The 66,173-nt window shown below is 41.2% G+C and overlaps 1 protein-coding gene across 1 annotated transcript; it reads right to left on the bottom strand.

The window, feature by feature from the left end:
- Window positions 1-25,368: 25,368 nt before the first annotated feature.
- On the bottom strand, window positions 25,369-29,399 carry LOC127646751 (transcription factor MafAa-like). Its single transcript, XM_052130612.1, has one exon. It carries the CDS (start codon window positions 28,581-28,583, stop codon window positions 27,621-27,623), a length of 963 nt encoding a protein of 320 aa, XP_051986572.1. The 5' UTR covers window positions 28,584-29,399; the 3' UTR covers window positions 25,369-27,620.
- Window positions 29,400-66,173: the final 36,774 nt, after the last annotated feature.

The following is a 66,173-nucleotide window of genomic DNA, read 5'->3' as shown; positions in this document are numbered from 1 at the left end:
CTAGTTGCACTCAGTATTGCTTCCCACCAGCATGTATTTAGTATGCTAACATTCCATCTCACTAGCTAGCATATCATTAAAAGAGTTTCATTTGAGTTATTTTGGCATGATGATCCAGTAAGGTTTGCTGTATTTGAACTATTCATGTTGAAATTACATGGTCATTGTAATTTCATTTAACTCATTTCAAATATGTGTAACCACTGTCCATGACTGAATCCGTTTCTACTTTTTTGTGAAAGTAGACAGAATAACCATCAGGCCTGCATTAACACACAGCCTTACCGTGGCATAAGGGCCATCCATGTAGTGCATCGTTATAGAGTAACACAGTTCCGCCCACGTTTCCACTGATAAAAGAAGGTCATAGGGATCTCTAACAATATGAGGGTGAGAACTGTAAATGATGAGAGAATATTTAAGGTTGATGGTTACCACAGCTAAATCCTTCTAAATGCAAAATAAAAAAGTTAACAATAACGTCTAGGTTACAGATATAACCTCCTGATGGAGGGAATGAGATGTTGTGTTGAAGAAGTGACACTAGGGGTCCAAAATAAATCACAGCATGCACTGAGCCATGTACGTGTACTGCTGACACAGGAGGGGGCAGGTACTTAACATGCCAAAACGACCAGCTGTATCAGACTGCACGTACCCTTCCCCCAATGCCCCATAAACTCGTCGGAATCCTTATAGTTACCCTAGACAGGGGATCAAGTCATCCAGGGAGCTGAGTGAGTGATATCACCTGGGAGAAAAAGCACACGGTTTTACCTCAACCGAGGGAAAGGGTGCTAAGTGCAAGCGATCCACCCGGTCAGTCCATCCGAGTTCTACTGGCTTGGACCTGAGAAAACATGGGATGAAACTGACTCTACCCTGAGATTGTAAAATCTCACAAAGGTATATGCTCTACATATGTCTGCCAGGGAGATGCCTCTGGCCAGTGCCCATGAGGACGCAACACTCCTTGTTGAGTGTGCTCAGACCCGCAAGGGGGAAATGGCGTCCATCACCCAATGGGAGAGCCTCCGTTTGGAGACAGCGTTCCCTTTCCGCTGTCCACCAAAGCAGACAAAGAGCGGCTCAAAACATCTAAAGCTCTGTGTGCGGTCCAAATAGGTACGCAAAGTACGTACCGGACACAGCAACGAAGGGGCTGGGTCTGACTCCTCCCGGGGCAGCACTTGCAGGTTCACTACCTGGTCTCTGAAGGGCGTGGTAGGAACCTTGGGCACGTAGCCCGGCCGTGGTTTTAGGATCACATGTGTGTCTGCCGGACCGAACTCCAGGCAAGTGTCACTGACAGAGAACGCTTGCAGGTCCCCGACCCTCTTGATGGAGGTGAGCACAATCAGCAGGGTCATCTTTAGGGAGAGGTTCCTGAAGTGCACGACAACTGATTCTAGCGGCTCGAAGGGGGTCTCTGAAGGCCCGAGAGGACCACTGAGAAATCCCAGGAGGTGAACAGGCTTGGCCAGGAGGGATTTAACCTCCGGGCACCACTTAGGAACCTGATAATCAAGTCGTGCTTACCCAAAGACTTGCCGACTACTGCGTCGTGGTGGGCTGCGATAGCAGCTACACACACCTTCAAGGTGGAAGGGGACAGACTCCCCTCCAACATCTCCTGCAGAAATGAGAGCACTGACCTGACTGCGCACCTTTGTGGGTCTTCGGCCCGAGAAGAACACCAATTCGCGAACAAGCGCCACTTTAGGGTATAAAGTTGGCTGGTAGAAGGGGCTCTGGCTTGGTTGATCATGTCTATGATGGTAGGTGGTAGATCAGCTAGATCTTCAGCGTCCCATCCAGGGGCAAGACGTGGAGGTTCCAGAGGTCTGGGTGCTAATGCCAGAGCATTCCCCGTCCATGAGAAAGAAGGTCTTTCCTCAGGGGAATTTGCCAGGAATTCGCCAGACCCAAGCCCGGGTGGGCCAATAGGAAGCCACTAGAGTGACATGTTCCTCGTCCTCCCTGACCTTGCACAGCAACTGTGCAAGAAAGCTCACTGGGGGAAATGCGTACTTGCGCAGCCCCGTGGGCCAGCTTTGTGCCAGTACGTCTGCCCTGAGGGGAGCATCTGTTCGGGCATACCAGAGCGGGCAGTGGGAGGTCTCTTCGAAGGCGAACAGGTCTACCTGAGCCTTTCCGAACCGTTCCCAAATCAGCTAGACCGACTGGGGGTGTAGCCTCCACTCTACACTGGACAAGCGTTGTTGTTGACACGAGAGGGGACAGGGACATGCCGAAGGGGAGGACCTTGTACTGATACGCCTGACCGTCGAACGCAAACCGTAGAAGGGGTCGATGTCGAGGCAATATCGAGATGTGGAAGTACGCGTCCTTCAGGTCTACTGCTGCGAAACAATATAGATGCCGGTCGCAAGTTAAGATGTGTTTTTGCGTGAGCATTTTGAATGGGAGTTTGTGCAAAGCCCGGTTGAAAACTCGCAAGTCCAAGATCAGTCGTAAGCTGCCGCCTTTCTTGGGTACAATGACGTAAGGGCTGTAGAAACCCTTCTTCATCTCGTTTGGAGGGACAGGCTCTATCGTGTCTTTGAGTAAGAGGGTCGCGATTTCCGTGCACAGGGATTTGGCATGTTCGCCGTGTACTGCTGTAAAGCAGACACCCGAGAATTGCGTAACCGAGTCGAATGGTCCTGGCCAGCCAGCGTGACGGGTTTGGAAGTGAAAGCCACGCATCGAAGCTCCATGCTAGGGGCACTACCCGGCGGGGCTTCGCAGCGGGGCAGAGCAGGTAGTATGGCGTCGGGAGGCAAAGGTGCGTCCCAAGGCTCTGGTGCTGAGAAAAGACTCGAAGCACTTACCTTGCTCCGCACACCAGGCAGGGGGCGGGTTAGTGACTGAGGAGGAGGTCCGTTGGAGGCGTCCTCTAGATTCATCAGAACCGGCCAGCCAGGGAACAGTCATGGGGCTGAAGTCGGGGGTCCTCGTCCAGTATGCCGGGACTGTTGAAGTGTTGTGGCAGAGTGCTGTGAGAACAGCATTTGTAGGCCAGTTGACCCAGAGACCTAGGAAATAGCTCTTGTATTGAGAATGTCGGTCGGCAAATGAAATAAACTCAAACAAGGATTCTCCTCCCGGCCCTCCACCGGGGGACGGAGTGGTCTGTTTACCAGCTCCGGAGCGAACGTCTTGGTCTCTGGGTCGATCATCTCAGAAATGCCTGGGAGCCTTCTGGGTCCTCGAGGGGGACCATGAGACAGGGGGCGTGAGCTTCCTGCGGGGTGCTCGAAGCGGGGGCTGAGAGCTGGGCCCAGGTTGAGGCGGAGCTGAACGTTTTTAGCTGCAGGAGGACGCCCTGGGCGAGCAGATGGAGATTGGCCCGTGGCGGCAGGTCTGCGGTGGGGCAGGATGTGTGAGATGGCCTCTGTGTGCTTTTTCACCGCGGGGAACTGCTAGGCACAGTCCTCGACGGTGTCGCCGAAGAGTTCGAACTGGGAGACAGGGCGTCGAGAAAGCGTGTCTTGTCCGTCTCGCGCATCTCAAAACAAGTTCAGCCAGAGATGACGTTCCTGAACCACATATGTAGCCATCGCCTGCCCGAGTGAGCGCAGTTCCTGCAGCACATCGGGATCAGGACTACCCTCGTGCAGATCTTTGAGGTCATTTGCGCTGTAGGCTTTGGCGGCCAGTGACGACGTCATGGAGGGTAGTGAGAGCAGATGAGCGAGGGGCTTTGTGATGAGTGGAGAGGGCTCATCATGCACCTCCGGGAAGAAAGGAACTGGGGGGGGGGGTTATGGCTGTGAGCGGCACGCAGACCCCAGGAACCAATCATCCTGCAACGACGTCTGTGGGGTTCCAGTCCAGCCCTACGCTGGCGGCGGCCCAGGCAAGCATGCCATGTTCATGCTCTCGCAGTGAGAACATGAACCATCCACAAAAGCTGCCTCGGTGTGATCGCAGCCCAGACACACGAGACAGCGCCTGTAGCTGTCTGAAGCGGAGAGCATTCTACTGCATCCAGGAACTACATAGGGGCGGAAAGGCATCTCTATAAAGACGTGTCCTGAAAAGGACGTTTAACGCCGCTGTGTATTGCTCTTTTAGAGGAAAATACTCTTTTAGAGAAAATCACTCTTTTAACAAAACATTCTTCCAGTTTTGCGCTGTCGAAGCACACAGGGGAAAACTGCACTGCTGTGCAGAGAAGGAGAAAGCCGCTGAAGTGTGGCGTAGCAGTCTCGCTCAGAGGTAGAGGAACAGTTGTGTGACTCGCAGCTCGCTGCATACACGACCATCGGCTCCGAAGAAAATGTATGAATGAAACAGACGCATTTCCCCGCCTTTATACCCGTATGTCCTGGGGCGGGACATGCAAATTCTGTCTGCCAACTTCTCATTGGAATTTTTCATAGATCAGAGGTATATTCGGTGCTCAAGAGAGACCCCTAGTGTGAGCGACAGACGGGGAACTTGTTGATATTTGTTGTTTCCAGGCAGCATGTGTGTGTGAATGAGAATCACACAGTCACAGTGTGTCCATCTGTTCAGTGGCACAGCTGGTCTTCCATCTCTCACATTCTCACAGTGACAACTGAGTGCTCTCTCCCTGGCGACTGTTGGCACACATGTCTCACTGAAACACAAAAGTTCCCACCCGCTGCTGTCATAGCTGCAAGTGCACATGCCCAGGTTTGCAAAATAACACAAGCACACACTTCAATGTACAGACAAATAATTCAAAATTAGTAAATAATGATAAATATGATTTGATAGTGCTTGGTCATGGAAGTCCAACCATCAACAATCTACAAATACTAAAATTTAAAAGAGAGGTATTTGTTTCAATTTTGTCATTACAATATACAATAATGGCCCCAAAAAGAAATTTGAACACTTAAGCCATACTTAAAAATTACTTAATATCATTAGATAAAAAATATCAAACAAAGTGGAGTGTGCAAACAGTAATGTTAGAACTTTTCTCAGAACCAACTTAACTGTTTTCTTAGTCATGTTTGCTTTTACTTTTAATCAACTGGTCCCAAAGTCATTTTAGTGGTATAAATTCAGTTATCCACAAGTTCAGACAGGTGAAGTTCATCACATTCACTATGGACAAGTTCCACATAGCTCCATAACCAGAAAATATTGTCCAAATAAAGTAAAAATACTTCTTGTCTTAATATTATCAGTATATCCATTGTTTTATAATAATAATAATAATAATAATAATAATAAACAAAAAACTTTTTGCGGTAACACTTTACAATGAGGTTCCATTTCTTAACGTTAGTTAATGAATTAGGTATCATGAAAAAAATAATAATATATTTTTCTCAGCATTTATTAATCTTTAAATTAGTTAATAAAAAACTATTGTTCATGTTGTTGTGGCAGGGCAGAGGGTGGGGCCGGGTCGTGATCGTACACACCCGGTCCCGTATTAGGCTAATCAAGCCTCCCGAGAGGGATAAAGGTCGACTGCAGAGGATCGTGCAGGAGAGAGAGATAGTTTACGGACATGTCCGTCGTGTGTGTGTGTTTGTCTTTTGTTTAAGTTTTATATTAAACTATTATTTATATTGACAAGCTGGTTCTCGCCTCCTCCTTTCCATTGATCCCTTTACAGTTGTTAACTAATGTTAACAAATGGAACCTTTTTGTAAATTGCAAACATACATACCAATGTGATGAGTTGTTTCTTGGCTTTGCATGAGTACAGTGACTATCTTTCAGGCACTTCAGTATGTAATTTTAGTGCAAAATATTAATATACCAACCTGGTGGGACTTAAAAAAATCTTTGCACATTTAAATGTACTGGTCTCCACCATAATAACACTGGTGGTAAAACAGAAGGTAACATGATGACTTGAAGGGATTTTTCACTCAACATCACAATATTTATTTAATTTCCCAGTAAATGCCAATGTCTAAGGTTCTTTCGATGCTGAAATGGTTGCAAAATGTCTGTAACAAACTTGAAGGACAGGAACAAATTATCCAGCACAGATTCCAGAATATAGCCAATGTCAAGTTCATTCATTAATACAGAGTATAACAGGTAATAAAATATTTATGGAGGACCTAATATCAAATAATTTGATTATACAAATTACTGTTCAAGCATTAGCTAATATACATTACATGATTGAATCTATTATGTGTGAGAGCACCTGCAACTGCTTGGTATCTAGCCTTATAGGTTAATAAAGGTGCTATGCATATTTCAGTTATGTAAACACAGGCAGGTGAGGCTTAGTTGGAGAGTGATTTATTTATAAGGGCCTATATGGGTGGGGTTTACAGGGGGTTGTCCTGTTTGTGTCTGTACAGTATGTGTGTGTTTATGTCAGCTTGGGTGCAAGTGTCACTGTATTGGTGTCTGAGCAGAGTTCAGTTGACTTCCTGAGGCATGCTAAGGGTACACAACACTCAGAGCGCCACAGTTTACTCAAATGCAATCACGCTACATGAACAGCTGCATTAGTGTGTGACAGCTCTGGGAGCACCAGATTTCATAAGGAAATAGGCTATTTATTCTTTTTGTGTTATATTTTCCACTCAAGAGAAGGGGCAACGAAATCCTTCTTCTTAATGAAAACAGTCCCACAGGAACACCAAGCTTTCCTGCATCATACACAAGGGAATTGTGTAAATATGGCATGCATAATTTACATACCTCATCATGCTGTATAGGGTCTCCCATCTAAAATGGCCTCAGATAAGACAGTTAGCTAAATTGTCTGTCTGCCCCAATGGAAAAGGAAACAGAAAGGACAAGTTCACATACCTGACAGTGCCTCTGCACATCTAAAAATGCTTGACTTTCAGATGTACGAAGGAACAAGAGGTAGAGAATGCAAAACCATAAAAAACATAAAGAAAAAGTTTGGGATTTACAGCATAAAAGATCAAATAAAAAGAACATTGGTTGAACGTGGGAGTTCGAAAGGTTAATGGCTTAAATTAGGGTCACCGCAACAGAAAATCGCAGAAGAATGGGGTGTCATAATTCATCATAGCAGCTCTCAGTAATACAGTGAATGAATAGGATATGCAGAAAACTCAGTCTTTCTTCCACCAGCTCCAGCGTGCATGACCTCATACCGCCAATGCGTCTCACCACAAGACATCTCTCTCTCTCTCTCTCTCTCTCATGAACCCACATACTAACCAGAAGCTGGTGCTAATACACCTCTTTCTGTCACCATGTGCCTCTTTCTTGTCATTTGTGCACATTTTCTTACCACAATTTCTGTTTTCTTTTCTCCCTCCATCTCAAACCGTTCCCCGGGAGCCAAGCTGAGTGTGCACTCCTTTTAGGGGAAAACTTTACTTTCTGCTCTGCTTTTGCTCTCTTCTGTATTATTAGAATCTGTAAAGTTGAATCAGGGTAAACTAGGACATGAACTGGAGTCCTTTTAAATTTAAATTAGAGGAAGAACTTTACATCAGAGAAAATACAATTTTAATATTATACATTTTAATTAGTCAGAATTGTATTTTTATGCATCTGTTTGCATGTTAGAGGGAATTAAATCGTCCCTCTTGTGGGACAACATTTTCTGTGAGATCGTGTTGTGTTATGATGAGTCATGATAACCTATTAATCAGTCTTCTAAAAAATAGATTGATGAACAGAAACGGCATTAGTAAAACAAGAGGTCAGACTCAGAAGTAATACATCTGAATGCCTTAAAGAGAAAAACATTGATAGATAATGCATTGTATAATGTGTGGTTTGTCAAGGTGTGTTTGAGAGGACCCACAGGACTGCAGTGTACAACAGAGAATGCCAACATTAAGACAAGGTATCAAGCCAAGAGCCTGGATATTGGAGCATTGTCTGTCAGCAGATATCAAGTGCACTAAATCTAAGATTACCAAATTAAGAGGAGGCACTTAGCTGAGGTATTTATTGGTCTCTCTCTCTCTCTCTCTCTCTCTCTCTCCTCACTCTCACACACACACACACACAACCACACGTTGGTGCAGCTATCATTATGAGTACTCTCCATATACATGATGTGAAAATCTTTGCATGTGGTTTCTAAAGTTCCCCTTCTGTCACTCACTCGACGGTGTGTCGAATTAAGTGACACAAGGGGTCTTCCTTGGATGCCGAATCGTACCTCTGAACCTTAGAAAAGGCCAATATCAAATTGGCAGACAGAATTTGCATGTCCCGCCCCGGACATATGGGTATAAAGGGAAGCGGGGCAGCGAATGCCAGTCAGAATTTTTCTTCGGAGCCGAATAGTTGTGCAGCAAGCAGCTGAGTTTCACTCCTGTTCTACTCACCTCTATCAGCAAGAATTTGTTTGCAAAAAAAGAAAAAAAGGAGTTGGGAGCGTTGAGGAGGGCTACGTGCAGCCGGCATAGGTGCCTCTAGCACGCAATAGCCTGCTGTGCACCTGTTTCGACAGTAACGTAACACGGTCAGTGCGTGACAGTTTTCTTTGGACCCCTTGTGTCACTTCATTTGACAAAACGTTGAGTGAGTGACAGAAGGTCACTAAAAAAAACACTTTTTTTAATAAAACAGCATTTTAATCAAAACAACCTTCAATTATTATTTATTTTCACATAAAAGGTGTTGCTCCATCAATATTCAATTTACATTTGCATTTAGTCATTTAGCAGATGTTTTTATCCAAAGCGACTTACAAATGAGGAACATAGCAAGAAATTTGTCATACAAAGTTCAACAACATCTACAATGTTGTACAGCCAAGCTCAAGGTGGCTAGAGAAGTATACTACTCAAGCCAATGTGTACAGTAAGTGCAAGTTAAGTTCAATAGTAAGTGCAATTAGTGTGTATTGTTAAGTGCTCATGGTACAAATGTGTTTACAGCTGGTTCTTGAATGTTGAGATGTTATCAGCAGATCGTGTGGATGTTGGAAGTGAAAGATCGTGAAATAGACTTTGAGACTCTTTGTGATGGGACCACCAGGCACCACATAGACTGCAGAGAGTGAGTTGAAGAGGGTGCAGTTTAATTGGCTGTCCTGAAGGCCAGAGTCAAAGCTTTTAATTTGATGTGGGCAGCTACAGATGGCCATTAATGTGAAATCAAAAATAAATAAAAAGAAATTCAATAAAAATAAATAATGTTTTCAATCTTGATACATTTTGTGACCAGATAAAAGCAAAGTTTCCTTAAGGTGTCCCTTTAGCCTCGTTGTACCCTATATAAGCAATATCACACACTATGAATTTGGCGACAGTAGGTGGAGAGCTCTTCAGCTGAAATCGGTGTGTGCTTACTGAAATTGAAAGCACTGCCCCCTGTGGTCAAAGCTGGAAGTGTTTTTGAACAGATGAACACGTGTGAGCCCCAGTTTCTGGGTGAAATGTCCAGAGAGTGATGCAAAAAATTGTTTGTAGTTGTAAATGATAAAATACAGCAATAGTCAACAGGAACCCAAACCCCAACCCTAAACCTAACCATCAATGGAGTACAAATGTAATCTTGCAATTTACGAATCACACTTATAATCTGATTCTTGAGATAGAGAAAAAACATGTTTTAAATTTTAGTTTTTAGTGTTTAATACTAAACTAATTTGAAATTGATGCATTTGTAGACAAAGGTCTGAGCTTATGTACCATGTAAGGCAGGTGTCAGGAACCTATGGCTCTTTGTTAAAAATCAAGTGGCTCGCCGGGTGTCTCACCATTCACCAACACATAATCGTGTAAAATTTTCTAGACATAATTTTCCAACAGTAAGTGTGGGTGCGATTGCAAAGCTTGAAGTCAATGACAATATTTTGATTTCCTTCCGAATTTGTCATAAACCCTACTCCTGGTGAACAAGGTTTGAAATGAACTCCTGCCAAATACAGATTTTTCATGCAGAGTATTTTGCTGATGTACCAGCCACTGTGGAAGGTGACCAGTAAGACTTCTTGGAGTGATATATTACAAGAAATTAGACATAAAGACTCGCATTTGAGGAAACGTGATTATATTTTGAAGAATATATGAAAGAAAAGCCGCCAATGCGCGACTGATTTGATATATGTGCGCAGTGAGATCTGCTGTTCACTAGTGCAATGAAAGCGCTTCTCCTAGGCAAAAGGCCCAGCTCCACAGGGGGGCCTGGGTGGGCCTGGCCCACCCAATCGTGAACTTGGCTCACCTTGAGAACTACACCCAATCCCTCCAACTGTTCGGCCCACCTGGCGGGCCCTATGGCCTGCTAGACACGCACATGGATAGAGTTATAGGCCTCATTTCCCAATAACTATTGATCTTAGCTGTTAAGGACATTTGAACATTTGTTATTTTTTATGTGCACACAGGGTGTGATATAGCACCCGCACCAGCAAGATGCGACAAGGCTGAATCCAATTTGCGAGCTCCTGTCCCAAATGTATTTCATGCGTGAGTAATTTTGCTCATCTACCCGCAACAGGTGGGTGACCTGTAAGATGTCTCAGAGTGACACATTACAAGAAATGCTGTTAGTCAAAAAGATATGCTTGAAGAAACATGCTTTATTATATTTTTAAGAACATACAAAAGAAGAGCTGTCAGTGCTTGTGCTGATTTGTTGTTTGTTCACGTGCAACGAGAGCCTGTCTCGTGGAACAAGTGCATGTAAAGAGTTATCACTCCTTTTTCTCTATTTCACTCAACTGAAAACTGTTTGGAAGAATAATGTAATCTATGAGAATGCTGCACATGATCTCCGATCATCTCGTGTGGTACTGTGAGTTTCGCTTTATTTCCACAGAGCTCTTTGCTCTTACACATTGTGAACGCAACTCTGCAGGTTCAGTAATATATACAGGTAGCTTTGTATTAAAGAAACAAAGATGAAAGTGATTAAATCATAAAGTAATACAAGACACATTCACCTTGAACCTAAAATTTTGTTCTATTTTCTATTCTTTAGGCAGCTTAAACTGTTACCAAAACGCAATACAAACACATTCGATAAGAACACATATTTGGCAGCATTTTCTGGGAACACAAGGGAATTTATTAGGCTTATTTATTATGATGATTATTATAATTATCTTTACATTTATAGTTGTCTTTAGTTATAAATTTGAAGGCAATAAGTAATTTTTCACCGTTAGTGATGCTTGCATGATGACAAATGGGGCCGTTGGAGAAATGTTTGGATTTGGGGAGGTGGTTATATATAAGATTTTTTAATCACTTTGTTATTTTAATAGATTTTTTCATTTCATTTAAAGTGCAATTTGAATTTAGACAATTTAAAAAAAAATTGTGTTTCAATACATTAATGTATTTTTTGAAGTAAAATCAATAAATAAAAATGGATATTGCGATATTTTAAATGCGATTATAATTAAAATATCGCCCAGCCTAAAAGGGAAGTTACAATTTTCATGATCAATTGTAAAATTAAGTAATTTTATGTAGACCCGCACAAACGCATGTACTCAACTCCATATTACAATATGTTACCTATTCATTTTTGCATATTAGTTTGTTTTTGAGTATTCTATGGGCAATATAAACATTTAATTTTATTGAAAATCATTGTTTTTGAAAATAGTAAATTATTCGTTGTGGTATGGTTTGTGGTAATAATCTAAAAATAGGTTCCCAACCCCTGATGTAAGGAACATATTTAAAAAAATTATAATTAGTACATTTTCAACTCCATCAGAACACTAAAAAGCATGCAATTTTTATTTTAATCCATCCAACAAGAGTGTAAAGACTTTAATTACCTAATAATGGTGTTCAGTAAAAGAGATAAATCCTAAAATGTTGTACATTTGTAACAGGTAAAGGTGGGCAAGGAGGAGGCGGGAACCATCTAAACAGTCAACATAAAAGTTTAAAAATATAAATGAACTTAAAATAACATAAAGCATAAACGAACAAACGCACATGCAGCGCGGCCACGTGCGTTTCTCTCTCTCTCTCTCTAACTGGCACCTCAGGCTCTCCTTTATCTCACTCTCTGGCTGATCAGCTGATTCAGCGCTAGCCGTGCACCATCATGGCCCGGCCACGCCCTCCTCCTCGTCACACTCCTCCCTGGCCCGATTCAGGCCTGGGCGCCAACGGACTGACTCACCCCCCCCCCCAACTCTGGAGGGGAGCTTCTGGCCGTTCTGTCAACCGATGAGCAGAGACAGAGAGAGAGAGCGAGAGAGAGAGAGGAGAGAGAAGAACTTGCCTACCTGCTCCCAGATGCGCTGTCGCCTGGTCCTCAACCATTCCTCTGCCCTCTGGCGGATGCCAGCACGCTTCCGTCATCCAGCCCCTGGTGGACAGAGCCATTCCTCCCCATCTTTGGCAGATGGTAGTGGTTCCTCCGGCTCTCAACGGCCGGCAGCGACCCCTCCGTCCCCAGTCAGACGGCCGCGGCTGCTCCCCTGGTAGATGGCAGCTGGGCGGACTCTGCGACAGTGCATCCCTCTTCCCTCCTTGGTTTTGGCACCACTGTAACAGGTAAAGGTGGGCAAGGAGGAGGCAGTAATCGGCTGAACAATCAACATAAATGTTTAATTTTATAAATTAATTATATAAATGAACAACATTAAACATAAACAAACACAGACACACATGCAGCGCAGCCGCGTGCGTCTCTCTCTCTTGATCTGGCACCTCTGGCTACACTTTATCTCGCTCTCCAGCTGATCAGCTGATTCAGCGCTGGCTGTGCACCATCATGGCCTGGCCACGCCATTCTCCTCATTAAAAAATTATATATATACATTTCTATCGGGAAGACACGCAGGCTTGAGTGAGGTTTAAGATGCCATTTATTTGATGAATGTAAAACAGAAAAGTAATATCTCTCTTTGGCGTAGGCCCCGTCTGGCGGTCCGAGGGAGTTGTACTCGGAACCATCATATCCTGCCGGAGATAGGAGGCTGGGGCGAGGAGCCTACCCCCATGCGGGACGGGCCTCAACTGGTCAAATCAAATCAAATCACTTTATTGTCACACTACCATGTACACAAGTGCAACAGTAGGTGAAATTCTTGTGTGCAGTTCCGAGACATATACCAATTACAGTAAACAACATATTTACACAACACAACTTACATATCAAATGTACACATACCTACACAACACAATAATTATATACAATGTACAGTAGACAATACACACAATATAGAATACACAATATACAATAAGTAAGGAGTATATGAAATATATATATATAAGTAGTTGTATTGGTGGTGGGGAGGTGGAGGTTGCCGGTTAGCACACTCAAACAGCAATGTGATAGATTGTAAGCAGACTTATAAAGCAATATCTTACATGCGATTGGCTAGGAGTTACCCAGCTAATGATGTGATGATGTACAGCTGCTAGTCTTCCTGCTAGAACTATGCTGCGCTTCCATTTATTCAAAATTTTATAATTTTCCATCTTCAGAAAAGGGTACTCGAGTTATAGCTGACCATAACATTGTCAAATTTATTCAGGATTATAAATCAGACAGAGTTGACACAAAGTGAGTACACAACTTTGATAGGCAGTTTTTGTTTTACAGAAAATCTAATTTAAAGCTTACTTCATGTACAGTTTGATATCTTGCAGATTCTTACCTTTCATTTGAAATTAAAACACATTAATTTGTTGCATTTTTAAACACTTTGTTTGGCAGTTTAACATTGTGACCTCTTGCTGATGACAGGGTAAGTGATTGTACATGTGCTTCCAAGTATAGAGCATGCATTTCAACAATTCTAATAAAATTATTACAAAATATTATTTATAAAGTAATGCATGCCCTGAGTATACACATTTCCTTTAGATTGAACTTTGTCAGTATTTTTATTATTACGAATTTCTTGATTTGTAACATAAAGAGGACTTTTGTAAGATATGTTTTATCCCTTATCTCAAGAATCAGTGATTGAAGAGGTGAACACAATTCGATGGGACCAGAACCTGACTTTGAGGATGCTTGTTCAACACACTATCAGCAGCGCCAAAGAAAATGGTAAACATGTACACATTGACGCAAAGGTGTCTGATGGTAGATGGCACTTGTCAGTAACTAGGCAGAGTGTCAGGGTACTGGAAGATTCAGTAGTGGCATTTCGACTTGTGATTTAGCCATAGGCATGAGGATGCAAATCTAATCAGAAACAATTTACTAACTGTTATATAATTAAATATGCATAAGTATATTCTACTTGAAAAAACTGAAATTGTCCTGTTTAAATCATTTACATAACATTCTTTCTTACATAGCCTGTGTTCTCCAGTATTGGGTGTAATCTGATGGCAAAGTAATTAGTTATTTAAATAATTACTTTCATTTAAAAAAGTAATGCACCATATTACATTTTAAATTAATCAGATTTAATTTACTGACTTTCAATTATATTACTTACTTTAAAGTAAATTACTTGGGTTATACTTCTAAAATAATATTATTTATGCAGAATACATTTAAAACATGAATTTTGTATACACGTTTGTACACTTTTTCCTTTCAGTGACACATGAAGAGTCACCAATGAGTCATTGTAAGGTAGAAACATGTGGAGCTGAGTGTCCATCCATCCATCCATCCATCGTCAACCGCTTATCCTGTGTACAGGGTCGCGGGGGGAGCTGAGTGTATGACTTGAAAATGACAATAAACAAGAAGGAAATATTGACATAATTTTGGATTTGTGAGAAATATTGACATCATTTTGGATTTGTGAAGCAGAAAAACAAACAATTTTGTGTTTTAATAAGTAATTAGTAATTGTATAACTTTTTCTATGAAGTAATGAGTAGTGTAATCTGATAACAATTATTTTGAGAAGTAATTAGTCATTTGAAGTGGATTTTGAGTAACTTAACCAAACACTGATATTGGCAGGTACATTGAGCCAGTGTAGGTTAGTCCTAAAAAAACTTACAGTAAGGTTATGTCAAGTTTTAAACAGAATTTGTGTAAATTCAGCCATTATTTTGTCTTGCAGTTACTATCTGTTATGTCCAATATCTTTATCAGGACAGGGGGAAAAAATGAAATTTGTATAATGTAAAATATTTAAATGTAATATTAGAAATGTATATATGCCTACAAAATGTGTCATAAAATCTGTCCATTATTCTAAACTTTTGGCCACCAGTGTGTGTGTGTGTGTGTGTGTGGTGGCCAAAATTTTGGAATAATAGACAGATTTTGCTGTTTCAACTGATCACAAAGTCAGGACACGTAAAAAACATCACCATCACTATTTGAAAAAGTAATTTTTGATCAAATCTAGACAGGCTCCATTTCCAGCAGCCATCACTCTAACACATTATCCTTGAGTAATCATGCTAAATTGCTAATTTGGTATTAGAAAATCACTTCAATTCAACTTCACACAATTATATCAAACACAATTGAAAGCTATATGGTTCACTAAATGAAGCTTAACATTGTCTTTGTGTTTGTTTTTAGTTGCCACAGTATGTAAAACTGGCATGTCTTCAGGTCAATATTAGGCAAAAAATAAATAAATAAATAAATAAAAAGAAACAGCTTTCACTAGAAACTTGTCGGTCAATCATTGTTGATGAATGAAATCTATACAATATTTGACATTGCAAAAAAGATTTCATACATAGGTGTACACTAGAGTCTTCAAAGACAAAGGACAACTAGCTCTAACAAGGACAGGAAGAGATGTGGAAGCCAGATGTACAACTAAACAAGAGGATAAGAACATCAGAGTGACTAGTTTGAAAAATAGACATGTTCAAAACATTCTATCTTGAGAATGGTACAAGATACATGATATTCATTGTCATCAGATTTTTTCTTCATACACAAACAAATGTTTACATATTAAACATGACGTTTTTATGGATGTTATACGTGTAGGTAATAAAAAATGAAAATCTCTGGTTACAAAAGCATATTGGTTTTACACATCATTGCATTTTATCAAGTTAAACCTTATAGTTACCATTCTTAGTAAAATGAGATAAATCATACAAAATTAAAGATCATATTTATCAATTATAGGTGATTGCACAACGCACCCGTGTTCGCTAGAGACAGACAAACTACTGACAAGAGTGCATACTGCCACGATGACATAAGCGTGATGCACCCACATCAATAACAGACAGACATGGAGCATGAGTGTCCGGATCCAACACAGACGATACCGAAACAGACAGGAAGTCAGGATTGAGACACCGTTCTCCCAACATGAAACAAGACGGTTCGAAGAGCGCACGGCAGGGAATACAACCAAAACCGCACGCTCACACAAAGACAGACCACGAAACACAAGACAGACATGGGACGATAATGCCACGGTCCTGTCAGACAAAAACCCAGTCTGACAGAGTGACAGAACCGTGACAGTACGTATTGCCTATATTTTCACCTGTCTGTGAAAATAAGAAAAAAAACTCAAGTCTTCTCCTGAAATGAACAAGTACAACACACTTTACTCTTCTGCCAAACTCTGTAAAAGGTGTCAGGAAGATGAAGATGAAAAAGGAAATGTGTTAAGAAAGAGTTCGAAAAAGAATGGAGAGGTTGAGTACTTCAGCTCCACAAATGTCACTTCAGTGTGCAGTAAATCAGAGTGAATATTGTTTGAGACTGAGATAGATCTGAAAAGCAGCACATTTGATAACAGAAAGTGAGGACAACTGCACTCTTTGTTAGGTTGTCGGCCTGCGACTGCTGGCTGGGTGTTTGTGTCCAATCACACAAAATCTGTGGGGGAAAAAATCTGTCAACACCGGATCTCATTACTGTTCATTCCAACACATTCCTGAACATCATGCACTTTTGGCCCACTTACTGACATACTCGAGTAATGATAGTGTCAGTGGACTCGGCTGGTCGCTGGCTTCATTTTCTCGCCCACTCCTTCCCATCTGCATCTCTCCTATGCTCTCTGTTTCTAGCTGAACTCATTTCTTACCTTGCTGCTGCTTCACCTCATGTTTTTATACTGTGAAATTAAATTCCAATTTTCACCACAGCCTCCTAAATCTTTGTGACTACTGTTGGTAAACTAATTCCTAACAATCTGTCAACAAATCAGGTTGACTAATGTGGGAATAAGAGATTAAAAAGCACACAATTTCTCATTAACATGGGGTTAATGTATGGCTTCAAGCCATACGTTGCATGAAAGTGGAAAAATGGAAAGAGAGTGAGTGAGTGCATAGGGGTATGAGAAAGAAAGATTTTGGAGATAATGAGACTGAAGTGTGTGTGCAGTTTATGTGTGTGATGGCTGTTGGCCAAATCCAGTAGAGTAATGGAGTAATTGATTGCTGATTGACCCCAGTGTCACTAAGGCCACTTCTTCCAATTCAACCACTTACTTTTATTTTCATTATGGACTTGAGTGGCTATACACAAACAGAGACCTGCATCCACCAACCACACTGTTACAAACAAGGAGAGACTAAAATGTAAAAGTAACTAGAAATTGAGAGAGCATAATGTATGCATACTATATGTTTTACTATAAATCCTCCTCACTGCACAGTAGGTGGCAATATGTATGGAGAATGTGAAGTGCAAAAAAAAAAGAAAGAAGTGAAAGTGGAGATTTATAGTAAAAAAAGGATTTAAATATTGATCTGTTTCTCACCCACACCTATCATATTGTTTCCGAAGACAAGCATTTAACTGCTGGAGTCTTATGGATTAATTTTATGCTGCCATTTTATGCTTTTTGGACATTAAATGTTCTGGCCACCATTCACTTGCATTGGTTGGACCTAAAGAGCTAAGATTTTATTTTAAAAATCTTTGGTTTTGTTCAGTAGAAGAAAGAAAGTCATGGCATGAAGGTGAGTAAATTATGAGATTGTTTTCACTTTTGGGTGAACAGTCCCTTTAAGAAGATGCTATGAAAGTGCTGCAATTTGGATGCAGCCTCTATTTCTCAATCTTACTTCTCCCTCTCACAGGCGAGAGAAAGCACATGGTTACTGGTAAGTCCTGGGTAGGGTTGCACCAGCTGTACATAAGTAAGACCACTTAAGTGTTGATGTTAAGTTCAAAGTAAGGGTTTAGTTGCTAGTTGGTTTGTAACCAGTCACTGAAATTGGTTGCACCATCAGTTCTTAACATAAGACTTAGCTAGTAGGTGCTTAGTATGTAAGCTCTTCGTAAAGCAATATGTAGTTGCATACTATGACATTTACCTTTATTAATCCAATAGCCTTCAAATTTGTAAATAAAGTTTTGAAAACGAATACATTTCAGTGTTATCTTGTTTGGGTTGAAGTTGAAGTTCCTATTTTGTCACACATAATTGTCAGTGGCAATTAGAAAATGTCTATTGAATTACATATATTTACGTACTGTATTTCAATGGACATTTTCTAATTGCCATTGACATTGACATTTTCTAATATATATATATATATATATATATATATATATATATATATATATATATATATATATATATACAATATAAGTGCGTAAACTGTAACTTAGTGCCCATTTACGCTGTTACTATTTGTAACTTATGCATGGCTGGTGCAACTGGCCCCTGGCCTGTACTTGTTTTGCCGAGAGTCACAGATACAGCAAAGGCTTCTGAAGAGTATAACTATGGTTAGAGTGAGTGAGGAGAACTGAAACACACATATGATTCAAGGGTGCACACACAGCAGTCTTGTGTGGAGAACTGCATGCAGGGATCAGAGTGAATCAGCAAAAACATGACCTCTCTCTAAATGTCAGAGGTCAATAAGTGCCTGTAAAATAATCAGGGTTGGGGAGTAATGAAATACATGTAACGGGATTACGTATTTCAAATACAAAATATAAGTAACTGTATTCCACTACCGTTACAATTTAAATAATTGGTATTTAGAATCGTTACATTCAAAAACTATTTTAATTACTGTAGAGATTACTTTGCATTTTATTGACATTTGTTTCATTTAATATTTAGTCCTTTCAGATTGAAAACATTTATACATATAAATTATGCGATCCAAAGTGCATTTGAACAGCGGTGAAACACTTATGATGTGTTACATTCATACGAGCAGACAGATAAGTACGTTTGAAGTAAGTTTGGAGCTGAAGAAATAGAAATAAACCTTATGTAAATTGTCAGATTTACACTAAGCTAAAATACTTTTTCTAGCCATTTTACATGCACGTTACCAGACATGATCATATTTTTTGATCAAGAAAGTTCACGTTGGATATATTATTTTTTTTTTCTTGTAAGACCTTTGATATTAGGGCAAAAGTCATATTTTTGATTAAAAAAAATATATATTGTTTTCATGTAAAAATATCTAAAAATTGTATTGATCTTCTTTTAGAAACAACACTGCATAAGCTATTTAGGTTTTTCAGAGAATGTATTTTAACATATATTTTGTCTTACTTAGTTTTTATAGTCAAAACAAGTGAAACAAATCTAACAGTCCTGAAGAAATAATTCAAAGAATTTAGAATACATAACTGACCTTGAGTAATCTAACAGAGTATGTTACAAATTGCATTATACAGCATGTATTCTGTAATCTGTAGTGGAATACATTTCAAAAATAACCCAGTGAATGAGAGGCTGACAGATTGATTAATATCTGTCAATTCATTTTGCAATTAGGCCTATATCATAAGCCACTTTCACACATGAACCTTGTTAAATTGCAGTAAAATTGACGGATAACCTTTTCTGGTAAATGTTACTCATCTGCTATTCACACATCCAATAGCTTTCAGTCTTTTATTTGTATTGTTTCTATTCACACTCCAGCACCTAAATCTCTAACTATTCCAGTAATCTGATTAGAAATAACATTTTGTTTCAGCATCTGTCCAATTTCACTACATCTCTTTTCACTACGTAGATAGAGAAACATGATTTTTGCTTGTGTGTGTCACAGGCTTACAACTAAATGGCATGGAGAAATTGTGTTAGCTGCTTCAGAACTTTGTGATTGTCTTAAAGGGATAATTCTCTCATAATTTTCTCACACTCATGCATCCCAGATGTGTATGAATTTCTTTCTTCTTCTGAACACAAAGTATATATATGTATATTAATTTTTTTTAGCTCTGTTGGTCCTTTCAATGCAAATGAATGGTGGCCAGAAATCTGTAGGTCCAAAAAGCAGATACAAACAGCATAAATGTAATCCATAAGACTCTAGTGGACAATTTAATATATTCAAAAGTGGTGTGGGTAAGAAACAGATCAATATTGAAGTCCTTTTTTAATCTAAATCTCCACTTTCACTTTCAGATGAGAAAGTGAAAATAAACAGGCATCACCAGATGTGAAAGTGAAGATTTATAACTAAATATAAATATGTATCTTTTTCTCACCAACCACTGGAGTTTTATGGATTAATTTATGCTGCTTTAATCTGTTATTTCATTTGTTTTACATTTTTTAATAATAGTGTGAAAGTGCATGTGTGGTGACCACACTTTTCCTTCAATGTGATGGGAAAAAATCTATAGAGGCAGGTTTATATTCCAAAAAGTCATCACTATACTTAATTTGAGCTTAGGTTTTCCACTTGAATTTACAGTGGCAGAAAGCCTTGGGCCAATAACAAGTTAAAAAAATATGTAATGTTTTTATGTTCTTAAATTCTTTTAATTAATTTAAAACATTTTTTTTATTTTTATTAAATGAGAACATGAAGTAGGCCAGAATCAAACACACCACATCTCAGACAAGTTCTTAACCTTACTCATCTTATGGCAAATCATTTAGGCTTAAGCTTTAACATGTACTTTATTGTCATTCAGCACTTATACAAGCACAATAAACAAGAGAGAACAAAATATAGGCTACTTCCACTGGGGGCAAACCTATAATTTCCAAGTACAGAAACTCTCAGAGCTATTATATTTCAGGGTGCCACACAAGAGTACAAATAATAAAACTGCCTGAAAGTCATGCTTTTTTTGCAAGGCACCCCAGCTCAACCTACCCAAAGCCAGACGGAGTTTCACGTGTACACTGTTGAGCTACATGCTGTCAAAGTGAGGCATGACTGACAGAAGCCCTTTCCACACACTAATTGACAGAGTGGTGAAGTATGAAAAATTCAAATCTTGTGACACTATGTCTTTGAGTTTTCATAATCAGGAACAGCCACGTATCAACATTAGAACCCATTTGTTTGTTTGTTTATTTATATTCGGTTGCAAGAAAAACTGTGGGGAAAAAAACACTTGCGTTGCACATTTTCTCCCTGTGATTGCATGATTTTCGCTTTGTCTATTCAGCACACAGCGTGTCAGCGCGAGTGCGCGCGCGCCTCTGTGTGACAGTCAGTTGCACAGCGGCGAAGGGTCGTTCACTCACCATCTGTAAATTGCTTTTTTCGGCGGGTCGGTGCTGTGCCGCGGCTAAGCTCGCTGTGTGGAGGGAGCCGTTCCACAGTAATGAGTTTGTCGGCGTTTGGGGAACGCGAATGGTCCGCGCCCCGGGTCACTAATTCAATCCTGAAAGCGTTCTAAATAATTATTAATACCTGCTAAACGTTAATAGAGCTTCATAGGTGATTTATCAAGCTGTCGATTTATTTTAGGGGTTGCGACGTTTGGTATCTGTTATTTCAAACACTTCCAATAAATGTGGCAAGCATACAGGCCTCTAGAGAGAAGGCTATAGACGGTGCAACCTTTAGAAAATCACAATTATGAATTCCTTTGGTAATTTAGTTCTATAACATGCATACAGTATGTTTTCATATTGTTTGCTTGTTTAATCTATTGTATATTCTTTCAGCTATTTTCAGCATACAGTTTATGCACCCCCCCCCCCCACCCCCCTTTCAACCACTAAAAAATCGTATGTGAGCTGGCTTATGCAAGTGTGCACACACTGTACACATTTCTAAATTGCCCCCATAAATGTGTGTGAAGAGCATTGTGTGTGAGAATGTATGTCTGTCTCTCTTGTAAGCTGAGCCATAGAGACGCTGACTACAGGGGAATCTCATCAGCAATGCAGCCTAGACGCCAAAGAACACACTATCTCTTCCTCTGCCTCTTTTTCCCTCTCTCATTAAATGCACATTGGCCTCAGGCTTCCATGCAATGCACTGTTGCAGGAAAAAAAATAGAAGCATATATTAATGAAACAACACAACGAGAGGCATTGTTCTTAATCAGACCATTCGAATTTACAGGTTGTTATTGTGCATTGACGGAAGTGAACTGTATCAAAGTGGAATTATATATTAAAAAGAATACAGGCCTGCTATACAATTTAAGAGAAGCACAATGTGTTTGTGTATGTGTCAGTCAGGTGCTCTGTTGGGATAAAGTGATGGCTGTCAAACACATTGTCTCCTCTGACACAGCAGAAAAAAAGGAAGTCAGGAAGAAGAGTGGGGGGATGGGTTTGAGAGCGCGCTGAGATTGAGCTTTGGTCTGGGACACTGCTTAAGTTGAACAAGGACGGAGAGCATCTCAATGGCCTGTTATGTGCAGAACACAGAATTGTCAACTCGGTGTGTCAACCAGGCTGAATTTCCGTTTGAGAAAGATACACGTGGGCCCTTCTGAATCCTCCTGTCTTCTACTGTTCAGAGTAAAACAACAACAACAACAACAACAACAACAACATCAACAACAAAATAAACTGTACCAATATATGCACAAAAAAGACAAAAATGCTTCCCTGGGCTAATGAAAAATAAAAGCAAGACATACAATTTAAAAGTCAAGTGTTTTCTTGAAGCAACTCAGTTGAGAACTGCTTGACATTTGGATGCCTGAACAGTCTTACCATTCATTAGACAGTAATTATCACGACTTGTATATTACAGTAAAAAAAAAGTAATTTAAGAAAGAAAATATATATATATATTTTTTTTTTTTGTTTCAATCAATCAATCAATCAATCAGAATTGAGAGAACTACATATACACTATCACTGAGCACTTAATAAGGAAAACCTACTTATTCATGTGATTATCTAATCAGCCAATCATGTTGCAGTAGTGCAATGCATAAAAGCATGCAGATACAGGTCAGGATCTTCAGATAATGTTCAGATCAACCATCAAAATGGGGAAAAAATTTGATCTCAGTGATTTCGACCGTAGCATGATTGTTGGTGCCAGACGAGCTGGTTTGAGTGTTTCTCTAACTGCTGATCTCCTGGAATTTTCACACAAAACATTCTCAATAATTTACTCAGAAAGGAGCCAGAAACAAAACAAATCAAAACCAAAAAAAACTATCCAGTGAGTGGCAGTTCTGCGGACGGAAACACTGTGTTGATGAGAGAGGTCATCGGAGATTGGCCAGACTGGTTTGAGCTGACAGAAACGCTACAGTAACTCAGATAACCGCTCTGTACAATTGTAGTGAGCAGAATAGCATCTCAGAATGCACATCATGTTGAAACTTGAGGCGGATGGGCTACAACAGCAGAACACCACGTCAGGCACATTATTAGGTCCATAGTGTTCCTAATAAAGAGCTCAGTGAGCATTATCCTCCCTCACTTGCGTTATATGTCTTGTCAATTAGATCTGCAACATTTTGTCAGTCCATTACAGTTATAAAATGCCAATAAAAATTATTTTAAAAAGCACACCCAGGTTAGTGAATGCAGATCAGACAGTGTGCTTGAACATACTGCCAAAGTGTGAAATGTTTCCCTTACAGTTTACCCTATATTCAGTAAACTGCATAAAACATGATAAATGACAAAGGACACAGCACAGATAACAGGAAAAGGGCATCACTGGTCAGAGCAATTTGCAAACAGCTAGACTGAAATTTTGGTCAGAGCACTTTATGCTGGCCAAAGTAGCTCATGAATAGCATGTAGCATGGAGAGCAGGTAATGCCACATACTGCTCACTGTCACATATGGAACAAACATTTCCAAACAGCTTCGCGAAGCCAATAAACAGGCTGTGCAACTTAAATATTCGCTAAAATTTGTGATGAAAAGAAAGATTAATAATAATAATATGAAGTGCATACCTGTCTACCAAATGCACACCTTGTTTCTCTCAGTTTTTGAAAAAAATGATTGTGCTCTACTGGTCTGAAGTTATGACTGTGTGATGTAAAAAAAACAAAAATAATAAAATGCAGAATATAAAAAATTATCATCTGAACTGTAAAAAAAAAGAAAATAAAAAAAGCTGGAAGCAGCAGAGGTTAAATGGAACACTTGGAAAATAACCATTCACTTTAGCCTTCCTGATAGAACAACAGGTGTAGAAGCCTAAACACTTGAACAAAAACTATAAAGTTGAGCAACCAACAGGCAGTTTCTGTTTTCACAGTCCTCTTTGCTTTCAAACCTGAACGGTTTGATTATTTTCATAATATGGGAAAATAAATTACAAATTAGAAGATGCAGATTTTGTCACAAATTAATATTGCTAACTTTGTAAGATATTATTTTAATTACAAAGCCATTCATTCAGATATAACAATACTTATGAAGGAATGTTTGGTTGAACACAATTAGTAATGAGGAAAGATTAGTAAGATTTTTCTGGAATCAGAACACGTAAATCGCGGGCTGAACAATTAGAGGAATTGAGATTGTTTCCAGTATATAGGGTAGCTACATAAATGTTTGCGTGATTTATTATAATTTCAACATTTAAAGACAACAATTTTTTTAATCAAGTAAACGAAAAAGTGATCGCGAGCCACCATAAAAACTTTTAATTTCTCTTATGTAACAAATAACAATTTGGTGCCAACAAAAATATGTATATATTTATGTCTTTTTGCCGTTTACAATACGAGGCATTTGCGAATAATAGTAATACATAATATTAATAATAATTAAACATTTTAAAACAATAGCCTATCATTTCCATTTAGCCCAAATTTGTGACGCGTTCGCCCATCTTTCCCCTTGCATCCAGTTTAAAAGAATAAGCCTAAATTGAAACAAATCTTTTCAAATTGTTAAAATAATAACTTATAGAATACCACGAAACTCGTTGATCAAACGAGACATTTTAGGTTTAATTGGGTTCATTTTTATGTGGAAAAAAGACCCTTGTATATACCACGTCGGGATTAAGCCCTCATAGTTTATTACACCCAATTAAAACATATTTGTTGAAGAGAACTAGCCTATATATTACTACATCTAGTATGTTTTGAAACTTGACGTACTACAATATCTGATATGTTTGAAATAGTAGTGTTTACTCATTGCAAAATGTGCCTTTTGTGCTAAGGAACATGGTGTTTTATACGCTATAACGTGGCTTTATACATTATATTTGTATATAACATGACATAAAGCCTACTAGTTATCACTGGGGAAACTGAATATTGATATGTCAATTTAATTGTCATATAACATGACACAAAGCCAAATAGCTATCATTTGGGCAAAACTGAATATTGATATTTATCTAGACATTTCATTTCTACCAAATACATTTGAGTCACAGGGAAACAAACCGAAGCGTTTGAGAGAACTTTTTATTAAACATTATGAAAACAAGATTCTGAACAACATTCCATTTTGAAACATTTGGTTTGGACTTACTGACACGTAAGGACATTAATATTTTTCGATAAATATATAGAAATTAAAGCCTATGTACAAGTTTTTTTTTAATTTTCATTTTATTGATTTGATTTTTTACAGAAGACAAAACACTGGACAGCACATGTGGTTATGTAACCTGGAGCTGCGGTGCCTCAAAGTAGACCAATAGACAGAGAGATTGCTTCGTAACGACTGCATCATAATTGAACCAAAACAATTAAATCAATGTTAATAGTGGTTTTCAGGTAAGAATTTCAAGCAGATAGTAATTTAAGGGAGCATACGTGGCGATCTTATTTTAGAAGTCTGGGCGATATATTTGCTATTGTTAGGGGATTACGCATACACAGGTCGGAGACAGAGAGAAAACTGACTTAAGACAATTTACGTGCATTAAATAATGCTGAAATCCACTTTGGCAAGTTCTATTTAACTTTTTTACATCTGCCTTAACTAGTTAGGCAATATTTCAACCTTAAATGATCACAATCAAATGCGCATGATAACTTCAATATGTTTGCACACAAGTCCCACTATTATTTTAGAATAGGCTACTATCCGCATCTTGTGACGTCTAGAGAAATCGATTATGGTTGGAAGCCTATTATCGTTACAATGTTGCAATGCAAAACAATAGGCAAATGCTTAAAAGCCGAATACAGGATAGGCTACAGCGTAGGCTAGAGTTCAACCAGCCCTCCTTGCCTTATTGACGTCGGATGTCAAATATTTCCAATAAAAAGTTTTGTCATTCATCATTCCGTCCATTAAGAAAAAAGCTTTCTTAAACGAGATGTTGGATTTTTGTTACTTTGAATTCCATGTCTTACCAGTCTTCTACATTAATTTAGATTAAAGTACAAAATTCACATAATCAGAGCTTCTGTTCATTGCTTTCGAATTTGGTGCATAGAATATTAGCAGCAATTTAAGTCCTTGTGTTTATGGTGCACTTTATGACCGACTTTAGATCGAGTAACAATGTCCACCAAAACAACAATTCGATCAGCACAGAGGAAAATAAATGTCATTTATATCCCAATTCTTCGAATCATAGTGCAGTAGGCTTCTTTTGAAATGGTACATATTCAACAGGATGAGAGTATCTTTGTCATTTGCATGCTATTACATACAAACATTGTATTAAGACGTTTTAAATAATCAAGCAAAAATGACTTTAAAAAGAAAGGAAAATGAACACACCAACTGAACTTTACATATGTACAAGTGGTAATAAATAACTTCAAAACTCTGGCTCAGTTCTGTGTTTCTTTCTCTCTTTTTTTCTTCGATTGTTCTCATTCTTTTAAATAATCAAAACAAATGTAAGAACAGATTTCAGGTGAATTTTGTAGGTACGCATGAGCTCTTTCACATAACTACAAAGTTCGTGTCGAAAAAGAGATACGAAAAAAAAGAAGGGAGTGCTTAAGGGCCATGCTTTTCATCATCCAAATGCTGTTAGGGAAATATAGAAAGTACTTGGCAAGATTGGAGTACCATACATGTCCCGCATGCAGGATTGGTGGGGTAATGCACACTTGAGCAATGCTTGAGGGCCCTTAAAGTTCACAAGTCCCCTCAACATCAGTTCATAGAAGTAAATGTTGTACTGATCTCAGCTTTCATGTGTTTTATTAATATCGTTTGTTCCAAAGTCTATTCAAATCTGACATTTCGTTTGCAGCATAGTCTCATCGCCATTAAGACTCGTCAATCCGTTAAAACAAGGAAAACATATATTATGGACGCGGTTTAATGACTGTTAGCGACCCGCCTGTGTGCCCCTAAACATGTCGGGCATTGCAGTTAGCCTATTAATAAAAAAAAAGAAACAACACACGCATCTAGAGAGTCCTGGAGTGTCTTTGGAGGTTATGTGTGATCCCATATTTAGATCAGATGTCTTATAAAGTAGAAGAGTCCGTGCAGTATCTGTGGAAGATAATCCTAACATTACACTACATCTTTAAGACTTATATGGTGCAATAATATAAGTACACAAACAATGAAGTGGCTTTAAATATGGCGCTGTATGAAGTAATGAATGTGTACAGAGTATTTAAGATAGGAAGAATTCTAAATAAAATTCACACTGAAAATCATAAAAATTAAATTAAAAAACAAAACAAAAACGAATAGGTTGATGTGGAAAAGTCTCTAACAAGAACCACTCTCACATGAAGAATTCCGTGGAAGTGGTTTTGCCGTGAGTGCCGTTGGACGGGTCCCGAGTGTTACCGCCACCGCCGCCGTTAAAGGTTCGACTCGCCAGCTTTTCGTACTTGTCCTTGTACAGGTCCCGCTCTTTGATCAGGCGCGCCACGTCTTGCCTGAGTTGCTCCACCTGGCTCTGAAGCGTGCACTTTTCGCTCTCGAGCATGTGCCGCTGCTGCACGCGCTTGTAGCGGCACGACTGCGCGTAGCCCCGGTTCTTCAAGGTTCGCCGTTTCTGCTTGAGACGGATTACCTCTTCTTTGCTGAAGCCTCGCAGCTGCCGGTTGAGCTCGCGCACCGTCATGCTCACCAGCTGCTCGTCTGAGAAGCGGTCATCGAGGCGCGCGTGCCCATGGTGGCCGTGGTGATGGTGGTGGTGGTGGTGCACCGGATGGTGGTGACCGTTCGTGGCCGCCGAGAGGTCTTCTCCAACGTATTGTTGACCGCGGAATCCATCGTAGGGCTGGTGGTGATGGTGGTGGTGGTGCGCGTTCCCTATGAGCGCTTCCACTGCGTCCTCGGGTGTCAGGTTGAGGGCCTCTGGACTGATATGATGCTGGTAGTTTGGAATCCAGTAGAGATCTTCCAGCTGTGCCTTGCCCGAGGAGTTTTGGGTGGTGTTGTTGTTGTTGCCGCCACCGTTGTTATTGTTGTTGTGGTTGTTGTTGACGCCATTAACGAGGTTCTGACCAGGCTGCGACCCGGGACTTGGAGCACAGAAACTGGGCGAGGAAGGCACGGAGGAGCAGGGTGTACTGAGCGGAGTAGAGGACAGCGAGCCCGGGGGAAGGCGGTGGCAATAGCGCTCGGCCTCCGGGGGCTCTTTCTTGACCTCAAACTTCATGAGGTCGAAGTCGTTGACATATTCTATAGCCAAAGGGCTGTTGGGCAAATCTGCGCTCATGGCGAGATCGGTGGCCATGTCAGTCCATGCGACGACACCTACCCTTACAGCCAAAGCGATACGCGTGGGTTTCACTGGGAATATGATAAAGATGACCGAGTACGATGAGTGTCCCGGGTCTAAAACATACGCACGAGCACAGAGGGGCTGATTAGTCCTTCAGACTGCTTCTATTTATATGCGTATGCCCATGCATGTAAATTTACATGTACAACTGCCAGTTTGCCTCTGCAACTTCTCTTGTTGACAACTTATCCCAGGTCAAATTCACGCTTTAATATCACTGGCCAGGGCGGCAGAAACTTGAGACTCGTGAATTCAAAGCCACCAACCTGACTTGTCCTCGCTTCACCGCATTAAAGCAGCAGACACACAGAAATGGAAATTTGGAGAAAAGTGTCTAAGAGACTTGTAGTTTTACTTGGTTTTAAATATCCTTCTTCACCTCCGGGCTTTAAGTTCCGTCTCCTGACTGGAGGCAACAAAGTAGGGGCTATGACTTTCCTCACATGCCGAGAGAAGTCTTAGGCAGTCCACTACACACTCATGGGTCAAGTTCAGCAAACGTCACAACAGTCGAGTCCAGTGGAATGTTGATGCTGTTGTTTACAAAGTCCCCAGCAAACACGGACGGTAAGAATGTGAGTGACAAATCACAGTAAGTCCCTCTGGTGGGACGCCCCAGCGCAGCACGATGGATATACTGAACTCTGGCTGAAAATAGCCAGCAGCACCTCCGTGTCTTTTCACCGCCTCGCACTACTTTAATAACTGTCTATTATAAAGTTATATATACTGCTGTCAACGCTGTTTCCCTGATGGCTTGAGCTTATTATTGCACTATTGTCCACCGCTGACACGCAGTATCACTGAAAAGGACAATGTACCTCTTTATACACATGGCCCGTCTGAGCGTCCCGCCCAGTGAACGTTACGGACCAATGGCAAAAGGGGCAGCAGTAGACGTGCTTATTCCTATAGCAACGCCTCCCTATGCTGTAGCAGCTGAGGCGAAGATGGAGCAAATGGCAGGGCGCTTAAACAGGTGTTCCTCTCGCCCTCTAGCGACGCCTCTTCTGCAATCGCACGTGGAAGGTGCGTGTCTTACTAAGAAAATGATTACTTTTAATGTTAGAGAAGAGTTTGCTCTATTCCACTCAACACATTTTTTTTATCTCCAACTCTAAAATCTGATTGGATGAGCCACGTTATTAAATAGATGATAAACGCACCTGTGACACACACACAATTTTAATTCAATAGCCTATTCATGCGCCAAGTCGAAATATCTAAAATATCTCTTACACTCGAGCTAATTAACAATGTTACTAGGCGGAAGAATAATTTATTGTCATTATTTCTGTTCAAAAATGTAATTACTGAACATTTATATCTTATTAGCTATAATACTGACGTCACAACTTTATAAAAACGAAGATTAAACCCTTAACCGTGGAAAAAATAAATAAAACAATGCACGGCGTCACAGGGCTTATTAAGGCGTAATAACGCGAATGCCTAGTACTATTAAACGCAGGCACGGGGTAAAGGTTGCTTTATAATGCAGTTGCAAGTTTATGGAAACTATACATAGGCCTACATTTAATTGTATTAAACAGACTATTATCTTTGCACGTTCCATTTGGAAAATCAGCTAATCTTTTGACGTCAAAATTAAAAGGCGTGAACGCCTTAATTTATTAAAAAATTAAACAAACCAACATTGAGAAAAAATATGAGCCAACAGTAACGTGGACATTTCCATGACCTGTTTTATATCAATGTACCTTTTACCCTCGAGTACAGACATTCAGAGTAAAATTTATATAACTGCGCTCAGGTTTAAAACAACATCATATTTCTTGTCATAACAATTTTTTACAAGTGATCAAAAGTAATTACGTGAAGTAACAGAATTAAGTCTAAAGAATCGTAGATTGACATCACGAGAGTAAAAAATAAATTAGTTAATGAGTTTGGACAGTTTAAACAGTTTCAATTATGCATTAAACTGCATATTGAGATTGGATACTTTAAACAGTTGCAATTATGCATTAAACTGCATATTTCCGCGACGTTCTGTAACCTCATGAAAAATCATTCAGTGTATTGATCTGATAGGATAACAAAAATGCAACTTTACTCCTCGCCTATATGATGAACTCAATAACGCGTGATCTAGCAATAAAATCAATCTACATTTCCGCCGGATAGGGAAAATGCGCAATTTGTGCGGGTGAGTCAATCAGGATCCGCCTCGCCAGTGCTAGCCACGCTCCAGATTTCTTTCGCAATTAACCTCTAATTGCATCTCGACTCATCTGCGCGGATCGACACATAATTAAGCCCCACGCAGCGCGCGCCTTTATCTCCGCAACTTATGTCTTAATCAGGGGAGCCAGCCTCACGTGGAAGGAAATAGGCCTACCCAAAGATGGGGGTCAGTCAGTGTAACACCCATGATATGTTAAGGCCAGTCCATACTGCAGTATTCGAACAGAATATAGATCATTCATAGAAAAGAAAATACACACACAAACAATGAGGAGAGATACAGTGTGTGTATATTGGTCTTGTATGTTGGAAGTAGACATAGAATTCATACATGGGGATATGTCATCTTAACTCATAATTCTAAGGCAGTGAGGTAACAAATTCACTAAAGTTTAAACGACAGATATTTTGTCAATACTTTTTTGATTATTTTTTTTATAGTTGACATTTTTGCTCTTGTTGTTACAACACAACTTCTGTTGACTGGACTAGGAAATATCATTTGAATCAACTTAAGTAGATGCATAATTGGTCTTTTTTTTTTAAAAGGTTGACCACTTCAAGGGTAAGATCATTAAAAATTCTTCTTATTATTTTTGGTCAAGTTAACTCAAAATCTTAACGTAGCAGGTTAACAATTATTTAAGTTGACTCAACAAATTTTATTTTACAGTGTAGAGGTGTCAAACTCAATTTCATCCCTGGCAACTTCAGCATTTTAAATGCCCTAAAAGGGCCAGTTGAAAATCTGATTTGGTAGCAACCATGCAATATCCAATACTATTGTATATTTTGTGCATTTAAATTGCACATTTGTAAATAAATAATTGAATTTGAGGTTGGGATGTACAGCCATGGCCAAATATTAGCAGTGACATAACATTTGTGTTTCGCTAAGTTTTCTGCTTCAGTTGTTGTGGTGTTGATTCACATTGTTTCTAGATTATTGTGCAGAGTGATCAGATGCATTGTAAATAATTGCAAAAAGCTTCATTGGCCAGAAAAATCCAAATTTCACTGTTTTTTGACCCTGGCACAAAATGACCACCTAACATCATTTTACCAAGAAGGGCAGCAAAGAAGCCACTTCTCTCCAAGAAAAACATAATGAAATTCTGCAGGAAGTACAAGGATTGGACAGCAGAAAACTGGTGCAAAGATATTTTCTCTGATGAAGCCCCCTTCCGACTGTTTGGGACATCTGGAAAATCGATAGTCCAGAGAAGAAAAGGTGAACGCTACCATGAGTCCTGTGTCGTGCCAACAGTGAAGCCTCCGGAGACCATCCATGTGTGGGGTTGCTTTTCATCCAAGGGAGTGGGCTGTCTCACAATTCTGCCAAAAAACACTGCCATGAATAAAGAATGGTATCAAAACATCCTGCAAGAGCAACTTCTCCCAATGATCCAGGAGCAATTGGTGATGATCCGTGCACTTTCCAGCATGATGGAGCACCATGTCACAAGGAAAGAGTGATAATGAAGTGGCTCAGAGATAATTACATTGAAATTTTGGATCCGTGGCCAGGCAACTCCCCGGATCTTAATCCCATAGAGAACCTGTGGTCAATCCTCAGAAGGCAAGTGGACAAACAGAAGCCCACAAATTGTGATCAACTCTGAGCACTAATAAGGCAAGAATGGATTGTCATCAGTCAGGATTTGGCCCAGAAGCTGATATCCAGCATGCCAGAGTGAATTGCAGAGGTTATGAAGAACAAGGGCCAACACTGTAAATATTGACTCTTTGCATATATTGAATGTTTTTGCCAATAAAAGCCTTTAAAACTTATGAAAATCATATCATTGTTTTCCAGTGTACCATAGAAACATATAATCTACAAATACTGAAGCAGCAAATTTTGCAAAGCACAAAATTTATATCACTGCCAATACTTTTGGCCATGGCTGTATATGTAAATTATTATATTTACAGTAAAATCTGTGAGAAAATTAATACCTAATCTGTATAGGGCTAAATTAAGATATTCTGACAGAGCAACTAAAATGGGTCTCCTCTATAGATGTCTTTCATCAGGCTCCTACTTATTAAAGTACAGTCATCTCATAAAGAGAATTTATGAAAGCAAACAAACCCAGTTACATTTTCCTACAATCATACAGTATTATTATAGAGACCAGATTTTACACAGAAGGAAATCTGATAGCTCGGTTCATAATAATTATGAAAATTATGGGAGAACAGTAATCTAAATACATTTAGAAACTATTACTGGCAAAATACCATAATTAATACAGTCAGTGTTTTTACAGTAAATCCGTGGTTTGTAAGGTATATGATGTGTATGTGGAGTGAAAATTCTTCTGATTCATGTGTACTCTCTTTTTGTTTTTAATTATTATTATTTGTTTTTTCATGATTTCTCTGTCGTTACTGTTTTTAATGGCTGGGCTGTTTAACATGGTTTTAAAGTAGTTTAATCAATGATACATTTGAAGTTTTGCATTAGAATTCAAATGTGGTTTGTTTTCCTTACCACGCTTGACACAAACTCTGCATGGCATGTTGCAGTCTGGGAAAAATGCATCTGTCCTGTGCTCACGCACCTCTTTGCATTTTTCTCCATTGATCCTGGCAGCAGTTAGCCCTTTTGATAATGATGTGCGCTATATGGTTTAGAGTGGTAGGCAAATGAAAGCACCTTCTCTGCGCTCATGCCACTTGACCAGAGCTGATTGTTGTTCTGAGTAGTGCTGTTTTGTTTCGCTTTTGGAGAGAGTAAAACGCACTCCAGGGGAAGGCTCATTAATATTCATGGTGAAAGAGCTAAGTGATTGGTCAGTAAGATGTTCTATTTACCTTCCATGATACATTTTAGAGATCAGCCCGGTTTTGGCCCGCGGGCCTTGAGTTTCACACCTGTGGTATAGATGTACGATCTTAATTACTCTGCTTATGACAGGTTCATGAGATGATTAACAGTCAGATGCAGAGTTCAGAAATCCTTTGCACTATAATTGACATTGGATGCTTAATAATGGTGAATGTACATGTACTATTTGCTTAGCTTGTGGATCAATTTCTAAATAAAAAGCATAATTTACTTGATCCACGCTATTGAGTTTTTGCGCTCTTTTTTTTTACAGGTACCAGTGAGTGGAATACAGAAGTGCTCAAGACTCAAATCTGCTAAGGGGGGTGGGGGGGGTTTAGGACAGTACAAATCATGTAAAGGTATATAAATTTGAAGGTGCGCTAAGTCATTATGGGGGGTTTTTATCAAATAAGCACAAGTGGACCCTAAAGTCCAAGCTAAGCAGTCCGCTTTGAAAATGCCACATTTAAGAAGATCTGTCATCATCCATTCAGTGAGCGGAGGTAGGTGTGTATGATGTGGCCGAGGGCTTGAGACATAAATTTTGAAGTCAGGGCTTTCATTGTGCCTTTGCATATTGGGAGTTAGCTGCTGGTGCAGTTCTACAGATTTAAGCAAAATGGGCATCAGCATGTCCAAAGAGGAAAAAAAAAAGAGAGAAGGGTGGTGGCAGTGGGGTGGGGAGTTTGGACCAGGCAATCTGTGTAAATGACTGTGACCGATTTGCCAGTTAACCCCTCTTTAGCCAAAGTAGTTGTTGTAGGAGGTGTGAGATGGAGTATAGGGGGTTATCAGTGGCAGGTTTAAAAACTATTCATGCGTATATTCAAGTATAAAAACTTCTCGGAAGTATTCAGCAAAAAAGTGAGTTATGGAAACAGCAAGGTGACATAAAAGATCATATTAAGTGTTAAAGAGAAAAAAGACAGACTGCTTCAAAAATGGGTAGAAATGGACAGGACGTGATTTTTTTTAAATGCACTGAAACTTCTGGCAGAAGGGAAAAAAGAACAAAAAGTAAACAACAGAAACAGAAATAAACATGAGAAATATGGAGACAAAACAGGAGAAATTGGGCAATGGACAGCAGAACATAAAAGGAATGGAGCAGTTATACTAATGACTAACTACTTGCAGTGAAAGTATGATCTTTATTGATGGGATGGACTCTGCTGAGCTATAACAAGTTTGTCTTTTTTATGCCTAGCGATCTATTGAGGTGGAGAAAAATTACATTTGACCTTTCATTCGTTCCTTTTTCTCATTCAAGTGAGATTGTTTTTTTCTACTTTCTCCCTCACTCTACTTCTCTGCTCTCTTTCGCATGCGCTTTTACTAAAAATTGAAATATTGATCTTAATTAGAGTTTGCAGAGCTCAGCAGCTCACGTTGAGCTTTGAGACAAGTGGCAGCAGACATCTGTCTAAGGCACTTACATCCTTGCCGACAGAGCGAGGGAATGAGAGGGAAGAGGAGGGTGAGAAAAGAAAGAGTGATTGCTCCATGAATTTCTCTTTTTCCATGCAGATAACAAAAAATGTTGAGTGACCATAGTTAAAGAACATCATGAATATGAATACAAGTATCACCCCACTTCCTTTCTCAGATGTCCTCTTCTTCTTTTACCACAAAAATTGTACAAATCTGACTCTTTTGTTACAGATTATGATACATTTCAGGATGTTTAAACAACTCTGAAGTTCATGAGTTCTATGCCCTGCAGAAGCAAAACGCAGAAAATACACATTGTGTTGTCATTGATCTGTCCTGTTACAGGCGGGTTTGGCGCAACTATTCTAAGATTCAGTGAGTGAGACATTATAACATTTTAGAATCAACATTTGGCTGGGCAATTAAACCGTAGTTACTGCGTTTTGGCATTGTAGGGTAGTATAGTAGCTAATATGTATTTCCATCAGGGTCAGAAATTAACAAAGGCTCGTGGGCAATAGTGCCACCGAAATTGACAAAAATGCCCAAAAATTCAAAATGTGGGAGCAAAAATCATTTGATATATTCAATACTGATTTAACTTTATAGGTAACAACTTAATGACTCTGATTGAAAATGTACTTCAACTGATAAAGGTATTTTACAGGAAAGTATGACACTCAGTATAAACTTACTGAGCACTTAATAGGAACGCCTACACACCCCTTCATATTCATGCTATTATCTAATCAGCCAATCATTGCAATGCATAAAATCATGCAGACACAGGTGAGGAGCTTCAGTTAATGCCCAAATCAACCATCAGAATGTGGAAAACTGTGATCTCAGTGATTTTTAATGTGGCATGATTGTTGGTGCCAGACGGGCTGGTTTGAGTATTTTCGCAACTGCTGATCTCCTGGGATTTTCACGCACGACAAACACAAAACAAAAACATTGTTGATGAGAGAGGTCAACGGAGAATGGCCAGAGCGGATCCAACTGACAGAAATGCTTCGGTAACTCGGATAACCTCTCTGTACAGTTTTAGTGAACAGAATAGCATCTCAGAATGCACAACATGTCGAACTTTGAGGCATATGGGCTACAACAGCAGAAGACCACATCGGGCACTTTATTAGGACAACAGTGATCCCGATTAAACGGGAGAAAGACAGGCAGCGAAAAGTCAGATGAGGATATGTTTCCTTCCCTCCATCCCTCTATGTCATCTCAGTCACAAGCGCAAATGTGGATCGCATCATCGGGATGGCCTTTATCTCGTTAACACGGGAGCAGGCTTGTCAGTGCAAGCGAGTTGTGTCATGTTCCGCAGCAAGACCCACGCCACGGTGTATTAATGCCCCCTGTCGTTGCTGGTGGCGACAGTTAACCAGGTTTCCTGTAGAGACCAGCAGTCATTTGTCACAGTGTACAGAGCACAAGGCCTTGATTCAACAACATAGTCTCAATATCAGCAGTCTCCGCACAGCGAGGGGCGTTCAAGGGATTACAGCTCCCATCATCCTCTCTGAACCACTGTTTAACACTCAAAACACTAATTACATTACCCTACGGAGAATAGGGAAAGGAGAACAGTGACAAGCAGGCTCATCTACTTTATGAACAGATCCTAAATCAAGTACGTGTTTTCGAAAAAGACAGGGAACGGAGAAAGGAAAATTACATTGTCAGAAATAAGTTGTGATGGATTTGGTCAGACAGCAGTTAAAGAGAGGAAAAAGTAAGAGAAGAAAAAATTGTTTTGAGGAGTGTGAGAGAGGCATTAGGTATTTGTATTTGTTATTTTCCTATAGATTCCTTAAGACTCAATTAAAGTGACAGACACCAAACCCATGAGTGATGTAGTTTACATCCACCTGCTTCACAACACATGTAGGAATTTCATGCTAAATGAAAACATTATTTAGAAAACAACATGGGATTGAAGTGGCTTGTGATGTTTTATTTGATATTTTTCATGGCATAAACTGTCATGTGTATATTTTCCCAATTGATTTGAATATTCTATATAATATTCTTCCTTTATGAGGGCATATTATTAACCATTTAAAACAAACAGATTGTTCATGTCAAATAGGTCACTTTAAATACAAGTATTAATAACTTATTACCCTAAGCACGAATTCAACATCAACTCATAATTTATGGCAAAATATTAACCTTGTGCAACCCTGTGTACACATGCGTGGATGTTGTATTTTGGCTTCACTATACGAAACGCATAATTTAATTTAAACAGAATGATCTCAGTTCAGAAGATTCAAGGCTGTCAATAAAGGGTTCAACTTTCACCGTGAAGAGACATGTGACAAAACATGGTAGAGTTTGTTTTTTTGGAGAAACGCCAACAAAACAACATCTAGTACGAAACCTAATTAAGTTTTTACATTGAAACCTGTGTGAGTCAAAAGATTACAGTCTCTAGTTTCACAAATTTTCCTTAGAAATCCTGTAGTCACTGTGCATTATCACTTTGAGAATCAATGGGTTCATCCAAAAGCTAAAGAATTTAGCTTCCAGAGGCTTTAAATGCAGTTAGGATGAAAATAAGGTGCATTTCAAACTGTCCTGAGACCAGTGCAGAAAGACAGCACACCGGAGGTTAAGTCACTAATTAGGGAGTAAGGGAGCATCTTGTAGCTTTCTATAGCTTGGTATTATTTAAAATTTCACAACTTTCTGTCTTGCTGTCCACATATGTTTCCATACATTTTTAGGAATACTATTTGCTTTAGATTTCTTTAGTTTTTGGCATGTTTATTAGGTGCTACTAATTTCAAACCAAAAATGGAAATGGAAAATGAACACAGCAGTAACACTTGGGTCTCAGGAGGTTAGAGCTATATCAAGATGTTACAAATAAAAAAAATTACGAATTCATCACAAGGGAATCACCCCCCTCCATATTGCTAACTTCAGGGGCATTTTATTTTAATTTTGTTGGCATTTTTGCCTAAGCTCACTTAATTTCTGACTCTAGTGCACATACACAATCCTGCATATGCATTTATTAACAGGAGTACTCACAAATGCGCACAAACACAACAGCAAAAAATTAATAAATAAATAACACAATCAAGACAAATCTCAAGTGATTTTAATTCAAATGATCAATTCTTTGAAAATACAACAATTGCTTGAGCTTACATTCTATGCAATCAAATCATTTCTTTACATTATTAGTCACTAAAGAAACACAGTTTTAAAAATCCCTGCAAATTACTTTACACTTTGGAAACAAGTCATGAACTCATAAATGCAATCTTCTGCATTATTTTTGATGAACGAGCATTTCATCAAACAGAGATCCGCTCTAGTTTTGTAGCATTAAAGAAATATTCTGAGAAATTTGCAACTCTGAGTTCATGAAATGTTCATTTATATACTGTACAAGCGACACTGCCTAATAATCTAAATGTTTTGCTCTCTGTGTACATCTAATGTAAACATGCCTTTGTAATTTCTTTAAAGGTCCAGAAGTTATAAAAAGGACATAAACATGTTTCATGGTTTATAACCGATTAAAAAAAACACCATAGTTGACAGTTCCCTTCTTTCAGCAAGGGTTCAATTTGTGTCATGAATAAGTGTTAGAAGCATGGCTTGATGTGTAGGGTCTTTCCTGTTACAAAGAGAAGAGAGGAGACGGGACAAATTTCACAAAGAAACTGAAAAAAAATTGCTCTTTTGTTCCTTTTAATGAATAAGAGCCTTTTCATGTTCTTGATTAAGTTAATTGTTGCTGTTTGTTGGTTACACAACAGTAATGAACACTGATTTGGGAAAAGGCATGTGAAAAATAAATAGCACAGGCAATGACAGGAGTATCTATTACTCTGTTTTAACTAAAAGAGGAATGACACAGGAGTGTGTGATTGTGTCAGAGTGAGGGATAGCACAGAGAACAAGGATGGGAGAGAAGAAGCAGGCAGTGATGCATACAGTCTGTGCAAATATATGCAAAGCTGAGAGAAGTTTGTCTGGAAAGCCATGATCTTTAGAGTGAGAGTGGGTTAGGCTCTCATTAGTAACAATTAACTGCTCTTTTTGTTTGTGTTTACCAGAAGGAGATAACGGAGTATCCTCAGACTATGATTGGTGAGCAGGTGAGTTTGGAGCACTTGTTCAGTCTGTATGCAGCAGATGATTTCAGTCAACAGGATGTGAAAGGCTATGGTTGTCTGGTGGGCACCTGTGCTATTCTGAGAGACATGCCTGCCATCAATGTTCCCAAAGGGGAACTGATATGGAACTTGGCGTGGCAGAGAAATAGGAAGTTGGCAGAAAGATAATGTGTGTGTGTGTGTGTGTGTGTGTGTATGTGTGTGTGTTTGTGTAACTAGCACCGACTTTATATAAACATGCAGATATAACATAAATAATCCTGCCATGTCTTATTAAAGCTATGTAATTTGAAGGAAAGTGATTATAAAGTATTGAGGGATGTGATCATGAGATAAAACAGAGAGCAAGCAACAAAAAAATTATAGAGACATGTGGTTAACATGTATAAATGTTTACATAGAGAGATGATAATACTTTGTGTGCATCTGTGTGTAGCATGTTGTCATCTGCCCATGTGACGGTGTGATACAGAGTCTGTTAGGGTGTGAGCGCGGATGTTAATCACAGCAGTTTCTGTATTGCAGTAGCTAATTCAGAATAGGAAGTATGAAAGCTAGAGAAAAGAGAAGACAAGCTGAGAAATGTTCAGTTACATTATAAAAAGTTATACCCAGTTTCTCAGAACTGGTGGAAGTTGATCATCATTTACTGTGAGAATGTGTGTCTGTGGTGAGGTAGATCAGTTTTGGCTTTTTGAGTGTGAGGGAGAAAGACAATGTTCCATATGGTGTGACTTGAGTGTGTGTGTGTGTGTGAGAGTAAAGAGAGCGAGCGAGCGAGGATATAGGGGCCCCACTCCACTAATCCTCTCAGTCAGACTGACATACTAGCTTCAGCTGTGCCTGTCCTTAACAACAAACCTAAATATTAGTACCCCCTCAGTAAGTATTATATACCTCATGCACTCCGCTCTTAAATAATATCAACTCCCCTGATATTATTACCCCTCTCACTAAGTATGAAATAACCCAACTACTTTGTCCATAAATATTTATTACCTACCTACTCCTTATATACAACAAGCCCAAAATGTATTTGGACAGATAAACTTACACTAAAAATGTTTCTTTTTTTTTTTGGTTTTGTTTTTACTTAAAACATTTTATGTACTTTCAGGTCATTGGACAGTAAATACACCAAATGGCATCTGCATTCAAATTATGCTAGACATTTTGTGAGACTTACTTAGCCATTTTTACAATTACTTTTAATCAACTGGTCCAAAGAGTTTTAGTGGATCTATGAATTCAGTTCCCTTCAATTGCCCTAGCAGTTACCACTAATATTTGATAACCAGAATGTGTTTAAGAACTTTTGTCTTCATTTGAAAAAGTATATCTATTTGGCACCACTACTCTTAACCTTTATTATATGGTAGTTATTACACACAGAATCAGTTTAGTCTAACTACCCACTGACTTTATTACACTTTTCTCTCACCTTTGGCCTTTGGACCTGTTGTAGAAGGGAACTCGGTGGCTTCAGAGTTCTCTGCCATGTCAGGAGAGCTGAACAAAGAGATGTAGGATGGCAGCTTCTCAGGACCCAAGCTAGATGAACCCTCATCTGCTTGTTTGGACTCAGCAGACAGACTATTCCCTTCCTCTGATCTAAGATGACAAAGTTAGGCCTTATGTGAAATAGCACATTTTAGAATAAGTAAATACATTTGATGTATTTATCTAGCTTAATGAGAATGGAAATTTAGTAGTCAGCATGCTTAGGGGAAATTTATTAGCTATTTAATAACTCCAGAGAGAGTTTACAAGATTCAAGAGTACAAGTTCAGGCAGGTTTACAAGGCCAGTTAAAAACATTCTAACACTTAAAATAAGGTGATGATATGGTGATAATAAGATGATGATAGAATTTTCAGATTTAGGAGAAATTCAAACCTGCACAAACCAATTTCTCAAATTCAGATATCAGAAATTCAGTCCTTAAACAAACCAGGACAAAGGTCAAACTTTAGGTTATTGGAATATTTAAACTTAGCATTTTGGCCAATCACCGAGTAACCAGAATTCTCTGTGAAATGTATTTTTTTTTAACTACTTGACAATGGTGGACAAAAGTTTTAAGAATATGAATATTTTAAAACCAAATGATTTCAATTCATATTTAAAATAAATAAATAAATAATAATAAAGGATTATTCCAAACTTCTTATGACAACATTTCTTTTTTCAAGAAATTTTAATTAGATTTTATGGCTTGATGTCTCCAGACAGTTTAAGCACTTAGACATGTTTGACCTCCAGAAAAAATATAAAAATGACATTGAACACAGAAATTGAAAACATGTTCTTCATATCAGAGGGGGTATCCAGGTATCATTATTTTATGTGAACTGTATTTTAAATGTATTATTAAATACAAAAATGAGCGCCACTCCATTGACACTGACATTTTGTATATAAAAAGTTGCATGATGCCATATCAACTAAAAATAGTATACTTTAAAAAAAATATATATCATGAACCAAGATTAATAAATGTAAAAGATTTTTGTTCATTGTTAGTTCATGATACCTAATGCTTTAACTAATGCTAATGTTTCGAACCTTATTGCATCTTTTTCTGATTCAAAATGTACCAAGAGATGCACCTTTTTAAAATGTCTCGGGTGCGGGCCCTGTTGGCTGGTCCAGAGCTTGTGTTAGAGCCGGTGCGTTTCACACTATGTCTGTGGTGCAGCTTACAATCAGACCCATGTGGACAGACTCCTGTAGTGGACAATTCTGGACATACCAGAGTGTGTTTCTTCTTACACTGTGGAGAGAGCAGAAATTCTGAATGCTTGTTTTTTATAGCAGATTTACTATGGATTTTTACAGTGTTTTTTTAAACGTGGGATAATGGGGGGTGAAAAGAATACTCAGGTTTCATGAATTAGCAAAAGAAAGTGTTTGTGTGTGATCACACTTCGGTAGGTGCATGTAAGTATCTGATAAGTGAGAGAAGTTGAGCGTGTTTGTGTGTGTAAATGAGAGTAGGTGAGAGTGTCTGTGTGCCCATGTAATTTGGACGTAAATTTGTAGCTTCATTCTTCGGGAGACCCGATCCCTCCCACCTGTCAGAGAAGCTAATTATACCCCACTATGGGGTGAGAAGCGCAAGATGCGTGTATAATTGAGAGAGAGAGAGAGAGAGAGACTGGGAGAGTGTGGGGCACGTTGCTCCAGAAATAGAGAGAGTGTGTCTGTTATGTATGTGTGAGAGGGGAGGGTGGCTGATGGATTGTGTGTCCGGGAACAGTGTGGACTCCATGTCACCACGCAGGGCAGACCGCCCAGAGACACTTTCTCCAACAGGGTTTAGGTCAGAGCTACAGAAGCATCCCAAACTCCCGGCCTTACAGAGTTCCATTACACCCTTTAACCCTTATCTCCACATCTACACTTTTTACATTCAATCACCAGAGGCTCTCATATTAAGGCACATTGTTATATAGAACTGAGATGCATCCAGAAATCAGTGTAAATCATGTTCAGATCTTTATTCTTTAATTCCTCCTGTCTTTTATACATAGTTGCCTTATTATTCTGGCATTTACATAAGGCCACTAGCAGATCCAAAGCAGTGGCGGTTGGTGTTTTTTTGTCAGTTATCGATGGCAAAATGTGTAAGGTAAAAAATTAACAAATGTAAAACTAATTTTAATGTAAACTGTATTAGAAAAATGCAAAACTGTATTAGAAAAATGCAAAACTCCTCAATAATATTGTACAGATCTGAGCTAGGTGAATTATTTCGATAACTACAATATTTTCAACTGTCAATAGGCAAAATACAAGATTGTCTAGCTAAAGTGTTATGTCTAACTTTCACTGTGTTCGCATGTCCTGTACTGTATGGCAGTGCTTTTTATATTCAAATGCTGTCAATCACGTACATTAACATTTAAATTATTGGCTCTATGTCACCAAGTCTCGCCCATTCGAGAGCTCTCCCTCAGAAGTTAAATGCCAGATACTGTATGAAGTTTAAAAAAAATAAGGGGCTACAATGGTTTGACATGCCCAGATAATACCACTGTACTCATTTATGTAAGCAAAGTTTAAGGAAAGCAGGCTCTTTTTTAAATTAACCGTTTTGAATAATCACATCTAGAACATGTACAGTGTGTTTATGGGATCTTCATTTCAAGCACAAGAGGACAACTTTTGCTATATTTTCTGTTATTCATAAATACTTAAATATAATCTGTCTATATTTGTATATTTTTATATAGATAGAATCCTGTGTAACAGGATTATCTCATCCAATAAATCTGCCCCTAAATCATCGTATAGACAACATTATCACTCACCACACTCATTGCTAATTGGTCCAATTTGCAAAATCCCTCACCACTTGAATTCAGTCGATTCCAATTCCACCCCATTTCAGAAGAGCATTTGGGACCTTTCTTTTTTAAACACCCATTTGTTTCTTGTTTGACTGATAACATCCATTGTCTAGCGTTAATCATCCAAAGCTTGGGTAAAGGCAGACAGAACAAACATGTAAACTGTTAGAAATTGAATACACTGTAAATTTAAATAAGTTGAAAAATCTGATTAGAAGAGAATTGCAACCCGTATTTGACTTTTTTAATGTCATATCAAACATGACTACATTATTTCAAACAGAACTCAGTCATTTAATTTTATGAATATTTGGGTTCTTGATATTCTAAATCCTAAGTGGGTCTTGCAAATGATATATATATATATATATATATATATATATATATCTTTTACACATCATTTTATATATTAAATTGAGCTAATGGTCACAGAATCTGCACTACACATGTACTACTAAATACCTTAAAACTAATAGAATGGACTAAGAAGAAAATCATCAGAAACAGCACCATTCTCAATATAGTCCGATGGGTTTTTTAAGTTTTGATTCGGCATCAATGTTCAAGATCAAGTTCTATTTGTAAAATAAAAAAAAAAAATTTGATAACTGAATGTGTTATTAATTTGCCATTGCTGCTATATGTACATGCATGCATGGATGGCCAGTGGGTTTGTAGGGCCCTGGAGAGATGTTATTCTTCACCAAATTTGTACAGAGTGGTAGACTTTCTGTCAGCTCAAACCAGTCTGGCCAATCTCTGTTGAACTCTCTCATCAAAAGGCATTTCTGTCCACAGAACTGCCGCTCACTGGATGTTTTTTGCACCATTCTGAGTAAACTCTAGAGACTATTGTGCGTGAACATCCCAGGAAATCAGCAGTTACATAAATACTCAACATGTTTGGCACCAAAAATCATGCCACGGTCGAAATCACTAAGATCACATTTTTCCCCATTCTGATGGTTGATGTGAACATTAACTGAAGCTCCTGACCCGTACATGCATGATTTTATGCACTGTAATGCAGCCACACAATTGGATGATTAGATAATCGCACGGATAAGTAGGTGTACAGATCTTTCTTATAAAGTGTCTATAGCATTATATTTGCAAATTATTTTTTGTTCCTTTGCATAATCATATTTGTTCAGTGCTAGTTTTCATTATACTTTTTTTAATTAATGATTAGTAATTATAAACAATGATGTCCTAACACTCTTTTCAACATTTTTTTGTATGATGATCACGGGGGGTTGTTAATTACTATTCATACACATTTTTTAAAATGTACCCAAGGAAATAAGATCTTCACTTTACCTAGTAATTTTAGGAAGATTCACTTAATAATTAATAGTAAAATATTTCTTTAATTAGAAGCAATAAATTTCATTTGATAGAATTACATGACAATTATAAGAGGACAGAACATGTCCTCTTATAATTTAATTAAAAACATATAAAAGCCTCATAAATGCTATTAAAATTAATTTGATTCATGTACGCTTACACACATGTGGCATTTACTATGAGAGATGCAGTGAAATAACACACATCCAGCAGGATTGACAGAAAAATGTTATTTGTACACAGAGTTTAAGGTAAGATATATACTGTATATACACCGATCAGCCACAACAATAAAACCACCTGCCTAATATTGTGAAGCTCCCCCTTGTGCCACCAAAACAGTGCCAACCTGCATCTCAGAAAAGAATAGCACAGTTATCTGAGTTAATGTAGGCATTTTCAGTTCAAACTAGACTGGCCATTCTCTGTTGACCTCTTACATCAACAAGGCATTTCCATCCACAGAACTGCTGCAAACTGAATGTTTTTTGGCACAGTTCTGAGTAAATTCTAGAGACTGTTGTGCGTGAAAATCCCAGGAGGTCAGCAGTTACAGAAATACTCAAACCAGCCCGACTGGCACCAACAATCATACATGAGATTATCTAATCAGCCACTAATGTGGCAGCAGAGCAGTTCATACAATCATGCATTCAGTTAATGTTCACACCAACCATCAGAATGGGGAAATATTTTTATTTTTGAATTTTTTACTATTTTATTTGGACCGTTGCATGTTTGTTGGTGCCAGACGTGCTGGTTTGAGTATTTCTGTAACCGCTGATCTCCTGGGATGTTCATGCACAACAGTCTCTAGAGTTTACTCAGAATGGTGCAAAAAAACATCCAGTGAGTGCCAGTTCTGTGGACGGAAATGCCTTGTTGATGAGAGAGGTCAACATAGAATGGCCAGACTGGTTTGAACTGACAAAGTCTATGGTAATTCAGAGAACCGCTCTGTACATTTGTGGTGAGAAGAATAACATCTCAGAATGCTATTGAGATGCAGGTTAGCACTGTTTTTGGCAGCACAAGGGGGACCTACACAATATTAGGCAGGTGATTTTAAGATTAAGATTCAACTTTATTGTCATTGTGCAGAGTACAGGTACAGAGCCAATAAAATGCAGTTGTTTTCACATATCCCAACTAAGCTGTCAGAGCGCAGGGTCAGACATGAAACAGCGCCCCTGGAGCAGATAGGGTCAAGGGCCCAACAGTGGTATCTTGGTGGTGCTGGGGCTTGAACCCTCAACCTTTCGATCAGTAACCCAGAGCCTTAACTACTGAGCTACACTGGCCCCATAATTGTTTAATGTTGTGGCTGATAAGTGTATATACAGTTGACATTTTATGCAAGTTTATTTAGTTGCAATGTGGCAAGGCTTTACAAGTTCATATAAGATCCAGCTGCCAGCTCAGGAACATTTTACAAAGGGCTAAATAAAATCCTTTATCATGGGTAAAGATAATGTTATAAAGTAACATTAAATTTGTTGTTTTGTAATTAAATTGTGACCAAGCTTTACGTCATCATGCGGTACACATTTTAAATCAGATTATTTCTGACGCTGCAGGTACTGCTGCCTTTTTGGAATTCAAATCGAGTGAGGCCAGAAATATTGACTGATTAGATGCTTTTTACTGTTGCAGGTAAGTGTAAAAATACATTTCTGTTTATATATTGAAGGACATGACTATTTTAATGCATTTTTATCGGATTTCGTTTTTCCATGCATTATACTCATGTTGATCCTGCTGTTAAAAAAATCAGAGAAAGTTGCTAGCATCACACCGAGGCTTAGGTATGTGTTTCATATCAGCAATGAAGGAATCAGTGTTCTGCCACTGTTGGACTGGGATACAAGAATAGAGTCGCTATTGCGATTAAACCGTGCGTGAGCAAAACAGGACCACAAGCAGCGCAGTGCTGACGAACCTGCATTGCGCTCGCGCCCAGATGTACAGTATAGTTGTAAACATAGCACGAGTTAAGAAGCCCATTTTAATTCAACACAGAATTAGCTGTTATTCACCTGTGTGATATGGAAATCCTTCTCTTGAAACAACAAGGAATAATGTTTGCTATCATTTTGAGGACAATGAAGTACTGACTAAGTTTATAGGACTTTTTTATTTTAAGAACGTCTAAGTTATGGATAGAGTCAAATGGCTGGGGCCCTTACATGCATTGTGGGAAGGGGGTCTTACCCAGTTTCCTATTCTTTCAGGGGGAAAAGACCCTGCGGAGACCAAACCTGCCCAAGGATGGGGAGGTAAAGTGGCGAATACATCACATGGGCCATTCAGGTCACATGGAAACATGGCGCGGTGGTAGATCCAGCCTCAAGGAGGGGGGACTTGCTACAGCACGGCGACCGGAGGGCAGCTGGATCTGCCTAAGGGAGATGCGGGTCCACAAAATACACACAAGCAGGAGTCCCGACCTGTGGAGCACCTATTCCAGTACAGGTTAGATTTGAGTACCCGCAGTGGATTGGGTCAGCGAATTCCTCCGCCGAATTGCGGACCCACAAGGCTAGGGAGGAGTCATCCAGGGATCCGAATATAGCCACTAGGGTGACTTGTTCCTCATCCTCCCTGACCTTGCACAGCACCTGTGCAAGAAGGCTCACTGGGGGAAATGCGTACTTGAGCAGCCCCGAGGGCCAGCTGTGTGCCAGTGCGTCTGCCCCAAGGTGAGCCTCTGTTCGGACATACCAGAGCGGGCAGTGGGAGGTCTCTCGAGAGGCAACAGGTCTACCTGGGCCTTGCCGAAGCATTACAAAATCAGCTGAACCGACTGGGAGTGAAGCCTCCACTCTCCACCGGGCCAGCGTTGTTGTGACAACACGTCCGACCATTGAGGTCGCCGGGGATGTGAGTGGCGCGCAACGACTTGAGTGGCGGCTGACTCCAAAGGAGGAGACAACGGGCGAGTCGCGACATGTGGCGGGAGCATACGCCCCCTTGGCAAGGCAAGGCAAGTTTATTTATATAGCACATTTCATACACAATGGTAATTCAAAGTGCTTTACATAGAAGAGATTAAAATAAGAATAAAAAATAAGAATAATTGAAACAGTTTAGAATATAAAATAAAATAAAATACAGTACAAACAGTCGGACACACAGTGGCACAGTGCTCATTCAGTAAACGCACAGCTAAACAGATGTGTTTTAAGTCTGGATTTGAATGTGACTACTGTAGGAGCACATCTGATCTCTTCTGGAAGCTGGTTCCAGCTGCGGCTGGCATAATAGCTAAAAGCAGACTCTCCTTGCTTAGAGTGAACCCTTGGTATTTCTAGCTGATGTGATCCTAATGATCTGAGTGATCTGTTGGGTTTATATTCAGTGAGCATATCTGCAATATATTGAGGTCCTAGCCCATTGAGTGATCAAGTCAAGTGGTCAAGTCAAGTGGTTTTTATTGTCGTTTCAACCATATACAGTTAGTACAGTACACAGCAAAACGAGACAACGTTCCTCCAGGACCATGGTGCTAAATAAAAACAACAAAGGACCAACACAGGACCACATGAGACAACACAGCGAAATAAAATACCTATATAAAAAACCTATATATACCTATATAAAGTGCACGTGCAAACATGTGCAAAAAGTACAGGACAGTACAACAAATTTCTGACAATGAACAGGACAATAGACAGTGCAGCGCCGACCAGTACTCAGTGCAAAAAGATGACAGTTTCTAAAAATGTAAACATAACATACTATGAGATAATTTTCTATGCACATAGCAGTTATTGAGGTAGCAGACAGTTATAAAGTTAAAGTGCAACTCAGGACACGTGTGTGTCAAACCAGTCTCTGAGTATTGAGGAGTCTGATGGCTTGGGGGAAGAAGCTGTTACACAGTCTGGCCGTGAGGGCCCGAATGCTTCGGTACCTCTTGCCAGACGGGAGGAGGGTAAAGAGTTTGTGTGAGGGGTGTGTGGGGTCATCCACAATGCTGGTTGCTTTGCGGATACAGTGTTTTTTGTAAATGTCTTTGATGGAGGGAAGAGAGACCCCAATGATCTTCTCAGCTGGCCTCACTATCCTCTGCAGGGCTTTGCGGTCCGAAACGGTGCAAGTCCCAAACCAGGCAGTGATGCAGCTGCTCAGGATGCTCTCAATAGTCCCTCTATAGAATGTAGTGAGGATGGGGGTTGGGAGATGTGCTTTCCTCAGACTTCGAAGAAAGTAGAGACGCTGCTGGGCTTTCTTGGTGATAGAGCTGGTGTTGAGGGACCAGGTGAGGTTCTCCGCCAAGTGAACACCAAGGAAGTTGGTGCTTTTGACGATCTCCACAGAGGAGCCGTCGATGTTCAGCGGCGTGTGTTCACCTTGTGCTCTCCTAAAGTCAACAACCATCTCTTTTGTTTTGTCGACATTCAGGGACAGGTTGTTGGCTCTACACCAGTTCGTCAGCCGCTGCACCTCCTCTCTGTATGCTGACTCGTCATTCTTGCTGATGAGACCCACCACGGTCGTGTCATCAGCGAACTTGATGATGTGATTCGAGCTGTGCATTGCTGCACATTCGTGAGTCAGCAGAGTGAACAGCAGTGGACTGAGTGATTTATATACCAGTAATAATACTTTATTTTCTGGTTTTGCTCAGAATCCTGGCAGCAGTGTTCTGTATGAGCTGCAACTGTCTTATGGTCTTTTTGGGAAGGCCAGTGAGGAGTCCATTACTATAATCCACCCTGCTGGTGATGAAAGCGTGCACAAGTTTCTCTAGGTCTTGACTGGAAACAAAGCATCTAATTCTTGCAATATTTTTCAGATGATAGTATGCTGATTTAGTTATTGCTTTGACATGACTACTGAAACTAAGATCTGACTCTAGAGACACACCAAGTTTCCTGACTTGATTTTTAGTTGTTTGACCCCTAGCGTCAAGGTATGCATTCACCTTGAGAACGTCATCTTTGTTTCCAAACACAATGACTTCAGTTTTGTCTTTGTTTAACTGAAGAAAGTTTTGGCACATCCAACTGTTTAATTCATCAATGCATTGGCACAGGGAGTCAATGGGGCTGTAATCGTTAGGTGATAGGGCTAAGTAGATCTGTGTGTCGTCTGCATAGCTGTGGTAAACAATTTGGTTCTTTTTCATTATTTGGCTCATTGGGAGCATATACAGGTTGAACAGGAGTGGCGCAAGAATTGAGCCTTGAGGGACTCCGCATGTCATGGACGTCCACTCAGACTTATGGTCTCCTATACTCACATAATAACCTCTCCCTTCTAAGTATGACCTGAACCATTTTAGGACCATCCCAGAAAGCCCCACCCAGTTTTCCAGCCTGTCAAGAAGTATATTGTGATCAACAGTGTCAAATGTAGCACTGAGGTCGAGTAGTACCAGTACTGGTAATTTGCCTGTATCAGTATTTAAGCGAATATCGCTTATTATCTTTATGAGCGCTGTCTCTGTGCTGTGATGCGATCGGAAACCAGATTGAAAATTGTCAAAGTATCCATTTGAGTTCAAGAATTTGTTCAGCTGATTGAAGACAACTTTTTCAATGATCTTGCCTATGAAAGGAAGATTTGAGATCGGTCTATAGTTGCTTAATATGGTCTTATCCAGATTGCTCTTTTTCAAGAGGGGCTTGACAACTGCAGTTTTCAGGAAGAAAACTCCCAGAGAGAAGTGAAGAGTTTATCACTTCTAGGAGATCTGCTTCTAAACAGTTGAACACACTTTGGAAAAAAGATGTGGGAAGTGCATCAAGGGCGCAGATTGATGTTTTAAGGTGCTGTACGGTTTCTTCCAAAATTTTGCCATCAGTTTCTTTGAAATCAGACATAGTAACTACTTTCTCAGGTTGTGGTTTGATTTGTCTGACCCCAGCACAACTCAAGGATGTGCTGATCACCTTTCTGATATTATTGATTTTTTCAGAGAAGAAAGAAGCAAACTCACTGCACTTGCTGTCTGAGAGCATTTCACTGGGAATCTGGCTTGGGGGGTTTGTCAGTCTCTCTACAGTCGCAAAAAGAGACTCTTTGCGTGTGTTGTTTAAGTTGCTGTTTATAATATTCGAGAAGAAAGTCTGTCTAGCTTTGCCTAGTTCCATATTAAAAGCATGGATGCTGTATTTGTAGATGTTATAATGGACTACAAGTTTTGTCTTCCGCCACATGCGCTCTGCTTTTCTGCATTGTCTTTTCATATTTTGCACTGCTGTTGAGTTTCTCCAAGGGGCTTTTTGTCTGCCACTCTTCTTCCTGACTTTCACAGGAGCAATATCATCAATTACACTTTTAACTTTTGAGTTAAAAGAATCAAGGAGAAAATCAACAGAGTCAGCAGATATACTTGGTGTTAAAGATATAGACTTCATAAATAGTACACTAGTGTTCTCATTTAAGCGTCTCTTCTTGACAGACACAGATCTAGCTTCAATGGCAGGAGAGATTAATATATCAAAGAAAATACAGAAATGATCAGACAGTGCTACATCCTTAATAACAATCGATGAAATGTTTAGACCCTTACTGATAAGTAAATCTAGAGTGTGTCCATGATTGTGCGTGGGTCCATGTACATGCTGAGTCAGATCAAAAGTTTTTAAAACAGTTATGATTTCTTTTGTCATATTGTTTTCTGCATTATCTATGTGAATATTAAAGTCTCCAGCAATGGCAAAACAGTCAAACTCTGAGGCAATTGTTGATAACAGTTCTGTAAAGTCCTCAGCAAAGGCTGGGGAGTATTTTGGAGGCCTGTAAATAATGATAAGTAAAATGCGTGGAGCACCTTTTAACACACTACCCAGATATTCGAAAGACGGGTAATTCCCAAATTATATTTGCTTACATTGATAGACATCTTTAAAAAGAGCAGCTAAACCCCCAACTCTCCTAACTTCTCTGCAGACACTCAAAAAGGAAAGTTAGGAGGGGATGTTTCATTAAGGACTGTTGCACTACAGCTGTCTTCTAGCCAAGTTTCATTTAGAAACAAAAAATCCAGGTTGTGTGCTTATTAAGTCGTTGACTAGAAGTGATTTATTTTTAAGTGAGCGGATGTTTAAAAGTGCTAACTTAACAGTTTTTGTCCCCACAGCAATCTTAGTTTGGCGTGTAATAGGCACCAGATTAGATGGGTTTGCTGAACGGCTTTTGAAGGCCTTAGACTTTCTATCATGTAATCGAACAGCAATAGAGAAAGATACAGGCACACTGGGTTCCCGCTTGTTTTGTAAACATTTGAGAAAGTTACTGTTATCATAGCGGGGACCCGACACATATCACTGAGAGCTGGTATCAGTTGTTTTTGGTTCACCTCGAGCAGATGGAGGAGGGTGTGAGCCCTGGCGTTGTGGCAGAGGTCGAAGAGCTCTCACAGGAGGAGGTGGAGGGCGAGCTGGGCCCGCAGGTGTTTGAAGGGCCTGACGTTTTTTGCTTGATATCTGGGGGCTTGCAGCAAAAGAGTGGGATAGTTTGGTTCCAGCATACACCAGTTCTTCCATTTTCTCTGAGAAGCACAGATGTGGAGATGCTGGAGAGAGGGATAATGTGTCTGGTGAGAGGGGCTGTTGCTCTGGTGTTATCGGAGGCTGTAATATGCTGTCCTGGTTTCCCTGGGTGTTTTCCAGAAAGTCGTCCTTGGGTGCTGAATCTTGGAGCAGTTCTAATATGTCACAGTCTGTCTGTGGTGAACTTTGTGGGCAGGGCTCAGCTGAGATTGTGTCCATGAGCAGAAATTGTTGTGGCTGAGTGGTGTTATCATTGTCCAGTGTGATTTGTCAAATGCATGTCCATTCAGGTGCTGAAGTGAAGTCCTGTGGTCATTCATACTGTGTCCAGGTGTGTGTGTGTGGTGGCCATCCTGTCGAAACAGTTGCCTCTGACTCCAGAAAAGATTGAAGTTGTCAATGAAGTTAACTCCTTTTATATTGCAGGTTTTTTGTAGCCATGTATTAAGCCCAAGCAACCGTGAAAACCTGTTTGTTCCTCTTGCTGGAAGTGGTCCACTGATGAATGTTTGAACTTTCAGTCTTTTAAGTGTTTCAAAAAGTTCATTGAAATCCTTCTTAAGGAGTTCTGACTGCTCTTTATGAATATCATTCTTCCCCACATGAATGATGAGTCGATTTGCAGTGTTATGTTTCATCAGAATGTTCTGAAGTTCCCTGTTTACATCCGAGGTTGTTGCTTGTGGAAGGCAGCATGTAGTTGTATCCCTGCTGCTAATGTTTCTGATTATGGAGTCACCCACTATCAGAGTCCTGGGCCCGGCTGCGCTCTGAGCTGAATGCCACTGTCTGCTCGACCTTGATCGCCAGTTGACATCAGTGTTAGCTACTGGCTGATTCAGTCTGTGTTCGATCACATTCATCACGTTTGGGGATTCCTCATTAATTAATACTTCAAATATGTTCTCAAGATGTATAGGCGGTGGTAGGAAACCAGTGTTTGCAATCCTTGTCAGGGCCATATCTGGGGTAGAGGATGCTACTGCGGCAATATGAGATGCTCGTGACAATCTGGTGTCTCGAGTGCCTTTTAGTCTCGCGCCCTGTTTTTGTCATCGATTTGTAAGTCGATCGCCTTGTTTCTCTACACTCAGTATGGCCTGTCGAGGAGCACTAGATTCATGGGACTCACCGGCTGTATGCTGAGGGCGTCCATGACGAAGCTCTGTTGTGTGTTCCGTCTGGTTTGGTGGTCCTGTAAATAACTTTGTTTCAAGAACTGCAATCCTTTGTAAAAGTCTGTGGCAGTTAGTGCAGCAAGTAGATTCCAGAAGAGGCATTTTCTCTTATCCTTTTGAATGTAGGCAGTTGTGTTTTCCCTTCCCTGGAATGAAAACTTTCAGTGGGAGGCTGGTCAGATAAAACAATTCTGCTTTTTTTTTTGTAGTAGTACAAGCTTTTGAGCACTGTGGTGATTTGTTTAAGTTAAAATTAGTTAAAAATAGTTGATAAAAGGAGAATATGAAAATATAAAAGCAATAGAGCAAAGCGCGGAGCAGTAAGCAAGAGTGTCCGAACAGAAGCTGAGCAGGAAGTACATTTATGTATGATTTATGTATGCTACCGCGGTGGTGCTCTCTGACCTGACAAGGACATGTTTGTCTCTAACTAACGGGAATAACTTCCGCAGGACAAAGAAAACCGTCAGCAACTCAAGGCAATTGATGTACCAGTGCAGCGGGGCCCCTTTCCAACGGCCTGCGGCTGCGTGCCTGTTGTACACAGCGTTCCAAACCAATCTGGAGGTGTCGGTCGTGACCAGGACGCTTCGGGACACCTGCTGCATGGGCACTCCTGCCCATAAAAAGCAGAGGTCTGTCCAAGGTTTCAATGTGCGTTGCGTGCCGTGGCGCCATGCTCGTCTCGGTACTCGAGTCTGAAGCCAGTGCTGAAGCGGTCTCATATGCATCAACCCCAGCGGTGCGACTGCTGCGGAGGATGCAATATGCCCCAGGAGCCTCTGGAAAAGTTTTAAAGGGAACGTTGTGCCTGGCTTGAAGGAGGTGAGGCATTCCAGCACTGACAGCGCATGCTCGTTGGTGAGACGTGCTAATATTGAGACTGAGTGTAACTCCATGGCGAGAAAAGAGATGCTCTGAACCGGGGCGAGCTTGCTCTTTTCTCGGTTGACCTGAAGCCCCAAACGGCTGAGCACCTGGTCTCTGTGAGTGCATAGTAACTCTCGGGAGTGGGCCACGCATCCAAGCTCCGTGCTAGGGGCACCAAAGGGACGATTATTTTTTACGTACCCGGCGGGGCTTCGCAGCGGGGCGGAGCAGGTAGTATGGCGATTGGGAGGCGCAGACTCGTCCCAAGGCTCTGGTGCTGAGAAAATACTCGAAGCACTTACCTTGCTCCACACACCCGGCAGGGGGCGGGTTAGTGACTGAGGAGGAGGTCCTGTAGCGGGTCCTCTGGACTCGTCAGAACCGGCCGGCTGGGGAACAGTCGTGGGGCTGAGGTCAGTGGGTCTGCATCTAGCGTGCCGGGACTGTTGAGGTGTGGCGGCAGAGTGCTGTGAGAATGGCATTTGTGGGCCAGGTGAACCAGAAAGAGGAAATTGCTCTATTATTGAAAAACGTGCAAAAAAAACCTTTAACTGAAGGTTCTCTTCCCGGCCCTCCACCGGGGGACGGAGTGGTCTGTTTACCAAATCCGGAGCAAATGTCTCGCTCTCTGGGTAGTGAAATGGCTTCCGTCTGCTTCTTCACCTCTGAGGAGTGCTGGGTGGAGTCGTCAAAGGTGCCGCCGAATGGACGGAGCTGGGAGACAGGGGCGTTCGAGAAAGCGTACTTTGTCTACCTCCCGTATTTCGACCAGGTCCAGTCCATAGATTACGTTTCTGGACTACAAGGGTGGCCATCGCCCGTTCGAGTGCCGGCACTTCTGAACTTTGTGGCCCGATCGGTCATTGAGCGCTGTTCCAGCAGCACATCAAGAACAGGACTACCCAAATGCAAGTTTTGAAGTGCCTTGGCCTGGTGTTTGTTGCAGGAGGGGCCATGGCATGCAGGGCGGAAGCGGTCTGTGATGCGACGCGGGGCACGGCTGTGAGCGGCGCACATGCCCGTGGAACCAATCAATTAGTCGTGAGGGGAGGACGAGGTTTTTCGTCCAGGCTCGTGCTCGCGGTACCCAGGAAAGCATAGCGGACAAGCTTAGACTGCATAGCGGTCAGGCTCAGACTGGGCAAGCAGACCCGAAGGTGGCGGCCCAGACGAGTAATCAACATCATATGCCGCTGTAACGCTCTCCGATGCAGCAGCGATGTCGTCATCCAATTCCAGTAGCTCAAGGGACCGGCCGGCCGTGAAGCGGGCCGCACTCAACCCGAGCTCGGACGGAAGCAAACAAGCGTGCTGGGGAGGTGGGTGGTTCGTGGGGATTTACACGCCGAACGGAGCCCGTCATTATCCCAAAATCACCTTCATCACCCGCGGCGCCTGCCTCAATCTCGTAGGAAGGAGGCAAGGCGCGGGGGGGCGGCTGAAGTGGCTTTCTCTCATGACAAAAGAAAGTCATGACCGCAATGCTGCCATGGCTACGTTCTCACACTGAGAACATAAACCATTCATAAAATGCTGCCTGCGTGTAATCGCAGCCCAGGCAAGCAAGGCAGCTTTTATGACCGTCAGAGGTGGGGAGAAATCAACCGCATCCAGAAACTACACAGAGGCAGAAAGACGTCTTTAAAAAGACGCGTCCTGAAAAGGACGTTCAACGCCAGCTGTGTATTTGCTCTTTTAGAGAAATTAACCCTTTTAACTGCGCTGTCGAAGCACCCAGGGGCAAACTGCACTGCCGTGGAGAGAAGCAGAAAACCACTGAAGTGCGCCATAGATCCAACAGCAGGCAAGCGTCAGAGGAACAGGAACGGGTGTGTAGGAACAGGAACTCGCAGCTAACTACATACATGACCATAGGCTCTGAAGAATTAGTTTTTACCCGTATGTCCGGGGGCAGAAAACTCTTTTATACTTGTATGTCCGGGGGCGGGGTATGCAAATACTGTCTGCCTAATTCCCATTGGCCTTTTTTCATAGATCAGAGGCATATTCGGCACTCAAGAGAGACCCCTAGTGTCGATTCTTCGACACAACTTCAAAGCGAGCGACAGACGGGGAACTTGATGCCAGATCAGATGTAATTTTTATGTATTAAAGTTTTACTGTATTGTGCATTTAAACATTCAAAGATGATTTTTGTTTTGTCAATCCATTTGTGCACATGTTGGTCAATAAATATTAGTAACAATTCATTGTGTGTTTCCTGTGAGTAACTGAAATATATTTAGTTAAATGTAGTCTAAAATCTGCAATAATTATAATAATTTTTTCAAGTTAATTTTTCCCAATATTTAAAAGTAAACTTTGCCTATATTAAAAAGGTAAAAGTTATATTAGGTAGATTTACCTGATATTCTTAACCTATATTGCATGCTAAAATTGAGGGAAAAAAATTACTCAAAGAAAGTGGGTACAAAACGCTGCCTCATTTTTGGGGGGTACATTTTATAGATTTTTCTTTTTTTTTTTTTTTTTCACTGTATGATCCTAACAATTTTCCACTTTAATCATTCAAACATATGATTGGTGTAAATTCATGATAGCTACATTCCCAGAAGGATGAGCAATATCAATTTGACCTAACTTCTAGGTTGATTGGCTATTTAGAATCATATCTAATTAGAAGAAAAAAAACACTGTTGGGAAGTGGACGCAGTACTGAGAAGGCTCATTAACTTTGATGTTCACGGCTGTGGTCTGGGCAAAGAAAACAAAAGCTTAAGACCTCCCCAGCTATGCTGTCTCATACATTTTAATTTACATAAAAGCAGCAAAACAGAGGGAAAAGAGAAGTGTGTAAGGAAAAAAAGAGAAGTGGATGGAACATCTTTATATCAGTGCAAGTTAACAATTTTCCACTTGATTTAAGAAAGGCTTGGAAGTCTCTAGGGCCTATTAGAATAGCTTTCTACTGGCCACAAAGCAGAAAGTGTCAGCACATTTTACATTACTGAGACAGAGTGCAAGAAAGAGAGAGAGAAAGAGAGGGAAAAAGACAGAAATAATGTTTGGTGGTGTGGCTATGAAATAATGGCCGTGAATGGAGAATAGGTACAGAGTGATGGAGGGATGAAGAGGACATGAAGCAACATCAAAAGAGGAGTGATCAAGATGACCACCAAACAAAAGAAGAAACAGGACAGAAAACAGGGAGAATACCAGACAGAGTGACTGGTAGTATGTGAGCCAGAGAGAGACAGAGAAAGAGGGGGAATGGGTGGGAAAAAAAGAAGAGAGGGAGGGAAAAATGAAGAGGATGAGAGTGTGCTTTAACCCTTACTCCGCTGGCGTATCCATTGCTGGCCTCTCTTCTGTACTGCTGCCATCAGCACTTTTTCACGTCCATAATTATGGTGTGCTATCCATCATATCTAAGACAGTGCTTTTGGGATGGTGCAAAATTACAGACCTAAGCACTTTAGCTAATAGAATAAATATTAATATCTCTCTTCTTATATATTCTCATTCTCACCCCAAATATTTAAATGAGCCCTGACAGCAAGAATGCATTTGTTATGATGAAGGGAATGCAAAGAACAAATGGAGGGAAGAAACAGTGAGAGATGGAGAGCGAGACAGACAGAGACAAAGAGAGAAGATGTGATAGGCAAAATGCATTGTGAAAAAACAATTCATTAGAATGAGACAAATCAGACGAGAAGAGGAATAGAGCTGATAAGAGCAAAATAATGAAGCAAGGCATGGTGTCATATAATACAGTGGACCCCAAAAGTATTTGGACACTTTTGGACACTAAAAATATATAAATGCCATTGCATTAGATGACACAATATCAAAGCATAGTGTCATCTGCAAACAAATGGTGCTAGACCTTTTCTCAGAACTATAGTTTTACTTTTCTCAGCCACTTTGCATTTACTTTGAACTACCTGATCTCAATGTCATTTTAGAGCATGCATAAAGCTAGCTACGCTCCAGTTCACACAGGTGTAGTTAATTCCATTAGTTGTGGACATGTTCCACTAAAATTTGACAACCAGAGAATGTCCAAATTTATTAATTAACAAGCTTTCTTTTGTGAAATGTGCGCTTGGATGTGAATCATAAAGAATGAATGTTTCCAGTTCTGATTCTGATTCCTCTAAACGATTCCGGTTCCTTAGTTCCATCAACGATTCTTTGAGGAAGAATTCTTATAGCATGTACTGGCTTCAGCAGGCTATTGCCAAATTATGATATCATTTCAGATTTCAACAGAGCAGATATAACAAAGGAGAAATAATGTTATTACAATTTTTGTAAAAAGCATGTTTACACAGAACTTATTAGGACTGTGTATTGATACAGATTTCATGATTCGATTCTGATTCACAAGCTTTCGATTCGATTCCGATTCGATATCGATTCGCATGGGTATTTTTCAGTTATATGTCATGTCTATTTTTACCTAAACATTGTCAACTTAACAACCAGTCAGTAACTGCACTGCCTGATTGAGGTCTCACAAGCCTTAAGTACAACATTACATAACACAGTAACAGTTCTTATTTCATTTCGAGCTGGGCATGACTAAAGTCATTACTTGCGTGTCAGTAAGATTAATTTAGTAACCTATCAATCTGATTGTTACGATCCCTGGTTGTCTGCCCCGTGTTTTTCATGTCACCGTCACCATGTTCCAGTCTGTCATTGTTCGCACCTGTTTATCGTTTGTAATCATCCTGTCCTTGTGTATTTAAACCCTGCTATTCCTCCATTCCCTTGTCGTTCGTTGTCTCAACTGTTGTGATGTCGCTGATGTTCCTGTGTTCCGATGTTCGCTCCCATGCCTGTCTTCCCGTGTTCATTCCTGCCGTGTTTTCCCAGTTCGTGTGCTCGTGAATGTTTCGTGTTTTAATTTCTGTTTGCCCATCGTGGTTATTTCCTTTGTTCCAGTCTTGCTTGTTTTACTTTGTCTTCATTAAAACCCGCACGTAGATCCAAACTCCTTGTCTGCCTCATCCTGCACTCATAACAGAACGAACGACCCATTATGGATCTAGCAGTACTTAAAGCCAACTGTCAGCTGCTCAGTTTAATGCAGGAAAACCGTCCAGTGGAGGACCACGTTCGCGATTTCCTGGAACTAGCGAGTGCCACGGACTTTCCGGACTCCTGCTTGGTGGGTTTCTTCCGGGCGAATCTAAACGGTGCGCTCAAGGAGCGGTTGCCACCGGCGACGCACGGCTGGACGCTCCGCGATTTCGTTGAGGAGACTCTGCTGGCCTGCTGTTCATCGTTCACTGTGGGTGTCGCCGAGGAGGACCCCGTAGCTCCTCCCACAGTGGTAACTCTCCATTCGCCCGTGGTTCGTCCCTTCATGCCTGCCTTGGTCAAGGAGCCAGTACTGCCAGCTTCGTCCGCCCGGAGGAGGAGGAGAAGAAAGGCTTCTGCTCCCCAGTTGACGCCTGCCACGGTCAGCGAGCCAGCGCCTACGCCTGCCACGGTCAGGGAGCCAGCGCCTACGCCTGCCACGGTCAGCGAGCCAGCGCCTGCAGCCCCTACCGTCAGCGAGCCAGCGCCTGCAGCCCCTACCGTCAGCGAGCCAGCGCCTGTAGCCTCGACCGTCCCTGAGCCAGCACCTGTAGCCTCGACCGTCCCTGAGCCAGCGCCTGTAGCCTCGACCGTCCCTGAGCCAGCGCCTGTAGCCTCGACCATCCCTGAGCCAGCGCCAGTAGCCTCGACCGTCCCTGAGCCAGTGCCAGTAGCCAAGACCGTCCAAGAGCCAGCGCCCCCCGAGCCTTCCAGGGCTCCACCTCTCAAGTCTCTCGAGCCTCTCAGGGCTCCTCTCGAGCCTTCCAGGGCTCCGCCTCTCGAGCCACCCAGGGCTCCGCCTCTCGAGCCTCCCAGGGCTCCACCTCCAGAGCCTCCTACGGCTCCGCCTCTCGAGCCTCCCAGGGCTCCGCCTCCAGAGCCTCCTACGGCTCCGCCTCCAGAGCCTTCCAGGGCTCTGCCTCCCGAGCCTCCTACGGCTCCGCCTCCCGAGCCTCCTACGGCTCTGCTCCCAGAGACTCCAGAGCCTTCTAGGGCTCCGTCTCTGGAACCTCCTACAGCGCCACCTCCCTCGCCTCCGCCTCTAGAGCCTCCCACAGCGCCGCCTCCAGAGCCTTCCAGGCCTCCGCCTCTAGAGCCTCCTACGGCGCAACCTCCATCGGCTCCGCCTCCAGAGCCTTCCAGGCCTCCGCCTCCCGAGCCTCCTACGGCTCAACCTCCCTCGGCACCGCCTCCCGAGCCTTCCGCGGCTTCGCCTTCCACGGCTCTGCCTCCTGAGCCTTCCTCAGCTCCGCCTCCTGAGCCTCCCTCAGCTCTGCCTCCTGAGCCTCCCTAAGCTCTGCCTCCTGAGCCTCCCTCAGCTCTGCCTCCTGAGCCTCCCTCAGCTCTGCCTCCTGAGCCTCACTCAGCTCTGCCTCCTGAGCCTCCAGAGACTCCCTCAGCTCCGTCTCCAGAGCCTCCCTCAGCTCCGCCTCCTGAGCCTTCTACGTCTCCGAATCCAGAGCCTTCTATGGTTCCACCTCCTTGTCCTTGCCCTGTGGCCACCTCCCAGGCCTCCTGAACCTGTCCTTGCCCCGTGGCCAGCTCTCAGGCCACCTGACCCAGTCCCCGTCGTGTGCTCCCCGTGGACTGCCTGCCTACCCTCTGTACCCCCTTGGACTGCCTGCCTACCCTCTGTACCCCCTTGGACTGTCTGTCTGCCCTCTGTGCCCCCTTGGACTGCCCGTCTGCCCTCTGTGCCCCCCGGGTCTGCCTGTCTGCCCTCTGTGCCCCCTTGGACTGTCTGGTTTCCCCGTGTGTTCTCCGTGGTCTGCCAGTCCCCCCCTCATTCCTTGGACGATTTTGTTTTGTTTTTTTGTGTATGTTTTGTTTTATTTAGGATCGTCTGGAATCCGATCCTTTGAGAGTGGGTTATGTTACGATCCCTGGTTGTCTGCCCCGTGTTTTTCGTGTCACCGTCACCATGTTCCAGTCTGTCATTGTTCGCACCTGTTTATCGTTTGTAATCATCCTGTCCTTGTGTATTTAAACCCTGCTGTTCCTCCATTCCCTTGTCGTTCGTTGTCTCAACTGTTGTGATGTCGCTGATGTTCCCGTGTTCCGATGTTCGCTCCCATGCCTGTCTTCCCGTGTTCATTCCTGCCGTGTTTTCCCAGTTCGTGTGCCCGTGAATGTTTCGTGTTTTAGTTTGTTTGCCCATCGTGGTTATTTCCTTTGTTCCAGTCTTGCTTGTTTTACTTTGTCTTCATTAAAACCCGCACGTAGATCCAAACTCCTTGTCTGCCTCATCCTGCACTCATAACACTGATGTATAGGCCTAAGTGTTTTTAATTCACTAAAAAGATCCTGCTCATAAGAGTCATTCATTCGGGAATCAGACTACACAGGTCAGCTGTATGTATTTGATTCACTAAAAAGAACTGCCTCATAAAAATCATTCATTCGGGAATCAGACTACACAGGTCAGCTGTAGATTCCGCACTACACTGATCAACTATAGGTTTTTTATTCCCAAAAATTAACTGGTTCATAAGAATAATTCGTTCGGGAACCAAACTACACTGGTCACAATGCATGTTTTTGATTAAATAAAAAGAACTGGCTTACAAGAGTCATTTGTTTGGGAATCCAACTACGCTGGTCAGCTGTGTATGTTAGATTCGATAAAAAGAAATGACTTACTGTACAAGAGTCATTCGCTTGGGAACCAGACTAGACTGTTCAGTTGTATGTTTTGATTCAATAAAAAGAACTGGCTTACAAGAGTCATTTGTTTGGGAATCAGACTACACTGGTCAGCTGTATGTTTTGATTCAATAAAAAGAACTGGCTTACAAGAGACATTTCTTTGCGAATCCAACTACGCTGGTCAGCTGTGTATGTTAGATTCATTAAAAAGAAATGGCTTACTGTACAAGAGTCATTCGCTTGGGAATCAGACTAGACTGTTCAGTTGTATGTTTTGATTCAATAAAAAGATCTGGCATACAAGAGTCATTCACTTGGGAATCAGACTAGACTGTTCAGTTGTATGCTTTGATTCAATAAAAAGATCTGGCATACAAGAGACATTTGTTTGGGAATCAGACTACACTGGTTAGCTGTGTGTTTTTGATTCAATAAAAAGAACTGTCTCAAAATAATTTGCTCTGTATTTTGCGAGCTGTAGATTCAAAGGTGTGGCTCATAAGAGTCATTCATTCGGGAATTGGATAACACTGGTCATATGCTTTAGCACTTGGTTTGATATTTGATATCTCATGAAATTACATACACTTTTAAGCATGGATAAAGCAATCAAATACATTTGGGGCCACTGTAAAAAAAAATGTTGAAAGTCATCTCAAAAGTTTTGTCTATTAAAATCTGTCAAACAATGCCACTACTTATTAGGCTAACACTGCTGAAATCTAACCAAGAACATGACAACCAGACGTCACATTGAGTAAACTTGGCATCAAAACCTGGAAATAACAAGAGTGCTGCCAACTGTTGAAAACAATGAAGATGTTTTCAAATTGGATGAGAATAATAATTTATGATATAACACAAAAGAGGCTACATCTGTCAAATGCATTGCATAGGTTTGTATGCTTATGTATGACTATGAGACTGAGGGGCAGGTGTTACAGGGAACAACAGGCGCATGTGTTTCTGTGTGGGATACAGCTGGGGTGAGCATAGAGGTCATGGATGAGTTAGAGCCTACTGGATTAAGGACATACGAGGACACTTGGTGAATGTGGGTCATATGGTCATCTCCTGTTACTGCCCTCAATATGTCACTCACTCACAAACTGAATTCATATGTCATTAGCACCCTGACGAAGGATCAGATTAATATCAGGAACATAGGCATCTTTTAAGAGCTCTATTTATAAGTCTTGCATAAAGTGTTTACCAATAAATTACATGAATTCATTAAGACCCATAAAACTCTCATCGACATCAAAGCACTGTCATTTAACAAATGTTATGAACATCAAACTAAATGTACGTCAATATAAGTGTTTACAACATAATATGAGAAGGGTTGGAAATTAACACTTTACCGGGTGATGGGTCTTGGATTGGCCAAAACACTTGCTTAGTAATGTTGTTTAGTAACAACAATGTAATCTTGTTAAAGTAACACATTGGATTACAATTTGAGAAACAAATGAAAGAAAAGCTTGTGAAGTGCATGTCGTGAAGATTGTGGCTGTTCTTCTGATCTGCAGTGCATCTCTGCCGCACATGCACGCAGTGTGTGCACTCTTCACAAGCACATACATAGTATATTCAATATACATCTTGAAATGTATTAACGATGCACTGATATATCTGCCAATCATCAGGTTGGCTGATAAAATAATTTATCTGGATTATCAGATATCATGCAATTGTTTAAAAACAGCCAATGATGAGGGCCGATTTTTCGGAAAACTAGCCTACAACTTGTGCTGTGTGAGTAAAAATTACTCTTTTGTGGAATTTTCATTGGGTGACAATGATAGCAGAGTTGCAATTTGTAGGATTTGCACTGCTAGAATTTCATAGGGTGAAACTACCGTTAAAACTTAAAGGGGTCATGTCATGAGGATTGACATTTTCCTTGATATTTTGGCATATAGGAGGTCTGTCTATTATAAAAACTTACTGTCAATTTCAGAACTCAAAACTTAATCCCCAATTTAATAAAATAATTACTGAAACCAAGCTGCACAAACACCTCGTTCTCTAATTCCGGGAATACCTTATGTCACTAGGGGTTCATTAATTCATGACCGCCTCTACAGCTCAAAAACATGAATGCCTACTTTTACATCAACACATCCTTGGCCCCGCCCACCGGTGCTTCAGTTCGTAAACTGAGAGAGAAGGACAAACAAGGCCTACTGTGGCCTAACTATTCCTGAACACCAAAGGGAAACTATCTGGACTATTTTAGATTATTTTTGTATTATATTCATGCGCTGACGAGTTCCGAAGACGCCTCTCTAGGACCTCTTCCTCAGTCTCTGACCCGCCCCCCGCAGGGTGCGCGGAGCAAGGTAAGTGCTTTGAGTCTTTTCTCAGCACCAGCGTACCAGTACAAGGTCCTCCCTTTCGGCCTGTCCCTGTCCCCTCGCGTCTTCACGAAGATCGCAGAGGCAGCTCTTGCCCCGCTAAGGGAAGTGGGCATCCGCATACTCAACTACCTTGACTCGACACTCTCGAGAGTTACTGTGCTCTCACAGGGACCAGGTGCTCAGGCACCTCAGTCGTTTAGGGCTTCAGGTCAACTGGGAAAAGAGCAAGCTCGTCCCGGTTCAGAGCATCTCTTTTCTCGGCATGGAAATAGTCTCAATGAAAGCGCGTCTCACTAACGAGCGCGCTCAGTTAGTGCTCAGGTGCCTCGCTCTCTTCGAGCCCGGCACAGCTGTTCCTCTAAAACAATTCAAGAGGCTCCTGGGGCATATGGCATCCTCAGCCGCGCTGCTCGGGTTGATGCATATGAGACCGCTTCAGCACTGGCTACAGACTCGATGCCCGATGGCATGGCGCCACGGCACATACCGTGTGACAATCACCCCTTCTTGCCGTCAGACTTTCAACCCTTGGACAGACCTCTGCTTTCTGCGGACTGGAGTCCCCTTGCAGCAGGTGTCCAGATGTGTCTTGGTAACTACAGACTCCTCTCGACAGGGTTGGGGCACCGTGTGCAACGGGCACGCTGCCGCTGGCCCCTGGAAAGGACCCTGGCAGCGTTGGCACATAAACTGCCTAGAGTTGTTGGCTGTATCTCTTGCCGTACGGAGGTTTCTCCCACAATTCTGGGGCAAGCATGTCTTGATACGTTCAGACAGCACTGCGATGGTAGCATACATGAATCGCCAAGGCAGCATTCGCTGTCGTCATATGTCACAACTTGCCCGACATCTCCAGACCCAGGTTGCTGCGCGCCACTCTCATCCCTGGCAACTGCAACACAACGGTGGACACGCTGTCGCGGCAGGTTTCGTCCAGCTTGATTCAGTTGAGCTCAAGGCCCTCTGCCTGACGATGGCCCTCCTTTTCGTGTTAGCCTCCATCAAGATGGTAGGGACCTGCAAATGTTCTCTGTCAGTGACACCTGCCTGGAGTTCGGTCAAGCACATTCTCACATTCTCCTGAGGCCGGGACTGGGCTACGTGCCCAAGATTCCTACGACCCCCTTCAGGGACCAGGTCGTGAACCGGCAACACCCAATACCTTTGCCAGATTTTACAATCTCAGGTCCGAGCCGGTAGAACTCGGTAATGTGGCACAACCGACAAGGTGTTCCACTTGCACACAGCGCCCTTCACCAAGTTGATCCAGTGCGCCTTCTATCCCAGGTTAGTCACTAAGCACCCCTCAGGTGTGAGGGGAACCTAAGGTCTGTATGTGACATCTCTTTGGGGGCATTGGGGAGGGCTACGTGCAGCCGACACAGGTACCTTTAGCACACAGTAGCCTGCTTGCACCTGTCTTGACAGTTCACGTAACACAGTCAGTGCGTGGCATTTTTATATGGGTCCCCTTATGTCACTTCATTCGACACAACGTCGAGTGAGTGACAGAAGGGGAACGTCATGGTTACTGTTCTCAGATGGAAGGAACGAGACGTTGTGTCCCTTCTGCCACAGCACTAGACCTACTACTGTAAATGGCCGT

Source organism: Xyrauchen texanus, chromosome 7, assembly GCF_025860055.1.
Source record: "Xyrauchen texanus isolate HMW12.3.18 chromosome 7, RBS_HiC_50CHRs, whole genome shotgun sequence".
In the NCBI taxonomy this organism is placed as follows: Eukaryota; Metazoa; Chordata; class Actinopteri; order Cypriniformes; family Catostomidae; genus Xyrauchen; species Xyrauchen texanus.
This window is presented reverse-complemented; position numbering and strand designations above follow the sequence as displayed.

Excerpts from the sequence above, each read along its gene's own strand:
- LOC127646751 (XM_052130612.1), bottom strand. The coding sequence starts at position 28,583 with ATGGCCACCGATCTCGCCATGAGCGCAGATTTGCCCAACAGCCCTTTG.